Source organism: Symphalangus syndactylus, chromosome 20 (assembly GCF_028878055.3).
Source record: "Symphalangus syndactylus isolate Jambi chromosome 20, NHGRI_mSymSyn1-v2.1_pri, whole genome shotgun sequence".
Taxonomy (NCBI): domain Eukaryota; kingdom Metazoa; phylum Chordata; class Mammalia; order Primates; family Hylobatidae; genus Symphalangus; species Symphalangus syndactylus.
Genome location: NC_072442.2, coordinates 37080182 through 37141129, shown reverse-complemented (window position 1 = coordinate 37141129; position 60948 = coordinate 37080182). Strand labels below are relative to the sequence as shown.

General features: G+C 46.8%; 1 protein-coding gene and 1 non-coding gene across 17 annotated transcripts; both read left to right on the top strand.

The window, feature by feature from the left end:
* Window positions 1-782: 782 nt before the first annotated feature.
* Window positions 783-35303, top strand: CALCOCO2 (calcium binding and coiled-coil domain 2). 16 transcript variants are annotated; one of them, XM_055258457.2, is made up of 16 exons: window positions 815-917; window positions 11775-11964; window positions 16047-16109; window positions 18086-18188; window positions 18344-18477; window positions 19273-19398; window positions 21398-21486; window positions 21871-21940; window positions 22882-23004; window positions 23302-23388; window positions 25185-25349; window positions 26442-26537; window positions 30825-30960; window positions 32727-32755; window positions 33287-33473; window positions 34955-35303. In XM_055258457.2, exons 2-15 carry the CDS (start codon window positions 11785-11787, stop codon window positions 33452-33454), a joined length of 1569 nt encoding a protein of 522 aa, XP_055114432.2. In that variant the 5' UTR covers window positions 815-917; window positions 11775-11784; the 3' UTR covers window positions 33455-33473; window positions 34955-35303. The 16 variants fall into 16 exon arrangements, 15 of the variants coding, with proteins under 15 accessions (XP_055114434.2, XP_063484863.1, XP_063484860.1 ...); XR_008653251.2 differs by lacking the exon at window positions 30825-30960; XM_055258460.2 differs by lacking the exon at window positions 33287-33473.
* A 15649-nt stretch (window positions 35304-50952) lies between these two features.
* Window positions 50953-51080, top strand: LOC129470837 (small nucleolar RNA SNORA68). The gene has a single exon (XR_008653357.1). It is a non-coding gene; the product is annotated as a small nucleolar RNA SNORA68 (small nucleolar RNA).
* The last annotated feature ends 9868 nt before the right edge of the window (window positions 51081-60948 follow it).

Sequence of the window (60948 nt, the reverse complement as noted above, 5' to 3'; positions counted from 1 at the left end):
AGCCTGGCCAACATGGTGAAACCCCGATTCTACTAAAAATGCAAAAAAATGAGCCAGGCATGGTGGCGGGCACCTGTAACCCCAGCTACTGGGGAGGCTGAGGCACGAGAATAGCTTGAACTCAGGAGGCAGAGGTTGCACTGAGCCGAGATTGCCCCGCTGCACATCAGCCTGGGCAACAGAGTGAGACCCTGTCTCAAAAAAAATAAAGACTCTTCGTGAAGTAGTATTAAGTGGAGCCAGGAGAAAAATGAAGATGACCTCTTAATGGCCCTTCAAATGTATAAAGCTTTCTCGTTCAGGAAAGAAAGACATAAAGGTGTAGCCCGGGCACGATGACTCAGGTCTGTAATCCCAACACTTTGGGAGGCCGAGGCAGTTGGACCTCTTGAGCCCAGGAGTTCAAGACCAGCCTAGGCAACATGGCAAAACCCCATCTCTACTAAAAATACAAAAATTAGCCTGGTGTGGTGGCGGGCGCCGTATGGGCACCATGGTTGTCCCAGTTACTCAGGAGGCTGAAGTGGGAGGATCACCTGAGCCCGGGAGGTCGGGGCTGCAGTGAGCCGTGTTCGCACCACTGCACTCTAGCCTGGACGACAGAAAAAGAAAAAAGAAATAAAGGTATAAAAGAAAAAAAAGAAAAGTAAACAGCTTCTTCCAGGGGATGAAGTAGGTTTCTTTCGGTGAGATCGCTGCTCAGGACTTAGGAGAGCCATCAACGGCAGAAGACCACTCCTGGGACCCGGTCACCTGAGCACTACAAGTCCCAGCAAGCGCCGCGCGGGGGCGGGGCTTGCTGACCGTTGTGACGTGTGGGCGGGGCCAGGCGGGACGGGCTCTCCCTCGGGTGCTTAGACCCGCCACCGTCCCACTCTGCCCTGTTGCTGTCGCGCCGCTGCTGGCTGCTGTCCCTGGTGAGTGCCTCAAGTGGAAAGGGGCAGTTAGACCCTCGGGGTGCCCACATTCAGACTTGCAGTCCTGAGAAGGGGCCACGGGGGTAGAGGTGTGGCAGGTTTCGGTTCTCACCGCAGTTCACCCTCTGGGGTGATAGTGGGAGTGGTGTTCTGAAGGCCCTGGAGCCCCTCCCGCGGCCCGGGAGGGTTGCGGGGCAGTTTTGTCCTGCGGAGGGCAGCGCTGCAGTGCTGTGTGGCAGGGTAGGAGGCTCCTTGGGCAGAAGTGACACCCCTGGCGGCGGCGAGGGTCTTGAGGCGGCGGCTGCCGCCCCACGGGTCGTGGCGTCCCGTCCCCTCCCGCGGGCCCAGGCTGTGGTGGTTCCGTAATCCCTCTCCTGGATGTCATCGCCGTTGGCTTCGAGGCGGAGGTGGAGCCTTGCTGCGTCACCCTGAGCAAGTTACTTTCTCTTTGGGCCTCAGTGTCCCCCTTTACGAGTAGGTTTGATCCCTGAAGCGCCTTGCCTTTTGCATGCTGCAGCTGTCGGAGAAGACGTTCTAGGCAGGAGGAGAGAAGGTGTCGTGACCTGCCTCTTTACAGTTAATCCATTGCCCCTCCACCACTGACCCAGCTTAGTTTGGGAGCTAATGTTCCCACTCGTATATTATTTCAACCCCATTGGACGTGTTAACTCTTTTCTATCACTTGCATTCTTGCTTCACATGCAAGCCAACAAGTGGCCATGGTTGGAGCTGAGTAAAACACCATTGCAAGTAAAGCACTTTATGTGGTAGGTCTTTGTAGCTTGTGGAGAATACATGATTAAGGAATATCCAGATGGCTCAGTTTCCCAGGTATTTTCAAGGGACCTGGAAACTCTATCCTTTGGCAGACATGACACCTGTGGAATGGAAAGGGCCTTGAAAAAGGTAGTCAATAATCCTGAGTTACCTGGCAGTAACAGGTCATATTGTCTTTCGAGTCAGATAGTACATCTGTGGCTCTTTAAAATTTTAATTTGGCTGACTACGCGCGGTGGCTCACGCCTGTAATCTCAGCACTTTGGGAGGCCTAGGCGGGTGGATCACCTGAGGTCAGGAGTTCAAGACCAGCTTGGCAAACATAGCAAAACCCTGTCTTTACTAAAAATACAAAAATTAGTGGGGCGTGGTGGCGGGTGCCTGTAATCCCAGCTACTTGGGCGGCTGAGGCAGGAGAATCGCTTGGACCCAGATGGCGGAGGGTGCGGTGCGCCGAGATGGCGCCACTGCCCTCCAGCCTGGGCAACAGAGTGAGACTCCGTCTCAAAAAACAAAAAACAAACAAAAATTTAATTTGGCAGTATATATTGATAGAATGTCATGTATCCTTAATTTTTTTTAGATGAAAAGAGAGTTAAATGAACTCTTTCACTTCTTTTTTCGTTCACTTAGGATCATCATTATATCAGGCAAGGTCCTTGAAGATTTTCTAGCCTTAGCCATGCATTTTACTGATGAGGAAACAGGCCAGAAAAGAGTAGTGTGACTTGGCCAAACTCTCAGAGTGGCAGAACTAAGATAGGAACCCAGCTCCCTTGGCTGTTAGCCTAGTCCCCTTTCCGCCACACTTCAAACACTGTCACTGCCCATGTCACAGGGACATGGCATTTTAGAATCACCCCTGTCAAGGGAAAAGTGGATGGTCTCAGTAAAATGGAGATTAGTACACAGCTTTGAGCCTTTCAGAGTTTCCAGTTGCCCGCACCTGATGTCCCAGAACTATTTTTTCCATCTTCCCCTAGAACTGGTGCCGGCACTATGGTGGTATGGATGTGAGATGAGGCCTGTTTAGAACAGGCTGGACAGCAAATTCAAACAATTGTTAATGAATAGTAATAAAGGCCTCCTGGGGTGTAAAATTTTTGTAAGACACTCTGAAACATTTTCATATTTTAGGTAAGGGTCTAGAATTAACTTGGAAATTTTGGGCTAGAGCAAATGGCTGGATAATTTGAAGACCAGTGATTGTGTCTTTGCTTTTGCTACCTGTTTCAGGGCCATCTACACACACTCATAGTATCCACTGCCGGTATTCTTTAAGGCTGGTTATGTGTAAGCATTTCTGCCATGGCCAGGGAGAAATGGGATGCAAATCAATTCTTCCATTTTTGCTAATTGCTAATCGTTTAGAAAGTAAAGTAAGCAGAAGTTCCGGCACAGTGGCTCACACCTGTAATCCCAGCACTTTGGGAGGCCGAGGTGGGCGGATCACAAGGTCAGGAGTTAGAGACCAACCTGGCCAACATAGTGAAACTCCGTCTCTACTAAAAATACAAAAATTAACCGGACATGGTGGCACGCGCGTGTAGTCCCTAGAGGCTGAGGCAGGAGAATCACTTGAACCCGGGAGGCAGAGGTTGTGGTGAGCTGAGATCGCACCACTGCACTCCAGCCTGGGCAACAGAGAGAGACTCTGTCTCAAAAAAAAAAAGTAAGCAGAAAGATAAAGGAATCCAATTAAATTGAGTTTGACTTTTATGTTTTACTGTTCTCAAATGAAGAATTGATTTGCATGTCTTTCTTGCCTGTAGAAGCATTTGATTTCCTTCTGTGAACTAATCTGTAGTCTTCATTTCTCTTGCAATATATGCCCACTGGTATAAAAGGCTAATGTAAACATGTTGGCCATTTAAAAAATTTTCTGCTAAAAGCCTATCAGTGTAGTTTGCAGATGCAGTTAGAAAGAGCAGAAGTAGGCTGGGCATGGTGGCTCATGCGTGTAATCCCAGCACTTTGGGAGGCTGAGGCGGATGGATCGCCTGAGTCCAGGAGTTCAAGACCAGCCTGGGCAACATGGCGAAACCCTGTCTCTACAAAAATACGAAAATTAGCCAGGTATGTGCCTAGGGTCCCAGCTACTCCAACTGAGGTGAGAGGATCGCTTGAGCCAAGGATGTCAAGGCTGCAGTGAGCCGCATTCATGCCATTGCACTCCAGCCTGGATGACAAAGCAAGACCCTGTGTCAAAAAAAAAAAAGCAAGAGCAGAAGTAGAACAGGCTGCTGTTCCTTTTCTTCAGGAAGACATAAGAGGATCTATGTCCTCATGGAACAGCCCTGGGAGTAGTATATTAGGCTTGAAAAGCTCATTAGATGAAAATGTGTCAGGTTTTCTTGGAAGCTAGGAGACAGTTCAGGGGACTCATTTAAAAATACTTCCCCATTATTGCCTGCTCCTCTGAGGGCCCTAATCCTTTTGGAAACTGAGCTGAAAAAAAGGTAACGACCATGTCAGAGGCCAAATAAAGTTGCCTCTGACAGTTTGTGGAATTTGTGCATTATTTACCCATGCTTGATAGTTTTGTTTTTGAAAATCCCTATTTGTTTTCTCTGTTCACTCCTTATGTGGCCAATCTTTGATTTGAGAATTGGAATAAGGAATTAGGTAGAATACCACTTTATAATTTCTAGGGGACCTGGCTCGTCCCACTAATTTTCCATAACTCAGTAGTTCTCTGGGCTTCTAAATTTAACTTTTGCTCTTCTTATATTTCTTCTCTTTTCTTTACCTCTATGAATTGCTGCCAAATTAGAAATGGATGGTAGACAGGTTCTATAGTGGGAAAGGTAGTTAAAGGAGGGGAAGTTGATGCTTAAGTCATTTTAATTTTCATGGGCCAGGTGTAGTGACTCACACCTGTAATCACAGCACTTTGGGAGGCCAATGCGGGAGGATTTCTTGAGTCCAGGAATTCAAGACCAGCCTGGACAACATAGGGAGACCCTATCTCTACAAAAATACAAAAATTAGCTGGGCATGGTGGCGCATACCTATAGTTCCAGCTACTTGGGAGGTTGAGGTGGAGGATCACTGGAGCCTGGGAGGTTGAGGCTGCAGTGAGCCATGGCTGTGCCACTGTACTCCAGCCTGGGTGACAGAGTGAGACCCTGCCCCCCGGCCCAAAAAAATTCTCTTTACATATCTTCCCTCCCCTGTCCACAAATACTCATTTCTAGACTACTTTGTCAGAAAGGTAATTTCCCAAGTCATTGTTGGAGCCCATTTCTCCCAGGAATTTTATCACTGGGAGGAAAGGAAGACTAAAGATTACTGACCTTAAAACTCAGTAGATGCCCTCCCTCCGGGAAAAGCTGGAATACTTCCTCACTGACCAAGTTCGGGTTGGCATGGTTATGTTCTAGTTTACTCATGGCCCTTTGTGTCCACAGCTTGGTAAAAAGGAGAGAAGAGAAGGCACTGCTGTTCTCATCTACTTGCCTCCTCAAACCCTTCCCCAGCCTTGGCAGAGGAGAATTTTAACCTTATTTCAAGAATGATTGAGTTCTCAATACCCCACGTGCCATTGGATGCCCTCTGAGTCCCTTCTGGGAAGGTGATGAGATTTCTGAAATGGGAAACTCCATGGGGTCTTTTGCATTTTTGATAAGGAACCAAAGCTGTTCACTTTTCCAGACAGATTATTAGGTTTTCAGGTGAATGGAAAGAGCTAGAATTTCCTTTGACTATACACTCAAGCCTCAGAACATGAGCTCTTTCGTGTTGTCTATATATGTGCTGTCCTTTGTTAAGCGTTCTGCTTATGAGTTAACTTAGATTGGTTGTTTTTCTTTTCTTTTCTTTTTTTTTGAGACAGAGTTTTTTGCTCTTGTTGCCCAGGCTGGAGTGCAGTGGCGTAATCTTGGCTCACTGCAACCTTCGCCTCCTAGGTTCAAGTGATTCTCTTGCCTCAGCCTCCTGAGTAGCTTGGATTACAGGCGCCCACCACCACGCCCGGCTAATTTTTTGTATTTTTAGTAGAGACGGGGTTTCACCATGTTGGCCAGGCTGGCCTCAAACTCCCTACCTCAAGTGACCCACCCACCTCGGCCTCCCAAAGTCCTGGGATTACAGGTGTGAGCCATGGCGCACGGCCGGATTGGTTGTTTTTCTAGTAATGAAAGAGAAACTATACCAAGCTACCCCATGCCCTTAGCTGGTCTTGCCTTTCAGAGTAGCATCCATTTTCACAACAGCTTGCCAGAGTTTGAGTGTGTGTAAGGTAGGTAATGGAGTGTGAATTTGATGGGTCCTTAAGGAAATCAAATCTGTTCCTTTTGGTTTTTTGGCACCATGCCACTTGAACCAGCCATGCCAGCTGAACCAGCCATACCAAGAAGTGACTTAGCACTTGGAGATTATCATCTCCTCACCCTATTTTAGAAAAGAGAAAGCTGAGAAACAGCAGTTTCTCCGAGGATAACCAACAAATTAAGAAGGCTTAAAAAAATAAAACATACACACTCTTAGCCCCAGAGTCACCCTTACCTACAAATCCCCTTCCTTTTTTACTTTTTGATGAATGATGTGCATATCTTGTTAGTTCATTTATCCAACAAATACTTAATCAGTGATTACTACACCTTAGGCATTGTGTTATGTATACAATGGTGATAGTGTTGTGAAGGAAAAGAAATGGGAGTAAGGTACTTGGTACCTGTGTACAATGAGGGTTTCTCTTGGATGCTGTGGGAGAGTGGGCAGGGAGGTTTCTCAGCTTGCAGACCCTTTATTTCCAAGTGGTCTACCGTCATATGGAGGCCAGCATATGAGGGGCAGTCCCTGAAGTCACTCTTTTTTTTTTTTTTTTTTTTTTGAGATAGAGTTTTGCTCTTGTTGCCCAAGCTGGAGTGCAATGGTGCGATCTCGGCTCACTGCAACCTCCGCCTCCCAGGTTCAAGCTATTCTGCCTCAGCCTTCCGAGTAGCTGGGATTACAGATGCATGCCACCACGCCTAGCTAATTTTTTGTATTTTTAGTAGAAATGGGGTTTCACCATGTTAGCCAGCCTGGTCTTGAACTCCTGACCTCAGGTGATCTGCCTGCCTTGGCCTCCCAGTGCTGGGATTACAGGCATGAGCTACCACGCCCAGCACTCAGAAGAACACCCTTACCTGAGTGTTCTTCATGATCCGCAAAGGACAAGTTAAGTAATTTTACATGCACAGATAAATTGGTGCTCCAGGCTTAGGACAGAAGGGATATGCTGGCCTCCATATGACAGTAGACCACTTGGAAATACAGGGTCTGCAAGCTGAGAAACCTCACTGCCCACTCTCTCATAGCATCCAAGAGAAACCGTCATTGTACACAGGTAACAGTTTATTATAGGGAAAATTCTTGACCTAGATTGGAATGTGAACTCTCCCCCACCTTTGAAAAACTCTTTTGAGCCGGGCATGGTGGCTCACACCTGTAATCCCAGCACTTTGGGAGGCTGAGGTGTGTGGATCACCTGAGGTCAGGAGTTCAAGACCAGCCTGGCCAACATGGTGAAACCCTCTCTGTACTAAAAATACAAAAAATTAGCTGGGCGTGGTGGTGTGCACCTGTAGTCCCAGCTACTCAGGAGGCTGAAGCAGGAGAATTGCTTGAACCCCGGAGGTGGAGGTTGCAGTGAGCTGAGATACTGCCACTGCACTCCAGCCTGGGGAACAGAGCGAAACTCTGTCAAAAAAAAAAAAAAAATGGAAAGAAAAACTTTTGAGGTTTGAGGTTGAGGATGTGGCTAAACTGTGTCACAAACCAGAAAGTCAATGCATTTTTTAGTTCCTTAACTCAATTTCAAGAATAGACAGTTTAGTGCTCCAAAGTCCTGTTGCCTTCTTTATGAAAAAACTGACTTCTAGGGAGTTGGAAGAGCAGTCCTGGTTGCTTAGGCTTCAAAGTAAAACCAGTAAATAGATAGGATGGGGCTAGAAGAAGTATTATGGTTGTTTGGGGGGTCTTGTTTTTTGGTTATTGTACTTATTTATTTTTAAAAATTATATGTGTGCCAGCCGGGCGCGGTGGCTCACGTAGTAGCAGGACGAGCCACAGACAAAACTCCTCAGACACGAGTTAACGAAGGAAGGGTTTTATTCGGCCGGGGGCGACAGCAAGACTCCTGTCTCAAGAGCCGAGTTCCCTGAGTGAGCAATTCCTGTCCCTTTTAAGGGCTCACAACTCTAACGGGGTGCGTGTGAGAGGGTCGTGATCTATTGAGCAAGCAGGCGGTACATGACTAGGGGCTGCATGCACCTGTAATTAGATCGGAACAAAACAGGATAGGGATTTTCACAGTGCTTTTCTATACAATGTCTGTAATCTATAGATAACATAACTGATTAGGTCAGGAGTCGATCTTTAACTACGAGGCCCAGGGTGTGGCGCTGGGCTGTCTGCTTGTGGATTTCATTTCTGCCTTTTAGTTTTTACTTTTTTTTCTTTGGAGACAGAAATTGGGCATAAGACAATATGAGGGGTGGTCTCCTCCCTTAACATCTGTAATCTCAGCACTTTGGGAGGCATCACGAGGTTAGGAGATCAAGACCATCCTGTCTAACACGGTGAAATTTGTCTACGAAAAATTCAAAAAACTGGCCGGGCATGGTGGCAGGTGCCTGTAGTCCCAGCTACTCGGGAGGCTGAGGCAGGAGAATGGCGTGAACCTGGGAGGCAGAGGTTGCAGTGAGCCGAGATCGCGCCACTGCACTCCATCCTGGGGGACAGAGCGAGACTCTGTCTTAAAAAAAAAAAAAAAAAATTACATGTGTGCCTGTATGTTTACACAATCTTCCAGCATATACCAATAGCTGAATTTGTAAGCTATTATATAGTATTTGCATGTGTATAGCTCTTTCTTCATTTTCTGTGTACAACTGAAATATTTTTTTCATGTCCTAGTAAAACCCTAAATTGAGAATTATGGACTCACCAAATGTTAGACCAGCTAGTCATTTAGAAAATTGCATGTAATTTGTTTAAGGGGCAGGAAGTATTAGGTGTCAACAATTAAAAACACTTTGTTTCTTTTTTTTTTTTTGAGACGGAGTCTCACTCTGTGGCCCAGGCTGGAGTGCAGTGGCGCAATCTGGCAATCTCGGCTCACTGCAAGCTCGGCCTGCCGGGTTCCTGCCATTCTCCTGCCTCAGCTTCCTGAGTAGCTGGGACTACAGGCATCCGCCACCACGCCCGGCTAATTTTTTGTGTTTTTAATAGAGATGGGGTTTCACCGTGTTAGCCAGGATGGTCTCGATCTCCTGACCTCATGATCCACCCGCCTCTGCCTCCCAAAGTGCTGGGATTACAGGCATGAGCCACCGTGCCCAGCCCACTTTGTTTCTTTTCTGTACTCTTTTTGCCTCCAAAATGGTTTCTCTTTTTTTTTTTTCTTTTTGACAGTCTCGCTCTGTCCCCCAGGCTTGAGTGCAGTGGCATGATCTTAGCTCCCTGCAACCTCGGCCTCCTGGGTTCAAGTGATTCTCCTGCCTCAGCCTCCCGAGTAGCTGGGATTACAGGCGCCTGCCATCACGCCCCAGTAATTTTCATATTTTTAGTAGAGACAGGGTTTCATCATGTTGGACAGATTGGTCTCGAACTCCTGACCTCAGGGGATCCACCCACCTCAGCCTCCCAAAGTGCTGAGATTACAGGCGTGAGCCACCGCGCCCGGCCCACTTTGTTTCTTTTATGTACTCTTTTTGCCTCCAAAATGATGGTTTCTCTCTTTTTTTTTTTTTTTTTTTTTTTTTGACAGAGTCTCGCTCTGTCCCCCAGGCTGGAGTGCAGTGGCATGATCATGTCTCACTGCAACCTCTGCCTCCTGGGTTCAAGCGATTCTCCTGCCTCAGCCTCCCGAGTAGCTGGGATTACAGGCACCTGCCATCATGCCCGGGTAATTTTCGTATTTTTAGTAGAGACAGGGTTTCACCATGTTGGCCAGATTGGTCTCAAACTCCTGACCTCAGGTGATCCACCCGCCTCAGCCTCCCAAAGTGTTGGGATTACAGGCGTAAGCCACCATGCCCGGCCTTTTTTCTTTGTTTTGCTTTTTTTTTTTTTTTTTTTTAGACGGAGTTTCACTCTTCTTGCCCAGGCTGGAATGCAGTGGCACGATCTTGGCTCACTGAAACCTCCGCTCCCAGATTCAAGCAATTCTCCTGCCTCAGCCTCCCAAGTAGCTGGGATTGCAGGCATGTGCCACCACGCCCAGCTAATTTTGTATTTTTAGTAGAGACGGGGTTTCTCTGCCTTGGTCAAGCTGGTCTCAAACTCCTAACCTCAGGTGATCTACCTGCCTTGGCCTCCCAACGTGCTGGGATTACAGGTGTGAGCAACCACACCTGGCTTTTTTTGTTTGTTTTAATAGAAACAGTCTCACTATATTGCCCAGGCTGGACTTGAACTCCTGGGCTCAAGCAATCCTCTCACCTCAGCCTCCTGAACAGCTAGGACTACAGGCATGCACCACCCTAGTTTCCTATTTCGTTGTTGTTGTTGTCATTGTTATTGTTTTGAGGCAGGGGCTTGCTCTGTTGCCCAGGCTGGAGTACAGTGGCACAATCTTGGCTCGCTGCAGCCTAGACCTCCCAGGCTCCAGCGATCCTCCCATCTCAGCCTCCCGAGTAGCTGGGACTACAGGTGAGCACCACCACACCCAGCTAATTTTTGTAGTTTTTTGTAGAGATGGGGTTTTGCCATGTTGCCCAGGTTGGTCATGAACTCCTGGACTCAAAAGATCCACCTGCCTCTGCCTCCCAAAGTGCTGGGATTACAGGTGTGAGCCACTGCACCCAGCCACAACTTTTCTATTCTTGATCACATTTTATCTGTACTATAACCAAGAAAGGTGAAACACAGGGTATTATCCCCATTTATAGCTAGGGATCCAAACTTGTTTGCTGTCTTCCAAATGTGGGTTGCATTTTTCTGTTTCTTTGTTGTTACTCATGCTGTTTCCTTCACCTAGAATGCCCTCACTCAAAAACCCACTTGTCAAAATCCTAATCCTCTCTGAGGGCTAATCTAAGATTCTTCTCATTCCCTGAAGTTTTCTTTATTTTCCTAACCAGTTGCATCTCTCCCTGTTTTGAACGCCAGAGCATTTTGTACTTCTTATTCGATTCATTTGGCAGTCATTTTTATACTCCTCTATCCTCTCTATTGGATTGGGACCCCTTTTAAGGTTGTACCAGGAAAAAAAAACCCACAACTACAACAGTAATAACTATATAACTAACTATAACTAACGTCTCTTAAACCCTTTCTGCAGACTCTGTGCTAAGTACTTTGTCATTCAACATGCATCAACTTTGTGTGAAGTGCCTACAATGGCAGCCACTGATTTAAGGGCTGGACATTTTATTTCACTTATGCCTCACAAAAAACTAAATGGGGTAGATGTTATTTTTAGCCCCATTTTACAGATAAGGAAACAGGCACAGAGCCCAGCAGATTAAATAAATTGCCCAATGCCACAAATTTAATAGGTGGTGAAGCTAGAATTTGAACGCCACCATTCTAATTTAGAACCCATGCTTGTCACTACTGCATGTCAAATAATTTTCTCTCATTCCTTTCTTCTCATTCCCATCCCCAGGTCCTAGCAGAGTATCTTATATATGGAAGGTCCTGATAATTATAGGATAAATGGATTGAATATAGAAGATGAAATCCAGAGAGATGGACTTTCCTAAAGTCATAGGGCTTGTTGGGATGAAAAATCTAGAATTTAAGTTTAACAGTTCCCAACTCAGGCTATTTTATCTAGGCTGCCTTGCTTATTTAAGTCATTTAGAGAAAGGGGAACTAAAGTAGCTATAAGCCGCTGTTCATGTGAGGGTTGTGGTGCCTGTGGTGAAGAAGTTAAAGATATTGTCAGAAAATTCTCGTAGCATAGGAAGTTGTGACTGAGATGGCTCGAAGTGAAACAGAAAGCAAATTGTGTAATCTCAGTATTTGTCAGGATTTTGCTTTTCCTGACTTGCTTTGCACAGAATGTTCCCTGGATGAAAGCCCAGAAATCACCAACATTTCAGACAATGCTTTCTAAGCCTTACTCTGTTCCACATTTCATAACAGGACCCCTACCATGGAGAAGACCATCGAAGATCCCCCCACATCAGCTATCTTGCTGGATCACTGTCATTTCTCTCAGGTCATCTTTAACAGTGTGGAGAAGTTCTACATCCCTGGAGGGGACGTCACATGTCATTATACCTTCACCCAGCATTTCATCCCTCGTCGAAAGGATTGGATTGGCATCTTTAGAGTAAGTGGTTAATTCAGTACCAAGTGATCAGGAACTAGAGGTGATTCTTAGTTACCTGACTGTGTGACTCTCTGTGTATTATAAGCATTTTGTATAATATGTGTTGGCAATTTTTAAATTCTAGCCAAGCTCCACAGCACTTCTCTCTTCACACACTAATGTCTGCTGCGGGACTCAAATTTTCATTTCAGCGTCAAGCTAAAATAAGATGGCAAATCATATAATCTTCAAATTTTGTTATGCTTTCTTTTTGTTTTTTTCTTTTCTTTTCTTTTCTTTTGAAATAGAGTCTTGCTCTGTCACCTAGGCTGGAGTGCAATGGCACGATCTCAGCTCACTGCAACCTCCACCTCCTGGGTTCAAGCAGTTCTCCTGCCTCAGCATCCCGAGTAGCTGAGATTACAGGCACCTGCCACCACATCTGGCTAATTTTTGTATTTTTAGTAGAGATGGGGTTTCACCATGTTGACCAGGCTGGTCTCAAACTCCTGATCTCAGGTGATCTGCCTGCCTCAGCCTCCTAAAGTGCTGGGATTACAGGCGTGACCCACCACACCTGTCCTTATTATGCTGTCAAAGACCAAATATAAATGCTTGCTTGTTGTTGTTGAGATAGGGTCTTGCTCTGTCTCTCAGGGTGGAGTGTAGTTCACTGCAGCCTCAACCTCCTCCCAGGCTCAGTGATCCTCCCACCTCAGCCTTTTCAGCAGCTGGGACTACAGGTGTGCAGAACAATGCCTAACTGATTTCTTTCTTTCCTTTTTGTTTTTTTCTTTGAGACAGAGTCTCACTTATTGCCCAGGCTGAAGTACAGTGGTGCAATCTCGGCTCACTGCAACCCCCACCTCCCGGGTTCAAGCAATTCTCCTGCCTCAGCCTCCAGAGTAGCTGGGATTATAGACGAATGCCACCACACCCTGCTAATTTTTGTATTTTTAGAAGAAACCAGGTTTCACCATGTTGGTCAGGCTGGTCTTGAATTCCTGACCTTGTGATCTGCCCACCTCAGCCTCCCAAATTAAAGGCTTTTTACATGATCCTATTTTGAAATATTTATGTATGACTTGACTGAGATGGTTGACCTCATATGTCATTTCTGAGACTAAACATTACTTCCTTACTTGGTATGATGTTTAGTTTGTTTTGATACAAATACCACAAATCTGGAAAGGATATTGAGGATATTGACATCCTGTTTCCAAAACGTTTATTCCTGAATAAGTGTGTCTGACTACTTTATAATGATTTCCAAGGACTGAGAGTTTATGAGCTCTCTTAGTGACCTCTTCCAGTGTCTGATCACCCCATCAGTTCAAGTATAGAATGGTATTTTAAAATTTTAATTAGCTTACTCTCTATGTCCCCTTTGCCCTCCCATCCATGTCTTTCTCTCTCATACATCTCACATACACCATAATGACAAATCTTCCTATTTCCAGAGACAAGAAATAAAGGTCAAATTTAAGTAATTTACACTGCCAACTCCCAACGTCAGTGACCTTTGGTTTGACACCTCAGTATGTCATGGGCCTATTTGCCAGTGCTGTTCATCCTGAAATCAGACACCATTCTCAACTGCACTGTGAAGGAGCTGTTGCTTATTTATATCCTTCATTGAATTCCTTTTCCATAATGGTTTGGAACATCAAGCTTATTGATGAGCAACGGAAGCTGGAGGTAACAAGACTGGTGTTTGGAGATAGGGATAGTGGCCAACCAGCAGGACACTGGCAAGTGTCATGACAGCTGTTGAGACTGCGAGGTATCGAATCATCAGACTAAAAGGTGTGCCAACCCACCAGAGTGTTTTCTGTCTTAGAAAGAAGATGGTAGTTGTTTTTCTTCTTCCTCATATGTAGCAAAGCATATAGGTCACATTGCCTGGTAAGAGTTTTCCACAATGGAGCTGTAGCTTCACTGTCTAGTACAGCTGCTACTAGCCACATGTGGCTGTTAAGCACTTGAAATGTGGTTAGTGTGACTAAGTAACTGGATTAATTTAATTAATTCATTTATTTAGAGACAGAATTTCATTCTGTTGCCCAGGCTGGAGTGCAATGGCGCAATCTTGGCTCACTGCAACCTCCGCCTCCTAGGTTCAAGCGATTCTCCTGCCTCAGCCTCCTGAGTAGCTGGGATTACAGGCATGTGCCACCATGCCTGGCTAATTTTGTATTTTTAGGTGAGACAGGGTTTCTCCATGTTGGTCAGGCCGGTCTCGAACTCCCAGCCTCAGGTGATCTGCCTGCCTCGGCCTACCAAAGTGCTGAGATGACAGGTGTGAGCCACCGCGCCCGGCCTGAGTAACTGGATTTTAAATTTTACTTAATGTTAATTAAAGTTTAAATAGCTTCATGTGGCTAGTGGCTATCATTGGTTAATGCAGGTACAGATCATGAAAAAGAAAATGATTCAAAAATTACTTACCAGACTTTAAAATGTAGTTTATAACGTCTTTTTTTTTTTCTTTTTGGAACATCGTTATATTTCTGTTTTGCTTAGACCGGTTGTATTCCCCCAAGTGCTTAGCAACGACCAGTAAAGACTTCGCCATATATCATATGAAAATCTTGGGCTTTTTTTTTTTTTTTTAAGATGGAGTTTTGCTCTTGTCACCCAGGCTGGAGTGCAATAGCGCGATCTTGGCTCACTGCAACCTCTGCCTCCCTGGTTCAAGCGATTCTCCTGCCTCAGCCTCCCAGGTAGCTGAGATTACAGGCACCCCGCCTCCCCGGTTCAAGCGATTTCCTGTGTCAGCCTCCCGAGTAGCTAGTATTACAGGGACCCACCACCATGCCCAGCTAATTTTTGTATTTTTAGTAGAAACAGGGTTTCATCACGTTGGCCAGGCTGGTCTGGAACTTGTGACCTCAGGTGATCCACCCACCTCAGCCTCCCAAAGTGCTGGGATTACAGGCATGAGCTACCGCGCCCGGCCAATCTGGGGCTTTTTAAAAACAAGTGTTTAAAAATATTTTGTCCAGGTGTGGTGGCTCACACCTGTAATCCCAGGAGGGAGGCCAAGGCGGACGGATCACTTGAGGTCAGGAGTTCAAGACCAGCCTGGCCAACATGGTGAAACCCTATCTCTACTAAAAATACAAAAATTAGCCAGGCATGGTGGCACCCACCTGTAGTCCCAGCTACTCAGGAGGCTGAGGCAGGAGAATTGCTTGAACCCAAGAGGCAGAGATTGCAGTGAGCCAAGATTGTGCCACTGCACTCCAGCCTGGGCAACAGAGCGAGACTCCATCTTAAAAAAAAATTTTTTTTAAGATGTATCTATATTTGGAATGCTTCATACATTTCAGAGGTATTACCATACCCCAATAAAGAAATAATCGTTAATCTGAAGAAGGGCTTCTAATGTCCCTTGTCCATAAAGCTATTGACTTGAATACCTACCCTGAGGACACACTATGCTAGGCCTATGTTGAGGGTGTGTGTGTGTGTGTGTGTGTGTGTGTGTGTGTATTGCCTAATCAAATCCTCACAGTGGGCCGGGTGCTGTGGCTCATGCCTGTAATCCCAGCACTTTAGGAGGCCAAGGCGGGTGGATCACCTGAGCTAGGGAGTTGAAGACCAGCCAGACCAACATGGAGAAACCCTGTCTCTACTAAAAATACAAAATTAGCCAGGCGTGGTGGCACATGCCTGTAATCCCAGCTACTTGGGAGGCTGAGGCAGGAGAATCGCTTGAACCCAGGAGGCGGAGGTTGCAGTGAGCCAAGATCATGCCATTGCACTCCAGCCTGGGCAACAGAGCGAGACTCCATCTCAAAAAAAAAAAAAAAGAAAGAAAGAAAAGAAAGAAAAATTCTCACAGTGCAGTAGCCCCCTGAGGTGAGTAGTAGTATCTCTTGGGCATAAGTAAGTAACATGAATATCCCTGAGAGATGGTGACTTTCCCAAGGCCTCACAGTGAATAAGCCATGAAGCAGGTTTGGCTCCCAAACCTCTGCTTTTTCTCCTCTACTCTGCTGATTCCTTTGAGCAACAGATAGTAAATTAGAGAATGAAGAGTTGACTAAAGTTTCGTCCTTCGCAGCTCACCTCAAATGCTCTCCCCCGTGTTCTTTCAGTGTAGTCTTAATGAGACTATTCAACTCTTCATCACCCCAGACACTGGTAGTATCTGGCACCAGGTAGGTACTCAGTAAATCTTTTTATTTTTTATTTATTTTTTAAAATGTATTTTATTTTGAGACAGAGTGTTGCTCTGTCACCCAGGCTGGAGTGCAGAGGTGCAATCTGGGCTCACTGCAACCTCTACCTCCTGGGTTCCGGTGATTCTCGTGCCTCAGCCACTGAGTAACTGGGATTACAGGCATGCACCACTGTGCCCAGCCAGTAAATATTTTTAATACATACAAATATGTTACATCTTCTCTATAGTGAAAGCCACCACCAATGATGGAGCCTAAAGCAGGAAGCAGTCTGCTTTCCTTCCCTCAGTGTATAATCCTATGCTTCATACTCTCCTTGACTTGGGCATTTAAATGTTTCCAAGACAAACTGGAACAAGGACTACTCAAATGGAGGAGCCAAGGACAGAAATTGCAGGTGGCTAGAAGTTGTTTCCCTGTTCCAAGGCAGCAATAATTCTTAGGACTTCCCAATGATATTTTGGTCACAGTGCATTAAGAAACTCCAGGATGTGAATGAGGACTCCATAAAATTCCTGCTTCCTGTACCACCGCAGGCTGCAGTGGCTCTGAGATGCTTACAGCAATGGGGTGTGTATTAATGAGACTCTAAAACATGCCCTAGGATGTTCTGATGAGTTTTTGGTATAGCCTTTTCAACCCTGCTTTGATTCCTTAATATATAAAAATGGGATTTATTTTTAGTTCTCTTCTTACTGAGCCCAGATAGGGTCAAAATACGGCAATAAATGTAATTTTGCTTCTCATTTGCTGAGTGTTGTCCCCTTGAAGACACAATAGCTCCCTTTCTATTCTCTGGTGTGCTTTTATTTTCTAGATAAGATTTGAGCAATCTTTTACCCCCTTCACATTTGTGAGAATATTTTCCACTTAACTAGCTTTCTGCTCTGAGGCATGTTTTGCTGCATCCTTATGTCTTATGATTTATTGTATTCAATACCTAGAAGAGGCCTTTACGACTACCAGATTGTTGTTAATATCTTTATTACCAAAAAGCCATCATTAAGCATGCATGAAGAAAAAAAATTATATAGACCTGGAATCTCTTATCTGGTGCCTCATAACCTAAGAACCCTGTTCTCCCTCTGCCCCCAACACAGACATTATAAAAAAGAGTGGAGTTTTTTTTTTTTTTTTAATGCAGTAGTATATCCAGGTTTGTATATGAGAAGGCTTAATTGGACACAATAGAGGACATACCAATAGAGAGGGCAGGTCAGAAGTGATTTCTGATTTAGAAGTCCAAAGAATGCCATTGTAAGAGGATCAGGGTTCATATTCCCAGAACTTTCCCCTTAAATCAGTCTCAGCTCTATCTCTGACTTGTAGATAGAATTTTTGGAGCATTTTTCCTGGGTGGTGAGGAGCTAGTTTTCAAATCCTTCTAAGACTTGTATTTTGAGCTGTGTATGTGCACCCCAATTTTTGGTTGTATCAGACATTTTCCCATATGTATTTGTCATAAGTGAAAAATAAAATAAAAAATTAAAAAGGATTTGAGCCCTGGCATGAGAATCTTGTTATAATGAACTCATTCTATTATATTTTCTTTTTTCTTTTTTTGGAGACAGAGTCTTACTCTGTCACCCAGGCCGGAGTGCAGTGGTGCAATCTCAGCTCACTGCAACCTCCGCCTCCTGGGTTCAGGCAATTCTCCTGCCTCAACCTCCTGAGTAGCTGGGATTACAGGTGCACACCACCATGCCCAGTTTATTTTTTGTATTTTAGTGGAGACAGGGTTTCACCATGTTGCCCAGGCTGGTCTCGAACTACTGAGCTCAGGCAATCCACCTGCCTTGACCTCCCAAAGTGCTAGGATTACAGGCATGAGCCACCGCACCCGGCCTATATTTTCAATATATACAAATAAAAAGTAATTTTAAGAAGATGTAGCCCAATTAGGATTTTCCCCAGGCCCCTTTCAGGTACTAAATAAGAACTTCTTGTCATTGCAGGTGGGGTGGAAGACAACCCGTGAGTATTACACCTTCATGTGGGTTACTTTGCCCATTGACCTAAACAACAAATCAGCTAAACAGCAGGAAGTCCAATTCAAAGGTGAGAAAAATCCTGGATCAAAGGTGTTGAAGACAGTAGCCAAGACTAATTAATTCCCTTCAGCTTGAGCTTTCTGGGGCAGATAAAAAGACTTCCAGAATTTTACTTTTCTAAAGAGATCTTATTTTGGATTAAAAATTATGTTGTGTTTTCAGCTTACTACCTGCCCAAGGATGATGAGTATTACCAGTTCTGCTATGTGGATCAGGATGGTGTGGTCCGGGGAGCAAGTATTCCTTTCCAATTCCGTCCAGAAAATGAGGAAGACATCCTGGTTGTTACCACTCAGGTTTGTAAAACTTCTCACCTCAATCCCTTACTGCCATTATGAGTAGCAATATAGGATAGGATGGAATTTGAGTTAATAAGGCTTTATTGAATATCTAACGGATATCATTGGAAAAAATGTATATAGTACTCACACGGACTCACTCAGGAATGACTTAGGAATGTTAACAAGAATCATAACAATAAGTGATTTCTTCCTTTTCTAAAACTTCTTTAACTCAGCTGGCATTCAGTTATTTTAACTTTTCCAATTGCTTAATTTTTGTCATCTACACATCTTATCACTGTGGTAAATGTAAAACTCCTTTGAGGAGAGAAGCACCAAATATTCTTACCTCTTTCAGTTCTGGCCTACAGCCTGTCTGTCATACATGAGTATTAGATTCATTTTATTACTTCATCATTTAACAGGACACCTACTCTTCATCCAGCACTATGGTAGGCACTGGGAACACAATGAAGAATCAGTTAAAACATTGTCCTTGGCCACAAGGAGCTAAGTCCATTGGGAGAGACAAACAATACTAAGCGTCTGCAAGAAGAATCTACATTCTTGTATTATTGTTCCTTTTAACTTTTAATGGCTTTAATTTTTGCTTGCCTTTCTTGGTATTGCTGCAATTATAAAGACATACCTCTGTTATACCCTTACCTAGTTATTAAGGAGCAGCCCCCATTTGGGATACATAGATGTCACTGCAGTGAATGGGAATCAGCCAGTCCCTCACCATCCTAACCTATGGGAATTTTCTGCTAGAGGGACTTGGAATATAGTTTATGGAATGTTCTTTTGTAGGGAGAGGTGGAAGAGATTGAGCAGCACAACAAGGAGCTTTGCAAAGAAAACCAGGAGCTGAAGGACAGCTGTGTCAGCCTCCAGAAGCAGAACTCAGACATGCAGGCTGAGCTCCAAAAGAAGCAGGTATGGCTGCTGGTTATAGGTGACCTTGGAGCGTGGAGACCAGAATTGGATGGTGCCTCTTATCCAGCACCATATTCTGTTTTGCCTGTGATCTCACCTTCTTATACCAGTATCTTTGAACAGGCATTAGTTTTGTTTGTTTGTTTGAAATGGAGTCTCACTGTGTCACCCAGGCTGGAGTGCAAGGGTGCGATCCTGGCTCACTGCAACCCCCGCCTCCCAGGTTCAAGCGATTCTCCTACCTCAGCCTCCTGAGTAGCTGGGATTACAGGTGATCACCACCACACCCAGCCAATTTTTATATTTTTTAGAGACAGGGTTTTACCATGTTGGCCAGGCTGGTCTCACACTCCTGGCCTCAGGTGATCCACTCACCTGAGCTTCCCAAAGTGCTGGGATTATAGGCATGAGCCACTGTACCTGGCTGAATATCTCCTTTTAATTGTTTATATGTTGAAATGATATTTTAGGTACATTCGGTTAAATATACTATCATTTGGCCAGGCGCAGTGGTTCATACCTGTAATACCAGCACTTTGGGAGGCCAAGGTGGGTAGATCACCTGAGATCAGGAGTTCAAGACCAGCCTGGCCAATATGACAAAACGCTGTCTCTACTAAAAATACAAAAATTAGCCAGGAGACCGGGTGTGGTGGCACATGCCTGTAATCCCAGCACTTTGGTCAGGAGTTTGAGACCCGCCTGGCCAAGATGGTGAAACACCGTCTCTACTAAAAATACAAAAATTAGCCAAGCATGGTGGTAGGCGCCTGTAATCCAAGCTACTCAGGAGGCTGAGGCAGGAGAATTGCTTGAACCTGGGAGGCAGAGGTTGCAGTGAGCCAAGATCACACCCCTGCACTCTAGCGTGGGCGACAGAGCAAGACTCTGTCTCAAAAAAAAAATTAGCCAGGCATGGTGGCATGCGCCTGTAATCTCAGCTACTCAGGAGGCTGAGGCAAGATAATTGCTTGAACCCGGTAGGCAGAGATTGCAGTGAGCCAAGATCACGCCACTGCACTCCAGCTTGAGCAACAGAGCAAGACTTTATCTCAAAAAAAAAAAAAAATTCCTGGCTGGGCGTGGTGGCTCACGCTTGTAATCCCAGCACTTTGGGAGGCCGAGGCGGGCGGATCACGAGGTCAGGAGATCGAGATCATGGTGAAACCCCGTCTCTACTAAAAATACAAAAAATTAGCCGGGCGTGGTGGCGGGCGCCTGTAGTCCCAGCTACTCGGAGAGGCTGAGGCAGGAGAATGGCGTGAACCTGGGAGGCGGAGCTTGCAGTGAGCCGAGATTGGGCCACTGCACTCCAGCCTGGGCGACAGAGCAAGACTCTGCCTCAAAAAAAAAAAAAAAAAAAAAAAAAAAATTAAAAAAAATATATGTATACACATAACACACTATTATTAAAATTAATGTTTCTTTTTACCTTTTTAAAAATGTGCCTACTAAGATTTTAAAATTATATGTAGCTCTCACTTATTGAACAGCACTGTTCTAGGAAAAGAGCAGTTCTGTCTATTTTGTCCACTGTTCTGTCTGCAATGCAAGAACAGTGTCTAGTGTGGAATAGGCTCTGAGTAAATATTTGTTTAATGAACAAATTATAAGCTCCAGTGGAATGAGAAATTAAGGTGATGCATTTTTAATATAAAAAGAGCATTTTGTGACCAGGCGCGGTGGCTCATGCCTGTAATCCCAGCACTTTGGGAGGCTGAGGCAGGACAATCGCATGAACCCGGGCGACAGAGGTTGCAATGAGCCAAGACTGTGCCACTGCACTCCAGTCTGGGCAATAGAGTGAGGCGCTGTCTTAAAAAAAAAAAAAAAAAAAAAAAAAAAAGAACATTTTCCTTTTATTTGAGTATTTCATTTACTGCTGTGTCATGCTATGCCTGACATATAGTAAGTGCTCAATAAATATTTGTTGCCTGCCTAAGACACTCATTCAAAAGTCAGAAATAGTCTGTCCCTTTGATGATGTTTCAATTTATAGGAGGAGCTAGAAACCCTACAGAGCATCAATAAGAAGTTGGAACTGAAAGTGAAAGAACAGAAGGACTATTGGGAGACAGAGCTGCTTCAGTGAGTGTGTCCCATAATTCTGGGAGGGGAAGAGCTGCTGTACCATCAGTACCCTTAAGTACAGTCAGATTAGATTTCTGGAATTTGTGAGAAAACACTGTTATGACATTGATAGGTGTGATTCTCCACCCTTTGAATCATGAATTAGAAAATTGGTATCAGAATAGTCAGGAAAAATAATCTGATTTCAAATATTAACTTTAGGGATTGAATACTTGCAGTTTTTTGGAGTCAGGAAGCCAAAACAGGACTGCAATGGAGACTAGTAGATTTTTAAATAACTCTGCTGGCTTAGGGCCAAGTCAGCCTTAAATCACTTAAGGCCAGGGGTAAAATTCACCCGGAATCAGTGAATTTTTCACATAGTTATCTCCACCTCTACAGACTGAAAGAACAAAACCAGAAGATGTCCTCAGAAAATGAGAAGATGGGAATCAGAGTGGATCAGCTTCAGGTAGGTAATGCCATACGTTTGTCAAAGGATATTTTCTTAGCCTTACCACTGCTCCAGTTTGGTGGCCTACAAAGATGTATTTCATTGCAGTGAGTGCCTAATGGCATACTTTTCAAAGTATCACACTAAAGTTTCAGGTTATGTATTTTCCATTCTTGGACCAGGTAAGCCTCCACCCTACCCATGCCCCTGCTTTAAAAAAAAAAAAAAAAAAAATCATGATTCACAGCTGGGCGCAGTGGCTCACATCTGTAATCCCAGCACTTTGGGAGGCCAAGGCAGGTGGATCACTTGAGGTCAGGAGTTTGAGATCAGCCTGGCCAATATGGCAAAACCCCGTCTCTACTAAAAATACAAAAATTAGCTGGGCATGCTAATTTACAGGTGCACGTGTAATCCCAGCTACTTGGGAGGCTGAGGCAGAAGAATCACTTGAGCCCGGGAGCAAAGGTTGCAGTGAGTAGAGATTGCACCACTGCACTCCAGCCTGGGTGACAGAGCAAGACTCTGTCTCAAAAAAAAAAAAAAAAAAATCATGATTCACAAGGAACTTAGTGATTTGTTCGTGTATTACTAAGGTAGTTTACCATGAGCTCTTAATATAGATGACAGTCATCTATATCAATAATCAAACTTTAATCTTTTCAAGCAAAATCATACTCAAAAGTCTGGAATATAGTGCAGATAGCAGAACTGCTCTCATTTTTAGGAAGCTATGCCTTAAAGAGGTGCTTTAAAGAGTGGTTTGTCTAATTTTACTCAGTTGAGCCTTAGATTCTTAGGCTATCAGGTTGAGCTGAAAAGTAAAGGAGTTTTACAAGATATTTGGCAGTTGGGAGTTGCTAAGGAAACACATCTCTTTGTTATTGTACATTAAAAAGCATTGTTCCTGTTGTTTTCCTTCTTTTATATCTTGGTTATGTTCACTATTTTTGTTTTAGGCCCAGCTGTCAACTCAAGAGAAAGAAATGGAGAAGCTTGTTCAGGGAGATCAAGATAAGACAGAGCAGTTAGAGCAGCTGAAAAAGGAAAATGACCACCTCTTTCTCAGTTTAACTGAACAGGTAGAGTCATGAGAGAAAACAACACTTTTAGGCATTTGCAAGAAAATATACGTTGTTCTTTGTATAAAGAACATTTTAATGTTCTTTAATATACCTGGATGTCACTGGCTTTAGGAAAGGGCTCAGAGGAAACTATCTGAAATGAGATAGCTCATGGCATTCTTCAGAAACTGACAAGAGAAGACTTGCCTCTCCCTATGCATCCTGCTTGCTCATTAGCTTAGCAGGCCCTTCCATGCTGTGTGTCTGCACGTGTGTGTTTTCCCAGCAATGGTACTGAAATCTCTTTTTGTGCAGAGGAAGGACCAGAAGAAGCTCGAGCAGACAGTGGAGCAAATGAAGCATAATGAAACTACTGCAATGAAGAAACAACAGGAATTAATGGCATGTCTGTCTTTGGATGGTTATGTGGGAGGGAGCCTATAGGGATATAGAAGAAAAGGATATGGGCCTATTTTCCAGTTGATGGACAGGATAAATAAGAGAGTGTTCACCTCTAGATGGTTTGCTTTCTAGCCAAAAGGACAGAGAATCTGCCATTTACAAAATGTTTAGAAGTGGGCATTTCTAATATGTGATAAGTGATAAAGGAATATTGCAAGTTAAACTTCATGACAAGATGTAGTTAACTAGATCCTTGGACTAGGGCTCACACAGAAAAACCCCTACCCTCTTCTTACAGAGATACAATGGGGGCAGATAAATGAATGGTTATAAAGGGTTCTATGATAGGAAAATATACCACCCAAAGCAAATCTTGTTATAATTAATATATTAGCAATTATCATCATTATCAATTATGTAGGAATGAAAGCCTAATTGACTAATAATTTCCTGTAATATATTGTTGAAAAAGAGTCCCCATGGTGTTGACAGGTGCCTGGAAGCCCCATTTACTTAGTTGATCCAAGGACATGAGAAATCCTGATGTCCGAGGGATATCCAGTCATTGGAATTGTAATTCACATCATATATGCATCATCCAGTCAACCATTGAGTACCTACTGTATCTAAGATACTGTATGCTTTAGCATGATATAGGAAAGAGTAGAACAAAGTTTGCAAATCAGCAGATCATAGGTCAAGGTCAGACCACAGAAATGTTTTAGAAAGTAGTTACCAACATTTAAAAATAGGAATATTTCCCATAAAAATTTGTATTTCAAACTTCCTTTGAGAAATGAAAGGACCCAGCAACATTGAGCCCACATTCCTGTGCAGCAGCAATAGCTAGAGCTGAGTAGCTGCTGTCCCTGTAGATTCTCCATCTAGCTGCAGTCTGCACTGTTTTATTGCATTCAATTCCTTCATTTGATTACATTTCTTGCCTGCTCTCTATAGGCATATTCCAGTTTGTGACCTCTGATGTAGCAAATAAATTACTGTTTTAAATAATCTATAGTCCCAGCTGGGCGCGGTGACTCACACCTGTAATTCCAGCACTTTAGGAGGCCGAGGCAGGCGGATCACCTGAGGTCAGGAGTTCAAGACCAGCCTGGCCAACATGGTGAAACCCTGTCTCTACAAAAAATACAAAAATTAGCTGGGCATGGTGGTGGGCGCCTGTAATCCCAACTACTCAGGTGGCTGAGGCAGGAGAATCGCTTGAACCCAGGAGGCGGAGGTTGCAGTGAGCTGAGATTACGCCATTGCGCTCCAGCCTGGGCGACACAGCGAGACTCCGTCTCAAAAAAAAAAAAAAAAAAAAAAAAGGTTTGAACCTCTTTGTGATAAGTATGGATTTCCTTGGTTTTCTTTTATATATATAATTTTATTTTATTTTTTGAGACAGAGTCTTGCTCTGTCACCCAGGCTGGAGTGCAGCTCACTGCAACCTCCACCTCTCAGGTTCAAGCTATTCTCCTGCCTCAGCCTCCTGAGTAGCTGGGATTACAGGCGCCTGCCATGATGCCCGGCTAATTTTTGTATTTTTAGTAGAGACGGGGTTTCGCCATGTTGGCTAGGCTGGTCTCGAACTCCTGACCTCTAGTGATCCACCCACCTTGGCCTCCCAAAGTGCTGGGATTACAGGTGTGAGCCACTGCACCCGGCCAATTTTCTTAGTTTTCATGGAATAGTTTTCAAGACCTAGGGGCTCCCCACCTGGCTGATAGCAATCCTAATTCCTCATACATCCTAAAAGGCCGCTAAATATGAGGACTGTGTATCTTATGCTTCAGGAGCCTAGGAACAAGAAAGCAGCACTAACTGTGGAGGAGCAGTTAGCACAACAGGTGGAACGCCTTAAGGCAAAGGTAGAGGCCGGGAAAGCCTATTTCTTAGAGAAGTACAAAGAGTATGAACGACTTCACAAACAGATCAGCCAACTCAGGGCGGCTGCACTGGTAAGTGACAGAGATAAGAGGGCCCAGGAAAGCAAGGGGTGCGAAGGTTAGTGGTTCTTAGACCAAGTCCAGAAGATGGTACACCCTTGTTAAGGTGAGAAAGTTATCTTTCCACTAAAAAGAGGGATGTAGTGTATGGCCAGAAACTAGCATGGGGGTCCTTGGAAATACAGGCCCCAACTTAGCCACAGGTCTCAGGGAAGGTTTTTGTAACTATCAAGCAGGTTTCTGTGCAGACTCAGAGAGCCCTTTCTTATTTCTGCCTTTTGAGGAAGTGAAGCAGGACTAGAAGAGCCAGCAGGAGCCAATGGGGATGGGAAGCAAGGATCCTGCAGTCAGCACTGTCACCGGGTAGCCCCCTCTCGCATTGCTACCTCAGGGTCAGCTAGACACGCACAGCAGTTTGGGCACCAGCATTCAAATAAAAAATCTTGGATGAAAAACCACAACTAGTAGGCTTAGCTTAAGTGTGTTTGTGAGGTATGCGCATGTGTATGCATGCAGGTAGAAGATGGGAAGCTCTGAAGCATGAAACCAGTTAGGTCAACCCATCACACTGGGATGCTTATGACCCCAGTCTGAGCTCCTTGTATCCTTGGACAAATGCCTTCCTGTGTTCCCTCTTCCTTCATGTAACTTGAGCCCAGATGCCTATCCTCACACTGTAGGAAGGAATCACACCAACCCAAACCTAAGTGCTTCAGGCTTCACTGAGTGAGATGTTTATTCAAAACAAAGATGATTGTTTTCATGGTTGGGTGGGATTCAACAAGGTTTCATTTATCTCTAATTCTGATAAGTCAGTCTTGAGATTTTCCCCAAGGTTGCTTTTTCCCTCCTTGGTCACTTACACCCTCAGCTAAACCAAAAAAAAAAAAAAAAAACTGGCATCTTGATGCCAGCTCAGGCCTTCAGGTGTTTTTTAAGTCACTTTAATTTAGCACCCTGCCCATAGTACCATTTCTTCCTCCCAGTTGCCTTCTCTTCCATCTCAGTCTCCCCGCTTTGCAATGCCAGATCCTCTACAATTTCCCGCCTTGTACCCAGACTGCAATATGTGATCCTAATCCTAATTTTTTTTATTGTTGACAGGATGAAAACTTTGACCTGTCAAAAAGACTGAGTGAGAACAAAATGATGTATAATGCTCTGCAGAGAGAAAAAGAGAGATTGGAAGGAGAAAATGATGTAAGTATGTGAAAGAGGGTAGAAAACCCCAAGGTTTTAAGGGGAAGGAGCAGGGTGGCCCAGAGATGTAGTGATAAAAATAAAAAGGGCCCTTTCTGGGACAGCGGGTGAAACAGTTATTCCTAAACAGAGTAAATTTAATCTAATTTCCGAATCTACCACAAAACCCTGTCTTTATTCTACAACTGAAATTTGTTTGCATGGCAATAGTCACCTTGAAAGAAGCCACACTGATGAAGACCTAACTTATTTTTGCTTTTAACTTCACAGCTAATATGTGTTGCCTTGGGGGATAGGGGAATAACGTCCTACATAACTTTATGCTAGTGGGGAACTCCTTTTCTTCAGCACAACTTTTTCCTTTGCTGCCAAACCAGGAGCAGAAGTGGTGGTCTGTACCAGTGCTGGACCCATGGTAGGCCCCTAATAAATGCTGTGCATTCATTCATTCATTCATTCATTCATTGGTTCATTCATTCATCCAACCAACATTTATTATTGATTGACTGAAGATGATATGGCAGAAAATAAAGTGGTTGTACTTAAAGTCAAGGTCATTCTCATGTTCTTTCTTTTCTTTTTTTGTTTTCTTTTTTTTGTTGTTGTTTTTGAGACAAGGTCTCACTCTGTCACCCAGGCTTGGAGTGCAGTGGCACAAGCTTGGCTCACTGCAGCCTTGATCTCCTGGGCTCAAGTGATCGTCCTGCCACAGCCTCCCAAGTAGCTGGGACTATAGGCATATGCCACCAAGCCTGGCTAATTTTTTTTTATTTTTACTAGAAACAAGGTCTTGCTGTGCTGCCCAAGCTGGTCTCAAACTCCTGGGCTCAAGCAGTCCTCCTGCCTCGTTCTCCCGAAGTGCTGGGATTAGAGACATGACCCACCACGCCCGGCCCATTCTCATGTTCTTGCTCAGCATCAAAGAATAGGTGTCCATGCATTCTGGCTACTACTCCTGTATCTATACTTCCATCAATTCTTCATCTTTACCCTTTTTTTTTGAGACGGAGTTTCACTCTTCTTGCCTAGGCTGGAGTGCAATGGCACGATCTCAGCTCACCGCAACCTCCACCTTCCGGGTTCAAGCGATTCTCCTGCCTCAGCCTCCTGAGTAGCTGGGATTACAGGCAAGTGCCACCACGCCTGGCTAGTTTTGTATTTTTAGTAGAGACGGGGTTTCTCCATGTTGGTCAGGCTGGTCTCGAACCCCTGACCTGAGGTGATCCACCCGCCTTGGCCTCCCAAAGTGCTGGGATTACAGGCATGAGCCACTGCACCCGGCCATTTTTTGCCCAGCCTGGAGTGCAGTGGCATGATCGTGACTCACTACAACCTCCGCCTCCTGATCTTTACCCTCTATAATCCTTCTGGCCTATGCCTCCTAGTGATCATTTTTACTATTTTGTTCTTTTTAAAATTGCAGTTAAAACACATAAAATTTGGCCAGGCGCAGTGGCTCACGCCTGTAATCCCAGCACTTTGGGAGGCCGAGGCAGGCGGATCACGAGGTCAGGAGATCGAGACCATCCTGGCTAACACGGTGAAACCCCGTCTCTACTAAAAATACAAAAAAAAATTAGCAGGCTTGGTGGCGGGCGCCTGTAGTCCCAGCTACTCAGGAGGCTGAGGCAGGAAAATGGCGTGAACCCAGGAGGTGGAGCTTGCAGTGAGCTGAGATCGCGCCACTGCACTCCAGCCTGGGCGACAGGGCAAGACTCCATCTCAGTAAAATAATAAAATAAAATAAAATAAAATAAATACCATCTTAATAATGTAAAAGTGTACATTTCAGTAGAGTTCAGTGCATCACAGTGCTATGCAACACATCTCCAGAACTTTTCCATCTTGCAACATTGAAACTTCATACCTACTAAAACATTAATTCTCCCTCGATTTCTACTTTTGATTATATCATTTATGCCAATGTGTTTCATAACTGCAGAAGGCTTTTTGGGTTCTCTTTCTAGTCTTGTTATTCCCATTCTCCCTTTTTGTTTTGTTTTGTTTTTGTTTTATTTGTTTGTTTGTTTTTTTAGTCTTGCTCTGTCATCCAGGCTGGAGTGCAGTGGCACCATCTTGGCTCACTGCAACCTCCGCCTCCCAGATTCAAGTGATTCTTGTGCTTCAGCCCCCCGAGTAGCTAGGATTGCAGGTGCGCACCACCACACCCAGCTAATTTTTGTGTTTTTAGTAGAGAGGGGGTTTCCCCATGTTGCCCAGGCTGGTCTTGAACTCCTGGGCTCAAGTGATCCGCCCGCCTCAGCCTCCCAAAGTGATGGGATTACAGGCATAAGCCGCTGTGTCTGGCCTATTCCCATTCTCTTAATTTATACCTTGAGTTTGAAATCCCTGTTTTCCTGGGTTAGTTTGATTGTGGGGGGGGGCAGGTGCACACACAGTTTGCAAAACAAAGGGAAAGATTTGGTATTTGGAAGCTTTGTTAAGAACTGTAGGCCAGGTGCGGTGGCTCACGCCTGTAATCCCAGCACTTTGGGAGGCTGAGGTGGGCGGATCATGAGGTCAGGAGTTCAAGACCAGCCTGGTGAAACCTCGTCTCTACTAAAAATACAAAAAGTAGCCAGGTGTGGTGGTGCACGCCTGTAATCCCAGCTACTCAGGAGGCTGAGGCAGGAGAATTGCTTGAACCCGGGAAGTGGAAGGTTGCAGTGAGCTGAGATCGCACCACTGAACTCCAGACTGGGCGACAGAGCAAGACTCTGTCTCAAAAAAAAAAAAAAAAAAAAAAGAACTGTAGTAAAGCCCTCTTAAGATAATAAGGGAAATTTGCTTATTTTCTTTTTCCTAAGAACTTGAAACGCTGTCTGTGCCACTTTTAGTAATTATTTTTCTCTTTTTCATTACCTCCCTCCCACCCTGCCTTCTTACTCATTCTCTGTGTTGATATATCCATTTGAATGGGATAATACATGAAGAAGGAAAAATTATTTTAGGTGAATATTTGCATTGTGTTAAGAAATTATTCTAGGAAAGAAATTGAAAAAATATTCTGCTCTCAATAATATACAACACTGGGAGGCCAAGGCAGGAAAGTCATTCAAAGCCAGGAGTTTGAAACCATCCTGGGCAACAAAGCAAGAGCCTATCATCTCTACAAAAAATTTAAAAATCAGCCAGGCATGCTGTCGTGTGCCTGTAGTCCCAGCTACTAAGGAGGCTGAGGTGGGAGGGTTGCTTGAGCCCATGAGTTCAAGGCTGCAGTAAGCTATGATCTCACCCCGCACTCCAGCCTGGGTGACCGAGCAAGACCCTGTCTCTAAAAAAAACAACTTTAACAACAATAATAATAATATACAATAGTTTCAACGTTAATATAGCTATCAGAATAGTTGCAGTGTTAATATAGCTCCTGCCACTTTCATATATCTACACATTTGTTCCTCCCTTTAGTTGGCATGTATTTAGAGATTTAAAATTCTTTTTTGTATTAATATAAACAAAATGTAAATATATTTAAATTCAGAGCCAGGCGCGGTGGCTCACGCCTGTAATCCCAGCACTTTGGGAGGCTGAGGCAGGTGGATCACGAGGTCAGGAGATCGAGACCACGGTGAAACCCCGTCTCTACTAAAAATACAAAAAAATTAGCCGGGCGTGGTGGCGGGCGCCTGTAGTCCCAGCTACTCGGAGAGGCTGAGGCAGGAGAATGGCGTGAACCCGGGAGGCGGAGCTTGCAGTGAGCCGAGATTGCGCCACTGCACTCCAGCCTGAGTGACAGAGCAAGACTCCGTCTCAAAAAAAATAAATAAATAAAAATAAATTCAGGTAGAGGCTGGGCACAGTGGCTCACACCTGTAATCTTGACACTTTGGGAGGCCAAGGCGGGCAGATCACTTGAGGTCAGGAGTTCGAGACCAGCCTGGCCAACATGGTGAAACCCCTGTCTCTACTAAAAATACAGAAATTAGCTAGGCATGGTGGTGGGTGCCTGTAATCCCAGCTACTTGGGAGGCTGAGGCACAAGAATCACTTGAAACTGGGAGACGGAGGTTGCAGTGAGCCGAGATGGTGCCACTGCCCTCTGGCCTGGGTGACAGAGCAAGACTGTGACTCAAAATAAATAAATAAATTCAGGTATAAAGAACTTAGATCTTTGGAATATTGAAACTGCTGCCTTCTCTTCTGAAGAATTGTGGATTATCGATTATGGAGTTTCTCCAGTGCCACATTGCTAATTGAGAACTACTTGGGAGGTGCATCTCCTAGCCAGTTCCTGGTGGCCATTCTTGGTATTGTCTTTCAACATGTCTATAAATCCTCTATCCTTAGCTTTTGAAGAGGGAGAACAGCAGATTGCTCAGTTACATGGGTCTGGATTTTGATTCTTTGCCGTATCAAGTACCTGCTTCAGATGAAGGAGGCGCAGGACAAAATCCAGGACTTGTCTATGGAAACCCATATTCTGGTAAGAAAACTTTCCCATTCCAACTGGAAGGACCCTGCCTGCATCCCTTTCCCTACTAAATTTTTGTTTCTGAGGTGCTAATTAAGACCAGTCTCATTAAGACTTGCTGGGCAGAAGCTGAGGACCCAATAGAAAGATTGCCAGGCGAGAAGTGTTAATTGAGAAATAAATCTGAATCCAGAAGACACAAATCAGATCATTCGCCTAGAGGCAGCAGACACAAATTAGTCCCGTGGCTGTATTCCAAATGTGTAAATCAGAGAAATGTCTCTATGTAGAAGATACACACATACGAAGCTGAGGAAGCTAATTAAGGTTTTGAAATGGTAGCAAGAGAGGCAAGTTATGCTGCCCAGGAAGTAGCGGTTACAGCAGCCACCGTGATGGCTGACCAAGGGCAACAGAAACATGCTCCACAGAGACTCCTTGATGGTAGGACAGGAAATGGGAGTGAAAAGGACTTGGGGTAACATGTCCTTGCCAAACAGGGAGCTTTTCTCATTTGTCTCCAAAAGCAATATGAGATCTCATTTACTTTTTGGGACAGTTTAAAGCAGCAGTATTATCTTCAGAGTTACAACCAGATGTTTATAACAGGCAACAAGTTCATTTTTTCTTTAAAATAAGTTTGTGGCCGTGTGCGGTGGATCACGCCTGTAATCCCAGCACTGTGAGAGGCCGAGGCGGGCAGATCACCTGAGGTCGGGAGTTCAAGACAATCATGGCTAACGTGGTGAAACTCCGTCTCTACTAAAAATACAAAAATTAGCTGGGCATAGTAGTGGACTTGGCTCACTGCAACCTCCGCCTCCCGGGCTCAACCGATCCTCTCACCTCAGCCTACCAAGTAGCAGAGACTACAGGCTCCAGCCACCACACTCAGCTAATTTTTGTATTTTGTGTAGAGATGGGGTTTTGCCATGTTGCCCAGGCCGGTTTCGAACTCCTGAGCTTAAGCAGTCCACCCACCTCGGCCTCCCAAAGTGCTAGGATATGTGAGCCATCGTACCTGTCTGTGGATACAGTCTTAAAATCTATTTTCAGATAGTCGTTAAATTGTTACTATTTTTATTAAAATCTAATTTTCCCCACTCTGAAAATAGCTTTATTGTTTTTTCTGACCGTATAACATATATATATATAGCCTGTGTGTGTGTGTGTGTGTGTAATGAAAATACAATTTTCATTATTTCAAAATAAAATTACAAATGAATGTATTTTCATTTGTAATTTTATTTTGAAATAATGAAAATACAATTTCAGGCTGGGCGTCATGGCTCACTCCTGTAATCCCAGCACTTTGGGAGGCCGAGGCAGGTGGATCACTTGAGGTCAGGAGTTTGAGACCAGCCTGGCCAACATGGAGAAACCCTGTCTCTACTAAAAAACTACCAAAAATTAGCCAGCCATGGTGGTAGGCACCTGTAATCCCAGCTACTCAGGAGGCTGAGGCAGGAGAATTGCTTGAACCCAGGAGACAGAGGCTGCAGTGGGCCAAGATCACACCACTGCACTCCAGCCTAGGTGACAGAGCGAGACTCTGTCTCAAAAAAAAAAAGATTTCATTATTTATGTTTTCTTTTCACCTTATCATTGACCTAGATCCCCTCTATCAGAAGTAATGGTATACATATGAAAGAGAAAGAATCAGAGGCAGTGAGGAGAAAGGGAACAATGAAAGTTACAGGAAATATCTGCCAGAACACAGTTGGAGAAGCTAGGGATGGTATTTTCTCATTGAATGAGATCTTTTTTATTCTTTTCAGGTATCCAAGAAAGTTCTTCCCCCAGCCTGGTAAGTATTTGATTCATGAGAATATTCCCACAAAGCCCTTGAAAATTTCCCTTCCTGCTCCAGTTCATGGGAGAACCATAGGGAGACAGGTTCATTTTGATAACTCCAGAAGTCAGCTGGATCAGCTTGTTCTGGGCCCAAGGCTGAGCCAGCCTCTTGTGGAAGGGAGACAAAAGCACAGTTCATCCATCAGCATTTTGCTTAGGATCTATACCTTTGAGTTTTTGGTAGCATAAGTAGGGAGGAGATCTGAACCAGACAGCTAGCCAAACAAGTTCTGTCAGTGCCCCTTCAAGGCTAGAAGCAATGTTGGCTACTTCAGCAATATTAGGCCCTTTCAATTCTGGGGTTAGACGAAGCCTGGTAAGCATCTCCAAATGTGCATTCTCTTCATTCATTCACTATTTCTTGAGTGCCTAACCATGTGCCAGTCATTATGCTAGGCACCGAGGATACAGTGGAAGACAGGATGGCCACATCTGTGCCACATATAGCTTACATTTGTACTGACCTCTTTGCTCTTCCTCCCAGCTCTCCATCAAGAAATGCCCTATCTGCAAATCAGATGATATTTGTGATCACACCTGGGAGCAACAGCAGATGCAGGCCCTTTGTTTGAATTGTCCAGTTTGTGACAAGATCTTCCCAGCTACAGAGAAGCAGATCTTTGAAGACCATGTGTTCTGCCACTCTCTATGAGTGTCCCAACCTCTTGGATGTATACAGAGATTTTATAGAATAGAACCTATAGCTTCTACCATGAGTTATATGAGTCAAGATCCTGCCTAACCTGAAATTATTAGGGATTTACTCAGCCCTGCTGCTACTAACAGTGGAGTTATGTCACTGATCTGAAGGTCACTGTTAAGGGCTTCTGCTGCCATCCTTGTGGGTTGCTACCTTTAAGTCACATAACTCTAGCTGTATCATCCTCTCACCTGTCATTCTTCTGAGGGTCCCAGTACAAGGGCCCTGGGATGGAGCCAACCTGGGTATTCACAACAGGCCTGACTTGATACTAAGTGATTAGTTTTCCAAGTTGTCCCACTGCCATTCAAAGTCAGCCCTTGAGTGTATTTGTTCTCAGTCCTAACCCTGGGGCCAGAGATTGGTCCGAGGTTGAGAATTCCTTCCTCCTCATCCTTGGTGTTGCTTTCTCCAAATGATTGCTTTAGACTAGCCAAAAATGCCATGGCAAAGAGCTCAGCAATCCAATTTGGATACCAAAAGTTTCTCATGTTAATTTCTCAGCCCCCAAAGAAGCATCTTACTCCTGAACCTTAGACAGGAAGTATTGTTTCAGTCACAGAAAGCTTTTCTGGGTACCTCTAGTTAGCACTTCCTACTCTCTGATATTTCCTATGTACATAGCTTTTATTGTTGTAAATCCTTTCTTAATGGTTAAATAGGGATTGTTAGCAACTATGGGTTTGCAGTTTTCCGAGTAGGTGAGTTTTGAATATGGATGTCAGAATAATGAGACAACTTGTTAATCTCTTTAATACTAAAAATAAATTACTCTTCTATTTCAGGGACTTAGGTAATTTAAAATAAACCTTCAGTTTATGGTCTTTTATTTTGAAGCTCACGGGAAAATTGTGATCAAAAGGACTATGGGAAGGGCAGACCCCACCAATGATTTCTCTTCACCTGTCTTAAGTATTAAACAAAAAAGAGTGTCCTGGCAGTTATCTTGAGGTGGGGAAGGAGGTGATGAAACATTAGTTTGTGAAATCTGAGGCCCCTGGCTTTTTTTTTTTTTTGAAACAGAGTCTCGCTCTGTCACCCAGGCTGACGTGCAGTGGCGCAGTTGGCTCACTACAGCCTCTGCCTCCCAGGTTCAAGCAATTCTCATGCCTTAGCCTCCCAAGTAGCTGGGATTACAGGTGTGTGCCACAATGCCCAGCTAATTTTTGTATTTTTAGTAGAGACAGGGTTTCACTATGTTGGCCAGGCTGGTCTCGAACTCCTGGCCTCATGTGATCCGTCCACTTCAGCCCTCCAAAGTGCTGGGATTACAAGCGTGAGCCACCGTGCCCGGCCCAAGGCCCTGACTTCTTGCTGTAACTTTCCATGCATTTTTTTTAAAAGGAGCAGTGTGGATTTTGGCACCCTTTGTGAACTAAGTTCAATGCCCTCTATCCAAATTTGCCTAATCGAACTATAAGAAAATAATGATTCCATTTTCTCTCCCCTCAGGGACTGAACAAATGGAAATAACTCCCAGGCAGTATCAGCTGGTCACTACAGAGACTTCTACAAAAACTTTTGAATGATGTGAAACACGATGTCATGAATAAGGGTTGAGCCAACTATAGCTCTGCGTTCCTACTGGGCTTTCCCTAATGTGGTTGGGAGTTATGCCCTAGACTAACTGTATTGTCCTAGTCACAGCTCCTTGCTTTGATTTCATCCTTGATAAAATGAAGATGAAACTTACACTACTTCTCCAAGCCTTTTGCTGCCTTAAGAATAAGACCTGACATGAACACTAACCCTAGAATAGAAATGTAAATAGGGAGATGGTAATAAAGGAGTTTTTCTGGCACATACCCTCCCTGCAGAATTTCTGTTGCTCCCCAGATAGTTCCAGTGAGGAATTGCAGTTTCATTTATTTTGTACTAGTCGGCTCTTAATTAAGCACATGAATGGAGAGGAACAGTGGTGCACATAATCCAAATCAGTGAATACCATTTTCTGGTGAATTACCCACCCCTTTGCCCCTGCTACCCCGAGGGTTACCATGATTGTCAACAGCAGCAGGAGCCCTTCCACAGGGCTTGGTAAAAAAAAACAGTTGAGGTGTTAATGACCCTTTTTGCTGGGTGTAAAACAAAGCATCTTTAATCACTGTTCATTATCTCCAGCTGCTCTTACCAAGGCTTTGAAGGGGGAAATTATGCTCCAGGCAGCCACTAGTAGTAAACAATAGTTCTTTTTTTTTTTTTTTTGAGACAGAGTTTCACTCTGTCACCCAGGCTAGAGTGCAGTAGGCGCTCACTGCAAGCACCGCCTCCCGGGTTCACACCATTCTCCTGCCTCAGCCTCCCGAGTAGCTGGGACTACAGGCGCCCGCCGCCACTCCTGGCTAATTTTTTGTATTTTTAGTAGAGACAGGGTTTCACCATGTTAGCCAGGATGGTCTCGATCTCCTGACCTCGTGATCCACCCACCTCGGCCTCCCAAAGTGCTGGGATTACAGGCATGAGCCACTGCGCCCAGCCAACAGTAGTTCTTATATAACCCACTGCCCACCCTGGCCTTCCTTCATCCCCCTCACACCCACACATTATATAGCTGTAAAATACCTTCAAAAAATAGGAAGTTATGGGAGCAAATAGTATATATCTGAGTTGAATTTTTGAATCTTTGTACTTGTTATGGCAACAGGTTTTCCTTCCTAATTTCTTTTCTCTTGGTCTAATATTAAAATGTTTTTGCATTACCTTAGCATGCTTACTGGATGGGCAGTAAAGGGAGAAGAAAGTCACCCTGGCACATGTGAGTGTGAAAGAAAGCTAACTTAAAAAAAGGAGGCCGGGCACGGTGGCTCATGCCTGTAATCCCAGCACTTTGTGAGGCTGAGGCGGGTGGATCAGGAGGTCAGGAGTTCAAGACCAGCCTGGCCAACATGGTGAAACCCCATCTCTACTAAAAATACAAAAAATTAGCCAGGTGTGGTGGCAGGCGCCTGTAATCCCAGCTACTCGGGAGGCTGAGGCAGAGAATTGCTTGAACCCGGGAGGCAGAGGTTGCAGTGAGCTAAGATCGTGCCACTGCACTCCAGCCTGAGTGACAGAGCGAGACTGTCTCAAAAAAAAAAAAAAAAAAGGAGAGTTGGCAAGATATTTGGTAAACCTAGGCCTTAACACCTATAGCTTCAGCTCTTTTCCCTGGTCTTGCTAAAAATTGGGATGAAATGTGACTGCCTTGATGTTCAAATATCATTCTCCTGTGATTTGATTTTCTACGGTGGCAGTGGCTTACACTGAGGTAAGCATACTCTAACCTGGTCTCCTAGGAACAAATGTGGATGAAATGTGGATGCAGTCCATTACCTGGGAAAAAAAGCAAAATGGACTCTACATAGAGACGAGATCCAAAGAGATATTCATCTGATTGCCCTGAGTTAACCAACAATAGGCCATAAGTTCAGTGAAGTTACACTGGCCCCAATGCTTTGCTTAGCTGCTCTCATATAAATATTAAAAAGTTTTAGTTGGGCAAGGTTGCTCACACCTGTAATCCCAGCCCTTTGGGAGGCCGAGGCAGGCAGATCATGAGGTCAGGAGATCGAGACCATCCTGGCTAACATGGTGAAACCCCGTCTCTACTAAAAATGCAAAAAATTAGCGGGGCTTGGTGGCGGGCGCCTGTAGTCCCAGCTACTCGGGAGGCTGAGGCAGGAGAATGGCGTGAACCTGGGAGGCGGAGCTTGCAGTGAGCCAAGATGGCACCACTGCACTCCACCCTGGGAGACAGAGTGAGACTCTGTCTCAAAAAAAAAAAAAAAAAAAAAAAAGTCTTAGCCGAGTGCAGTGGCTCATGCCCATAATCCCAGCACTTTGGGAGGCTGAGGCAGGCATATCACAAGATCAGGAGTTCAAGACCAGCCTGGCCAACGTGGTGAAACCCCATCTCTACTAAAAATTCAAAAACTAGCCGGGCATGGTGGTGGGCTCCTGTAATCCCAGCTACTCGGGAGGCTGAGGCAGGAGAATCGCTTGAACCCAGGAGGTGGAGGTTACAGTGAGCTAAGATCACACCACTGCACTCCAGCCTGGGTGACAGAGCAAGACTCCATCTCAAAAAAAAAGAGTCTTTAGGGCCAGGCATCGTGGCTCACATCTGTAATCCCATCCCTTTAGGAGGCCGAGGTAGGCAGATCACCTGAGGTCAGGAGTTCAAGATCAGCCTGGCCAACATGGTGAAACCCCATCTCTACTAAAAATATGAAAAATTAGTCAGGAGTGGTGGCTCACGCCTGTAATCTCAACTCTTTGGGAGGCCGAGGCGGGTGGATCATAAGGTCAGGAGTTTGAGACCAGCCTGGCCAATATGGTGAAACCCCGTCTCTACTAAAAACAAAAAATACAAAAATTAGCCAGGCGTGGTGGTGGGTGCCTGTAGTCTGGGCTACTCAGGAGGCTGAGACAGGAGAATCACTTGAAACCGGGAGGCAGAGGTTGCAGTGAGCCAAGATCGTGCCACTGCAATCCAGCCTGGGCGACACAGCGAGACTGTCTCAAAAAAACAAAACAAAACAAAACAAAACACAAAATTAGCTGGGTGTGGTGGGGCATTCTCGTAATCCCAGGTACTTGGGAGGCTGAGGTTGAGGTTGCAGTGAGCTGAGATCGTGCCACAGTACTCCAGTCTGGATGATAAAGTGAGACTCCACCTCAAAAAAAAAAAAAAGTCGTTAGGCCAGTGTGATGGCTCATACCTATAATACCCCGTGCTGGTATTGTTTGAGGCCAGGAGTTGGAGACCAGCCTGGTCAACATAGCAAGACCTCGTCTCTCCAAAAAAAATAAAATAAGCCAGTATGGTGGCATGCACCTGTAGCCTCAGCTACAGAGGAGGCTGAGGCAAGAGGATCCCTTGAGCCCAGGAGGTTGAGGCTGCAGTGAGCCATGATTGCACCATTGCACTCCAGCTTGGGCCACAGAGTTGAGACCCTATCTCTAAAAAAAAATTAAAGTAATAAAATATCTTTACATTCGTGTATCGCTTTATAGTTTAGAGTGTATTTTACTTATTCCCTGTGTGCCTCTCATAATCCTCCAAGACGAGGCAGCTATTAACTCATTTTTATGGATGAATAAGCTGAAACATGCAGAAATAACTTGCTAAAAGTGGAAACAACCCAAATGTCTATCAGCTGATGAATGGATAAATAAAATATGATATATTCATACAATGGGATATTATTTGTCAATAAACAGGAAGTAGTCATATATGTTGCAATATGGATGAGCCTTGAAATTATGCCAGGTGAAAAAAGCCAGTCACAAAAGACCACATTATTGTATGATTCCATTTATTTGAAATGTCCAGAATAGGCAAATTTGTAGTAACAAAATAGATTGGTTTCCTAGGGCTGAGGGTTGGGGGGAAATAGAGAGTGACTGCCAATAGGTATGGAGTTTCTTTTGGGAAGATAAAGAAAATGTTCTAAACTTGATTGTGGAGATGGTTACACGACCAAATATACTAAAAACCATCAAGTTACATACTGTTTTTTTGAAACAAAGTCTCACTCTGTTACCCAGACCAGAGTGCTATGGTGTGATCTGGGCTCACTGCAACCTCCACCTCCCGGGTTGAAGTGATTCTTCTGCCTCAGCCTCCCAAGTAGCTGGGATTATAGGCATGTGCCACCACAACCAGCTAGTTTTTGTATTATAGTAGAGACGGGTTTCACCATGTTGGCCAAGCTGGTCTCGAACTCCTCACCTCGAGTGATCCCCCACTGCCTCAGCCTCCCAAAGTGCTGGGATTACAGTCCTGAGCCACCGCACCCGGCCGAGTTATATACTTTAAATGGATGCATTTTATGCATTGTGAATTAGATCTCAAATTATCATTGGAGACATGAAGGATGTCTCAAACACAAACAGAGCAAGTTAAACACTGTTGAACTTGGATAGATTACGCTGATATCAGTACAATCACTGCCACAACTGTGCTGTGTTCTCCCCCTATCTTGGACTGGAGGCAGCAGCTTCAGTGCGATAGAATCAAGATTAATAGGGTCAAGGGAATTAGTGATAGCCCACCATTTGGCCAACAGCATTAGTGGTCTCTGTTTGGTAATATCTATTCTGTGGAGATGGATGTACCCAATAAAGTTGGGGGACAGAGTCACTGGCCCACAAATCCCAGGTAATCACATTAAGAGATCCAGCCTGCTCTGCCTAATGTTATTACTTTCTCCCTGTGGAAAGGAGAAATATGACACTCCAGGGGACTACGGTCATTGTTTACTCAGTCAATCAACATTTATTGAGCACCCACAGTGTGCAGAGCTAGCATCAGACCAGGATTTAAAAAGTAAAAAGTTCTTCCCCTGAGGGATCTACAAGATTAATGAAGTTTCTGCCCTCAGGGAGCTCGGAAACTGCTGGGGGAAAAAGTCTCCGGTTTCAGGGCTCTCCCAGTCAGGTGGGGAAAGGAGAAAACCACCCAGAAAAGCAATGTAAAGATACTCACAGCACTACACTCTGACCAACTGAGCTAACCGGCAGCCCTAAGGACTCTTAAAAGATAAGGGAAGTCGTCCTGCAAATTAAGGACTTGGCAGCTGTAGGACCTCAGTGTTAATTAAAGGTGTTTTGAAAGCCCAAGTTAAGGCTGTTAGAGAAGTGTGCTTTGGAAGAGGCAGAGAGACAGAGATGGCAGACAGACACGGGGAATTATACTGAGGTTCTCTGCAAAGGCAGAAGGAGAAGCAGTACCAGAATGCAAAGGACTTGTAAGCAAAAATACTAGAACCTAAAAAGAAATCAGTTTCTGTCCTGAAAGACACCATAACCTAGTTGAGCCACATTGACAAGCTTATTTGCTAACAAGGGGTAGGGTAAGGGTGGGGAAGGATTGTGTTATGAGGATATAGGAGTGGCTCAGAATCCCAGGTTGCAAGTCTCCCAGCACTGCACTCGGCCATATTTCTTAAACTGCATGTGAATCTATAATTATCTCAAAGAGCATGTTGAGATGAGGGAATTGCAACCACGTGTGAGGTGAGGGTATCGTGTTCTAGTGGGGCATAGTGAGAGACAAGGCTCCCGAGGCTGTAGGGGACAGTCCATTCTTTCAGTGGTTGTTGGTGTCCCTTGACTTGTGGCATCACTCCAAAACCTGCTTCCATGGCCACAGTGCCTCCTCCCTATGCCGCCACCTCTCCTCAATGTGTGTGCTCTGTGTGCCCTCTTATAAGGACATATGTCATTGGATTTAGGGCCCAGTTGGCTAATCCAGGATAAGTCTTTTCTTCAAGATCCTTAACTTAATCACCTTTTGTCATATAAGGCATTACTTCTTCACTATATAAAGGGTATGATAAGCCTGTGCAACGTGGCAAGACCCCTATCTACAAAAAAAGAAAATCCAGGCTTGGTGGCATGTGTGGACATCTCTTTTTGGGTGGGAGGGCACCATTCAACCCACTACAGAAAGGTAGGGGCAGATAAATGATTACTAGGATTCTGACCCAGCCAATCAAGATAGAACACACAGAAGAAACAGCAGCCTTCAGGGAGCGAAGTTCAAGTTTTAACGGAATTTGAGGGTCTTGTGGGGATACTCAGTAGGCAATGGGATAAATGTTTCAGCAAAGAGCTGGGTTGGAGCTGCAGGTTATTCCTGACATGAGTGGCATAGCTGAAACCAAGAGAGTGGATGAGCAAATCTGGAGAGAGAAGATAGGGCAGGCTGAGGACAGACCCTGAATAATGCTAACTTTAGGAGTCAGGCAGGGGACCAGAAGCCATCCATGAAGGGAAGAAAAACCAGGAGAAAATTGGCAGCCTGAAAGCCAAGCAAGAAAATAGTTTCAGAAAATGAGTTCAATAGTGTCAGATACTAGTAGGGTAGGACTGGAAAAAAACCTTTGATTTTAGGAACTTAATGTTGACAGGCAGATAAGCTTTTTTCTCTCTTTAAAAAAATTTATTCTCATTAAAGAACACTTGAAATGCATGAAGTACAAAACTTAAGTATAGTTACATCAACCAAACACAATTATTAGCATTTCCATCCATTTTTAAAAACATTGTTTTGAGTCAGGGTCTCGCTCTGTCACCCAGGCTAGAGTGCAGTGACGCGATACTTCACTGCAACCTTCACTTCCTGGGTTCAAGTGATCCTCCCACCTCAGCCTCGGAGTAGCTGGGACTGCAGGCATATACCACTACGACCCAGTACATCTAGTTGTTTCTATATATAGGTGAGCTTGTGAGTTTTTTTGGGTTTTGAGACGGTATCTCACTCTATCTCACCCAGGCAGGAGTGGTGTGATCATGGCTCACTGCAGCCTCAACCTCCTGGGCTCATGCAGTCCTCCCTCAGCCTCCTGAGTAGCTGGGACTGCAGGCACATGCCATGACACTTGGCTAATTTTTTTAAAAAAATTTTTGTAGAGACAGGGTCTTGCTATGTGGCCCAAGCTGGGTTTGAACTGGCCTCAAGTGATCCTCCTGCCTTGGCTTCCCATAGTGCTGGAATTACAGGTGCAAGCCACCATGCCTGGCCTAGGTGAGTGTTCTCTTTTTTTTTTTTTTTTTTTTTTTGAGTCGGAGTTTTGCTCTGTCGCCCAGGCTGGAGTGCAGTGGCGCAATCTTGGCTCACTGCAAGCTCCGCCTCCCGGGTTCACGCCATTCTCCTGCCTCAGCCTCTCCGAGTAGCTGGGACTACAGGCGCCCGCCACCACGCCCGGCTAATTTTTTTTGTATTTTTTTTTTAGTAGAGACGGGGTTTCACCTGGTCTCGATCTCCTGACCTCGTGATCCACCCGCCTCAGCCTCCCAAAGTGCTGGGATTACAAGCGTGAGCCACCGCGCCCGGCCTTTTTTTTTTTTTTAAACACAAACAGAACTAGGTGAGCCTTCAAGGAAAGAAAAAAGACTATGTGTGCATGTGTGTGTGCATGCCCGTGAATGCCTGCCTTGATTTCCAACACAGGCATCCTCCTTTAAATCCTCCCTGAGCTGGAGACTGACTTGTGGCCCCTGGGAGAGTGTGTGGGAGTGTGGAGAGTGACCTCCGGACCTGGGTACTTTCCGGCCCCTCCTCCCATGGAAGCTGCTGCACGGATTTGGCCTGTGCAAACACCAGGCACTTTTCGCTGGGTCAATATTTCACATCCGTTGTCAGGGTCTAATCCATCTTCAACATCTGTTCCCTGGGATGTTGTGCTCTGCTCTGCCACCTATGACCCCTCATGGTCTTTGTCCCCAGAAGAGGATCTCTACAAGGTCCCCAGGGCTTTCTCCAGTTTGAGGCTGCTCGGTTCTTCTCTTTTTCTCCTCTTTAAACCCTCTCACCTTTGCCTGAGCCAATAATCTCCCTCAAATTACAGGGAGAAGACCCCTCTGTCTGGAAGCCTTCCCTGGCTCCAGAACACAGAGGGACGTGGTAGCTGCTGTTGTGTAGAATTCAGCAAACCTCACCTGCCAGTGGGTCCAGAACATGTTCTGACCCAGTGTCCTGCTTGCCACCTTGTACTTCCTGACTGCTGCTTCCTGCTGTGAGCCTGCTGGAGCCCTGGGGACACACATTTACTTGAATAACATCTCAAAATAGACTGGGAAGACAAAATGTACTACAAGGGGCCGGGCACAGTGGCTCATGCCTGTAATCCTAGCACTTTGGGAGGCTGAGGCAGGCAGATTGCCTGAGCTCAGGAGTTCAAGACCAGCCTGGGCAACAGGGTGAAACCCCATCTCTACTAAAATACAAAAAATTAGCCAAGGGAGGCAGCGGGCACCTGTAGTCCCAGCTACTCAGGAGGCTGAGGCAGGAGAATTGTTTGAACCATGAGGTGGAGTTTGCAGTGAGCCAAGATCACGCCAAGGCACTCCAGCCTGGGGGACAGAGCAAGACTCCATCTCCAAAACAAACAAACAAGAACCCAAAATATACTATAAGGTGTAACTAGAAATTGTTTTCAAGATCGGTGCTTTTGCACCATTGATTAGATGAGGCAACCAAGTGCATTTATTTTGATGCATGCCTGTCTTGTTCCTCTAATCAGCTTCCAAGAACAGGGACAGACTGGGCGTGGTGGCTCATGCCTGTAATCCCAGCACTTTGGGAGGCCAAGGCGGGTAGATCACCTGAGGTCAAGGGATCGAGACCAGCCTGACCAACATGGTGAAATCCCGTTTCTACTAAAAATACAAAAATTAGCTGGGCGTGGTCGCGGGTGCCTATAATCCCAGCTACTTGGGAGGCTGAGGCACGAGAATCACTTGAACCAGGGAAGTGGAGGTTACAGTGAACCGAGATTGCACCACTGCACTCCAGCCTGGGCTACAGAGCAGACTCGTCTAAAAAAAAAAAAATTAGAAGAAGAAGAACAGGGACAGATTTCTGTTCATTCTCCTCAGTGCAAATCTCTGGCCCCAGCTTTCCTCATCGTTATTCAAACCCAACATATATTTGGCATTTATTATAAGCAAGTGCTGTTATTAAACCCATTTATAGATGAGGGAGCCAAGGCTTAGCAAGGATAAAGACTTGAAGGCCGCACAGCTGCAGGAGGCCAGGCTGGACCAGGGTTTATGTTGTTAACACTAAATTGTTTGGAGAAACAGCAAACCCAGCTGTGGGGGAATGGGAGCGGTGGGTGTGGAGCCTGAGGCTAATTTCCTCCCACTCAGCCATTCTGTCCTCTCTGCAATAAAATTCATAGTCCAGGAAATTCCCTGCAAGTGACAATGACTCTTAAACTTTCCTGAAGATAAGAATTGCTGGGCCAGAGCCTCCCTCACTGCTTGCCATCCCTTCAGCTGATGGTCAGTAACTCTTTCTTTGCCAGTAGCCTGCCTGGCCTTCCAGTTTACCAGAGAGGCCCTGGTGACGAACCAGGCCCATCTCTCATCTTCCGGAACCCATCCCTGCCGCCTCACCCAACCCCACCCTCCTTCCCTCTTCCACTCTGGGAGTTTTTGCAGTTCATCTGCTCAGCCAAAGAGAAGCAACTGCTAATGTTAAGCCAAAATTTGGGTCGGGCCAGGAGGCACCTTTGAAATAAAAAATTTACTCGGGTACAGGAAACAGCTATAAATGATCTTGGAAATGCAGGCACTCCATTTCCTGGTTACACACTCCAGGCAATGCCCAACAGAGCATCTGAAGGGGCCTTGTTTATCAACTGTCATGGATTCAGGAAGCCAAACAGACCTGCCTGTTACCAAGGTGTCTCCTGCAGGCCCCTGCCTCCAGAAATGACCACCCCTGAGATGAAAACTTCTCTTGGGAAGAAACTGAGAATGAGCTTTTACAATTTGCTCAGAGCTTCCCACTCTTTGTTTCTGGGACATTCTTCCTGTAGCCAGCTTCAGTCCCTGTTAACACATAGTTAACAACAGGATTATTTTTGTTGTGTTCCACATCTGCTGTATATAATCTCCTTTTATTTTTTTCTGAGTTAACTTTGTTTTCTTTTTTCTTTTTTCTGCTGACTACCTACTTATCTGTCATAACTTTGTTTTTATTATGGTAAGAACACAACGTGAGATCTAGCTTCTTAACAAAATTTTAAGTGTAACATCTCCTTTTAATTTGGATAAAATAGTAGGTGTTGGGCCAGGTGCGGTGGCTCATGCCTGTAATCCCAGCACTTTGGGAGGCCGAGATGGGTGGATCACCTGAGGTCAAGAGTTCGAGACCAGTCTGGCCAACCTGGTGAAACCCCGTCTCTAATAAAAATACAAAATTAGCTAGGTGTGGTGGTGCGCACCTGTAATTCCAGCTACTCAGGAGGCTGAGGCAGGAGAATCGCTTGAACCCAGGAGGCGGAGGTTGCAGTGAGCCAAGATCGCACCACTCACTGCACTCCAGCCTGGGCAACAAGAGCAGAGCAAAACTCCATCTCAAAAAAAAAAAAATAGACTGGGCGCAGTGGCTCATGCCTGTAATCCCAGCACTTTGGGAGGCCGAGGTGGGTAGATCACAAGGTCAGGAGATCGAGGCCATCCTGGCCAACATGGTGAAACCCCATCTCTACTAAAAATACAAAAATTAGCAGGGCGTGGTGGCAGGTACCTGTAGTCTCAGCTACTCGGCAGGCTGAGGCAGGAGAATGGTGTGAACCCGGGAGGCAGAGCTTGCAGTAAGCCGAGATCGCGCCACTGCACTCCAGCCTGGGCAACAGAGCAAGACTCTGTCTCAAAAAAAACAAAAAAGTAGGCATTGAATGCTTATATGGTAAGCACTGTGTTAAGCACTTCGTATTTGATTATTTTAACCCCCACAGCAAAACATTAATCATTAATATGTGATAATTAACAAAGGTATTAATAAACCCATTTCACAGATGGGTCACAGAGAGAGGCTGAGTAAATCACGCACAGTCATACAGAGTTGGGATTTTTTTTTTTTTTTTTTTTTTTGAGACAGAGTCCTGCTTTGTTGCCCAGGCTGGAGTGCAGTGGCATGATCTCAGCTCACTGCAGCCTCTACTTTTTGGGCTAAAGCAATCTTCCAACTCAGCCACCTGAGTGGCTGAGACTACAGGTGTGCACCACCATGGCCTGTGAATTTTTGTGTTTTTTGGTTGTTGTTTTTTTTTTTGAGACAGAGTCGGGGTTTCACCATGTTGGCCAGGCTGGTCTCACCCACCTCGGCCTCCCAAAATGCTGGGATTACAGACGTGAGCCACTGCGCCCCGCCAGAATTTTTGTATTTTTTGTAGAGACAAGGTTTCACCATGTTGCCCAGGCTGGTCTTGAACTCCTGGGCTCAAGCGATCTGCCAGCCTCAGCCTCCCAAAGTGCTGGGATTACAGGTGTGAGCCGCCATGCCCTGCCTACAGAGTTGGGATTTGAATTCAGGCAGTCCAGCGTCAGAGCTCTTGCACTTAATTACAGATGCTCTGTGTTTCTTTCTAGTTCTCCTTTCTCCAAATGGGATCATTCTACCTCCGTAAACCTGTCCTTATGACTTCCCTTTGAGTCAGGAAATCTAGTGCTGATGCCAAACACCCTGAATAGATTTATATTAGGGACCAGAACCATGGAACGTTCCCTTTCCATCACTTAATTCAACCTCTGATGAAGTCCACACCAGTCATTCCCCCTGCACAGCCATCTTGCTCATATCCTTCTCAACAAAGTGGCTCCTAACCCTATCTGGAGGACTGGATAGCCATTCTGGCAGAACAGTGGCCCTAGTCACAAGGGAAAAAGGAACCCCTGTTTGCAAAGCAGCTGTATTTGCTAAGTAAGACACTTTGACAGGCTGAGCATGGCCTGTAATCCCAGCACTTTGGGAGGCCAAGGCAGGCAGATCACTTGAGGTCAGGAGTTCGAGGCCAGCCTGGCCAACATGATGAAACCCCAGTTCTATTAAAAATGCAATTAATTCACTGGGTGTGGTGGCAAGTGCTTGTAATCTCAGCTACTCAGGAAGCTGAGGCAGGAGAATTGCTTGAACCTGGGAGGCTGAGGTTGCAGTGAGCCAAAAGATCACACCACTGCACTCCAGCCTGGGAAACGGAGTAAGACGCCATTTCTTAAAAAAAGAAAAAAAGACACTGACAAAATGCCTTTTAAGGAAATGATATTTGGGGAGATATGCTGTCAGTAGTTTTGATAGGAACTCAGCATTGAGTTCCTACTGAGGAAACAGCAGAGAACATCTGTGAACATCTGTGGTTGGGTTCTCCTTCATGTTCCACCTCTTTCACATACCTCACACACCCCTGCATCCCTCCTGCCCATCCTCTATTCCATTTGTCTTGTCTTTTTTTTTTTTTTTTTTTTTTTTGAGACGGAGTCTCGCTGTCGTCCAGGCTGGAGTGCAGTGGTGCGATTTCGGCTCACTGCAGGCTCCGCTCCCCAGGGTTCACGCCATTCTCCTGCCTCAGCCTCCCGAGTAGCTGGGACTACAGGCGCCCGCCACCTCGCCTGGCTAATTTTTTTTTTTTGTATTTTTAGTAGAGACGGGGTTTCACCGTGTTAGCCAGGATGGTCTCGATCTCCTGACCTCGTTATCCACCCGCCTCAGCCTCCCAAAGTGCTGGGATTACAGGCGTGAGCCACCGCGCCTGGCCTGTCCTGTCATTTTTGACCCTGAGTTTTGACAGCCCCAAACCTTGTCCCTCCATAAAGTGGACAGGCTAGAAGTCATCATGGTGAAGAGCCCAGACTCTGGAACTAGACTGTCTGGTGGCAACTTTAGACAAGTCACTCAACCGCTCTTGGCTTTGGTTTCCCCATTTGTAAAATGGCATTGACAATTATAGTCCCTGCTTCAGCTAGATGAGTTAAAATGGGTAGAGCATTTAGAGCAGCGCCTGACACACGCTGATTGTAAGCACTCAATACATGTTCTTCCCTGCCACCTGATTACCAGCTTTGTGAAATTGGGCAGGTCACTCTGAAAGAGGGTATGATTATGATGTAGTGATTAAGAGCACTAGGTTTGACATCAGATGCCCTTGAATCTTGACTTTTTTTTTTTCCTGGAGACAGGCTCTCATTCTGTCACCTAGGCTGGAGTATAGTGATGCAATCTCGGCTCACTGCAGTCTCAATCTCCCGGGCTTAAGTGATCCTCCCACCTCAGCCTCCTGTGTAGCCGGGACTACAGGCATGCATACACGACACTTGGTTCTGTTCTTGTCTCCCGTCCATTCCACCCCCGAGCCAGCAGTCCCAGGAGACACAGCCTCTTCCTATTCAGTATCTCCCCCATGTAGGAGCTTAAGTAAACGAAATACCACCACCCCTCTCCCATCTTACCTTGAGATTAGGAAAGACTGTGGTTGAGGGCAGCCTGTGTTACTGAATGTTATCTTCGCGGGCTTGGCTCCAGAGCCCTCAGCAGGAAGAGGGACTGGACCTGCAGCCTCAGACTCAGCATGGGGACTTATAATGAGCAGAGTCCTGAGCCCTCTGGTGGGGAGTCTTGGGTTCCATTCTGCTTGCTCCTTGCAGGGTCTTTCCAAGAAGTTAAGGGCCCTTGACACTTAAAGGAGTGCCCACATCATGTCAAAAATACTAAAATGCACTCATATCCCACAGAATTTTTTTTTTTTGAGATGGAGTTTCGCCCTTGTCGCCCAGGCTGGAGTGCAATGGTGCAATCTCGGCTCACTGAAACATCTGCCTCCCAGGTTCAAGCAATTCTCCTGCCTCAGCCTTCTGAGTAGCTGGGATTATAGGCATGCGCCACCACGCCTGGCTAATTTTTGTATTTTTATTAGAGATGGGGTTTCCCCATGTTGGTCAGTCTGGTCTCAAACTCCTGACCTCTGGTGATCCACTTGCCTTGCCCTCCCAAAGTGCTGGGATTACAGGCGTAAGCCACCGCGCCCGGCCTGAAATGTGGTTTATACATAAACTATATATACAAACTGAGTTGAGTTGCAATTGGTTGAGATTTTGTTTTGTAGCCATTTATTTCAATATTTATCCAATGCCATTTTGCAACTGTCTTTTTTATTTTGAAAACAATAACTTTTTTCCAGGTTTCAATAATAAGCCCTAGCCCCTAAGCCATTGTGTCTAAGGGATGGGCCAGCAGTCCCTCCAGTGCCTAGGTTGACTTGGTTAGATTCCCTGGTCCCTGAGCTTGTCAACTCCAGAGCCCATGTGAACCATGCCCACCCTATCTATCTATTCATCCACCCATCCATCCATCCGTTCGTTCATTCGTCCATCTGTCCATCCTTCCATCCATCCATTCACCCACCCATATCTCTCTGAGCTGTCTATGGTAGAAAAAAAGCAACTTGGGCAGAGGCTAGAGAAGACAAGCATGGTGTGAGACTGCCCTCTAGAGATTGCTCCTGGAAAGTGCAGGTGGGGAGCTCCCTCTTTCAGGCTAAGATCAACCCCACCACTCGTTCACTCATTCACATTTATTGAGCAAGTACCTACCTATACCCGGCACCATGTACTTACCTGTTCTGGGAACAAAAGACAAATACAAAGGGAAACACCACACGTCCCTGTTCTCCAGGAGGTCACCATGTTGTAGTAGTGACTGCAAACACATAAACAAATGATTACTGTTCTGTGCAATGACTACTGGAGTAGATGTGCACCAAGTTCTATGAGAGCAATGAAGACAAGGAAATAAGTCTGGGGCAATAGGGGAAGTCATCACAGGGAAGGTGGCATTCAAGATGGGCCTTGAAGGATGTGTAGGAGTTTGCCATGCAGTGCTGGGGAGGAAAGGCATTCGGGGCAGAAGGAATGGCAGTGTAGAAATGCAGGCTTGTTAAGGGCCAGCGAGAGGTGTGGCAAAGCTGGAGCATGCATAGTACTGAACAGTCAAGACCCAGCTAGAGAGGCAGGTGGGGCCAGATAGTGAAACTCCCACTCAAAAAACAGGAAGTGAGCCAGGTGTGGTGGTGCTCACCTGTAGTCCCAGCTACTCGGAAGGCTGAGATGGAAGGACTGCTTGAGCCCAGGTGTTTGAGGCTGCAGTGAGCTATGATCACACCTGTGAATAGCCATTGCACTCCAACCTGGGCAACATAGTGAGACTCTGTCTCATAAAAAAAACGGAAAACAGGCCATGCCCAGTGGCTCATGCCTGTAATCCCAGCACTTTGGGAGGCCAAGGCAGGATTGAGGCCAGGAGTTCAAGACCAGCCTGGGCAACATAGCGAGACTGCATCTTTACAAAAAAAACAAACATTAGCAGGTCATGGTGGCATGAGCCTGTAGTCCCAGCTACTTGGGAGGCTGAGGTGTGAAGACCACTTGAACCCAGGACATGAAGGCTGCAGTGAGCCATGATCGCACCACTGCACTCCAGCCTGGGTGAGAGGGAGAGAGACCCCGTCTCAAAAATAAAACAAAGCCGGGTGCGGTGGCTTATGCCAGCACTTTGGGAGGGTGAAGTGGGCAGATCACCTGAGGTCAGGAGTTTGATACCAGCCTGGCCAACATGACAAAACCCCATCTCTAATAAAAATACAAAAAATAGGCTGGGTGTGGTGGCTCACGCCTATAATCCCAGTACTTTGGGAGGCCGAGGTGGGTGGATCATGAGGTCAGGAGATCGAGACCATCCTGGCTAACACGGTGAAACCCCGTCTCTACTAAAAAATACAAAAAAATTAGCCAGGCGTGGTGGCGGGTGCCTGTAATCCCAGCTACTGAGGAGGCTGAGGCAGGAGAATGGTGTGAACCCGGGAGGCGGAGCTTGCGGTGAGCCGAGATTGCGCCACTGCACTCCAGCCTGGGCAACAGAGCAAGACTCCGTCTACAAAAAAAATACAAAAATACAAAAAATAGCCGGGTGTGGTGATGGGCACCTGAAATACCAGCTACTCGGGATGCTGAGGCAGGAGAATAGCTTGAACCTGGGAGGCGGAGGTTGCAGTGAGCCGAGATCGCATGCTATTGCACTCCAGCCTGGGCGACAGAGTGAGACTCCATCTCAAAAAATAAAAACTAAAAAGCAAAAAATAAAATATATAAAACAAACAAAAAACAAAACAAAAGTAGGACATGTCACACTTAAACTTAAGACTCTTTTTCTTGCAGCAGTGGTTTAAACAGAGGAACAAACGGGAAGATCTTGTCGCCTTTGAGGGGCTGTGGTTGTGCCCCTCAAAGTGACTTTGGAGGTTCTACACCACTCATGGTCACCCAGTCGCCCAGTTAATCCCAAGTGGGGGCTCCCAGGCAATTGCTGTGCCTGACAGAATGTGCCAGGTACTTGATATGAGGTTTGTCAAATGCCCAGATCCCAGTGATTGCAGTCACCCTGCCCTCTCCCGTTTTCTGCAGACCAAGACGCGGGCACCCAGCACCGCACCTGGGCCCACTTCATCCAGATCATGAAGGTGGAGGAGACTGCAGCCAGCAAGTGCAACCGGCCAGCAGTCACACAGCTCCATGACTCCAAGGTTGAGTTCCTGCTGCCTCACTGGGTCCTCTGTGGCCAGCAACAAGCCACGTGTCACCACCAAGAGGCCCGACATCTTACAGGTGAAGGGCCCTCTCACCCTGGGTCTGACCAAATAAACTCCTCAAGAACACCAAACCAAACCAAACAGGACATGATGCTCTGACCAGAACTCTGTGCCAAACAAGAGGGAGGCCTGACCATTCAGAGATTCTCCGTGGAGGGAGAATCAGGCATATCCAGGTCCAGGACCTCAGACACAGACACAGTACCTGCCTCTCAGGTGGTCTCAGCTGAAGACATTAGTGCTGAGATGATGAGGCCAGGGTGGGTGGGGAACTTTCAGGTGGGAGTAGGGGTGAGACAAGGGAGCAGAGCATGCTGAGAGGAGCCAGGAGAGCTTCCAGAACACCTGTGGCTCTCCTAGCTCCCTAACAATTCCTGCTTCACTCAAGTTTCCTTCCTGGACAGGAATCCTGTCTTCACCATCAACTGGCTGCGAGACCTTGAGAAAGTCACTTAATGATGCACTGGCTGGGTGAGGTGACTCATGCCTGTAATCCCAGCACTTTGGGAGGCCACGGCAGGAGGACCACTTGAGCTCAGGAGTTTGAGGCTGCAGTAAACTATGATTATGCCATTACACTCCAGCCTGAGCAACAACAGAGAGAGGCCCTGTCTTAAAAAAAAAAAAAAAAAAGGCTGGGTGCAGTGGCTCATGCCTGTAATCCAAGCTCTTTCGGAGGCTGAGGCAGGCAGATCACCTGAGGTCAGGTGTTCAAGACCAGCCTGGCCAACATGGTGAAACCCCATCTCTATTAAAAATACAAAAATTAGCCAGGTGTGGTGGCATATGCCTGTAATCCCAGCTACTCGGGAGGCTGAGGCAGGAGAATCACTTGAACCCGGGAGGCGGAGGTTGCAGTGACCAGAGATCACGCCATTGCACTCCAGCCTGGGCGACAGAGTGAGACTCCATCTCAAAAAAAAAAAAAAGTAATGGAAAGCCCATCCTTAAGCTTTTGTAGGATACATGGTGGCCCAGCCAAAGACTGGATTTAATAGCCCTCCTTGCAGCTAGTTGTGGCCATGAAACTAAGTTCTGGCCAATGGGAGGTGAGCAGTAGGGAGTCGTGCAACTTCTAGATCCCATGCTTAGAAGGAAGAAAGTTGCTTGCTCTTCATTTTTCTCCTTCCTGCTGATTGAGAAGTGGTAACACCTGGCATAGCCACCTTAGCCACAGAGATGGAAGCCACATGTTGAGGATGGCAGAGTCACTCTGAAAACCCTGGGCTGCTCACCTCTTACTGCTACATGAAAAATAAATGATCTTCTTTCGGATCTATCTTACCTAAGCCACTGGATTCTGGCGCCTCTTTGTTATAGCAGATTACCATGTACCTTTAATTAATGCAGCATGTTTTTTAAAAATAATCCTTTCCTGTTAGAAAAGTGGGCAAAAGGCATTAGGTGATGGTTTACTCACACAAAAAAGGGCTACAAATGGCCTTTACATATGTGAAAATATGCTTAACTTCACTTAGAATAGAAATGCAAGTTAAAACCACACTATGAGACTGTTTCTCATTAATCACATTGGCAGAAATTCAAAGGCTCAACCATACACTCTGTGGCAAGGCTGTGTGGGAAATAGGTATTCTCATAGTTGGCTGGTGGGAGTGCAAAATGGACCAGGCGCAGTGGCTTACGCCTGTAGTCCCAACACTTTGGGAGGCCAAAGTGGGAGGATCGCTTGAGGCCAGGAGTTCCAGGCTGCAGTGAGCTATGATTGCACCACTGCACTCTAGCCTGGGCAATAGAGAAAGACCCCAACTCTAAAAAAATCAAAAAATAAAAAAATTTAAAAAAAAAAACAGAAGAAAATAAACGTATCAGAATTGGCACTATCTTCCTCCAAGAGGGCAAAAGCTTGTCCCCTTGCTCCATGAGGGGAGTATTTCATGCTCTGGAACTCCCCATGGGCTCAGGCTGCATCTGATCTCCAAATGAGATCAGATCCTTGCTTCCCCTTTCCCCACTTCCCCCGCTTCCCTTATGTCCTGCTCCGGAGAATGGTCTGTTCATCAATCACTTGCACAAGCATCCCGGTTTCAGGCTGTGCTCTAGTGAACCCAGCCTAAGATACACGACGCTTACTAGCCAGTCAATAGCAAGGAAATGGAACGGCCAGCACCCGCTTCACGCTCTGCCTCTGTGTGACTTGCCGACACACAGAACATCACAGAGGAGGAACACCAGGCCCAAACCGATGAGTGATTAAGAAGTAAGAAGAAAACATGGTTCTTGGTAAGGCAATCAAACTAACAGAAGTGCTCTGGGAAGTCACACTCTTGGGGGAAGAAAAGAAGTAACCCTTGACCAGGCGCAGGGGCTCACTCCTGTAATCCCAGCACTTTGGGAGGCCGAGGCGGGTGGATCACCTGAGGTCAGAAGTTCGAGACCAGCCTGGCCAACATGGTGAAACCCTGTCTCTACTAAAAATACAAAAATTAGCTGGGCGTGATGGTGGGTGCCTGTAATCCCAGCTACCCGAGGCTGAGACAGAAGAATCGCTTGAACCAGGGAGGCGGAGGTTGCAGTGAGGTGAGATCGTGCCACTGCACTCCAGCCTGGGTGACAGAGACTCCATCTCAAAAAAAAGAGAAACCTACCTTCCTACCTACCTTCCTACCTACCTTCCTTCCTTCCTTCCTTCCTACCTTCCTTCCTTCCTTCCTACCTTCCTTCATTCCTTCCTTCCTCTCTCCCTCCCTTCCTTTTTCTTTTCTTCCCTCTGTTGCCCAGGCTAGAGTACACTCGGCTCGCTGCAGACTCCCTGCGTCCGACTCCCATGATTCTCCTGCCCTGCCCTGCGGGCTGCCTGGGATTGCCGGCGCGCGCCACCACCCCTCCCTGGTTTTTCTCCTTTGGCTGGAGGCGCGGTTTCGCCATGTCGGCCAGGCTGGTCTCCAGCTCCTGACCTCCAGTGGTCTGCCCGCCTCGGCCTCCCGAGGTGCTGGACTGCAGACGGAGGCTCGCTCACTCGGTGTTCAGTGTTGCCCGGGCTGGAGTGCGGTGGCGTGGTCTTGGCTCGCTGCAGCCTCCGCCTCCCAGCCGCCTGCCTTGGCCTCCCAGGGTACTGGGATTAGCAGCCTCTGCCCGGCCACGACCCCGTCTGGGAGGTGGGGAGCGTCTTTGCCTGGCCACCCATCGTCTGGGTTATGAGGAGCTCCTCTGCCCAGCCGCCCCGTCTGGGAGGTGAGGAGCGCCTCTGCCCAGCCGCCACCCCGTCTAGGAAATGAGGAACGTCTCTGCCCGGCCGCCACCCCGTCTAGGAAGTGAGGAACGTCTCTGCCCGGCCGCCCATCGTCTGGGAAGTGAGGAGCGCCTCTGCCCGGCCGCCCCGTCTGGGAAGAAGTGAGGAGCGCCTCTGCCCGGCCGCCCCTTCTGGGAAGTGAGGAGCCCCTCTGCCCGGCCGCCACCCCGTCTGGGAAGTGAGGGGCCCCTCTGCCTGGCCGCCCCGTCTGGGATGTGGGGAGCGCCTCTGCCCGGCCGCCCCGTCTGGGAGGTCTACCACAGAGGCCAGAAGCAATGTGGGGGCTGGACGTGGTGGCTCACGCCTGTAGTCCCAGTACTCTGGGAGGCCGAGGCGGGTTGATCACTTGAGGCTAGGAGTTCGAGACCAGCCTGGCCAACATGGCGAAACATACGAAAAATACAACTGACAAACCAACCAACCAACCAAGCGACAACAAAACAGGTCTACCCTGCAGTCATACTCTAATTTTTTCTATTTTCCTCCCTTTCTGATCCTTTATCCCACTTTCTTTTTCTTCCTCTTCCTTCTCCTTCTTCTTTGTCAAATAGAGGATTGAGTTATTATCATTGATCCATACAAAGTCCCTCTCTCATTTATTTTCTTTAATTCCCACCCCCCATTTCTATTCCCCGTTTTCCCATGTGCAACCTTCCTAATATGTTTGATGTGCATCTTTTTGTTTGTATGTACTTTTAGAAAATGTTTATTGTTTTGTGTGCAAAAAAAAATTTTAAAAAACAAACAAACAAAAAAAGAGAAAGAAAACTGTAAGATATTTTCTTTGTTTTTGTTTTCAGACAGGATCTCACTCAGCTGCCCAGGCTGGAGTGCAGTGGCACGATAATAGCTCACTGCAGCCTTGATCTCCTGAGCTCAAGCGATCCTCCCACCTCAGCCTCCTGAGGCCCGGCTATTTTTTTTTTTTAAGTAGAGATATGGTCTTGCTATGTTGCCCAGTATGGTCTCAAAATCCTGAGATCAAGTGATCCTCATGCTTTGGCCTCCCGAAGTGGTGGGATTAAAGGCGTGAACTACCGCATCTGGCTAGATCTTAGCTGTTGGAATAAGGGTATTGATTCATTAATTCAATAATTTACTAATCGAGCACCTGCTCCATGCCAGGTACTATCCTAAGCACAGTGAACAAAACAGGCAAAGATCCCTGGCCTCAAGGAGCTTAAATTATAGAAAGAATAAAGATGAAAAATATAATAGTAAACATAACAATTATATGGGTAAGAAGTTCATAGAGACTAGGGAAGACACAATTGCGATCTTAAATAGGGAGGTCAGGCAGGTCTCACCGAAAAGGCAAGATTTGAGCAAGACATGAAAGAAACTAGGTGCCGGGTGCGGTGGCTCACGCCTGTAATCCCAGCACTTTGGCAGGCTGAGGCGGGAGGATCACCTGAGGTTGGGAGTTCGAGACCAGCCTGACTAACATGGAGAAACCCCGTCTCTACTAAAAATACAAAATTAGCTGGGCGTGGCGGCACCTGTAATCCCAGCTCCTGGGGAGGCTGAGGCAGGAGAATCGCTTGAACCCGGGAGGCAGAGGTTGCGGTGAGCCGAGATTGTGCCACTGCATTCCAGCCTGGGAAGCAAGAGCGAAACTCCATCTCAACAAAAAAAAGAAAAAGAAAAGAAAAACCCAAACCTCGGGTCTCTCCAAAGTATCTCCCACTGAGCTCCCTCTGCTGGACAAATGTGAAATTGCTTCCCCTTTTAAAGATAATCTACCGATAGTTGTGGAATGCAACAACCATGTAAGACTAACCTTCCAAAATGGATTAGAGGCCGGGTGCGGCATTTTGGGAAGCCGAGGCGGGCGGATCACTTGAGGTCAGGAGTTCGAGACCAGCCTAACCAACATGGTGAAACCCCGTCTCTACTAAAAATATAAAAATCAGCCAGGCATTGTGGTGCATGCCTGTAATCCCCAGCTACTCGGGAGGCTGAGACAGGAGAATCACTTGAACCCAGGAGGTGGAGGTTGCAGTGAGCCAAGATCCAGGCACTGCACTCCAGCCTGGGTGACAGAGTGAGACACTCCCATCTCAAAACAAATAAACAAAAAAGTGGATTAGGGGAGAAAGGCTCCCGTAAGATACCTCCACCGCCATTATTCACCATCCATACCCTGGGGCTAAGGCCCTCAACTGGAGAGGAACTGGGATGGATGAAAGGACCCCCCTGAGCCAGGCACAGTGGCAAACACCTGTAATCCTGGCACCTTGGGAGGCCAAGGCCCATGGATGTCTTGAGGCCAGGAGTTAGTTCGAGACCAACATGGCAAAACCCCGTTTCTAAAAAAAAAAAAGAAAGAAAGAAAAGAACCTCCCTAAGCAAGCCTTGTCTGAATCCTTACTAGGCCTGGAAATTCTCAAAGAAGACAAGCTTCCTGGGTTGAGTTTTTTAGCAGTGACTCCCCCTAAACGAAATGCTCAAGCCATCAGGATTTTTAGGAATTGTAGCACCAGGAAAAAACAATACATAGTGCTGGCCAACCGAGGCCTGAGGTTTTTTTTAAGCCAGTGTTGCAGGAAGACTCAACCCCAGACAGACATACAAAAGATTCCCGCAATCGTAGGAAGTGGATGGCTCAAACTGCACAGTTCCCAACAGGAAACACTACTCATTGCTTGTCTTTGGAGCATTCCTGAAGGATGCTTGTTATACAAGGGAAGTCTTCCAAACAGGTAGACCACAGGGACCAAAGAACTCACTGTCCAGGAAGTGAGTTACACAAAAACAAGGCTTGTGAACTTTGTTGGTTCTGTCATTGGCTGCTTCTATCATTTACCTGTACAGCCTTGTCCAGCAAGACACAACACATCTTCTGGACCAATGGCCAAGTATGGTGCTTCCCTGGAGGTGTCCCTTTTCCTAATGGTAGCTATTGTGAATGTCCCTTCTTTTTTCCTCCCACTATTGCATGTGAGTAGTGATTAATAGTAGGTATTGCCAATCAATTAAAATTGGGAAATTGTAATGGTCAGTAATATATAAGGAAATATACCTTAAAATTGATATTACAGCTTCCTTCCTTCCTTCCTTCCTTCCTTCCTTCCTTCCTTCCTTCCTTCTTTCTTTCTTTCTTTCTTTCTTCTTTCTTTCTTTCCCTCTCTGGCCCAGGCTGCAATCTACTTGGCTCCCTGCTGCCTGCGCCGCAGACCGGCGCGCTCCCCCGCTGCCTGCTTTTTCTCCTTTGGCTGCAGGCACGCGTTCGCCATCTTGGCCACGCTGCTCGCCAGCTCCTGACACCGAGTGCTCTGCCCGCCTCAGCCTCCCGAGGTACTGGGACTGCAGACGGAGTCTCGCTCACCCGGTGCTCGGTGTTACCCGGGCTGGAGTGCAGTGGTGTGGTCTGGCCTCGCGGCAGCCTCCGCCTCCCAGCCGCCTGCTTTGGCCTACCAGGGTGCTGGGATTGCAGCCCCTGCCCGGCCGCCGCCCTGTCTGGGAGGTGGGGAGCGCCTCTGCCCGGCCACCCATTGTCTGGGAAGTGAGGAGCGCCTCTGCCCGGCCACCCATCGTCTGGGAAATGAGGAGCACCTCTGCCCGGCCGCCCCGTCTGGGAAGTGAGGAGCGCCTCTGCCCGGCCACCCATCGTCTGGGAAGTGAGGAGCGCCTCTGCCCGGCCACCCCGTCTCGGAGGTGAGGAGCGCCTCTGCGCGGCCACCCACCGTCTGGGAAGTGAGGAGCGCCTCTGCCCGGCCACCCATTGTCTGGGAAGTGAGGAGCGCCTCTGCCCGGCCACCCATCGTCTGGGAAATGAGGAGCACCTCTGCCCGGCCGCCCCGTCTGGGAAGTGAGGAGCGCCTCGGCCCGGCCACCCATCGTCTGGGAAGTGAGGAGCGCCTCTGCCCGGCCACCCCGTCCGGGAAGAAGTGAGGAGCGCCTCTGCCCGGCCACCCATCGTCTGGGAAGTGAGGAGCGCCTCTGCCCGACCACCCACCGTCTGGGAAGTGAGGAGCGCCTCTGCCCGGCCACCCACCGTCTGGGAGGTGAGGAGCGCCTCTGCCCGGCCACCCCGTCTGGGAAGTGAGGAGCGCCTCTGCCCGGCCACCCCGTCTGGGAACTGAGGAGCGCCTCTGCCCGGCCGCCCCGTCTGGGAAGTGAGGAGCGCCTCTGCCCGGCCACCCATCGTCTGGGAAGTGAGGAGCGCCTCTGCCCGGCCACCCATCGTCTGGGAAGTGAGGAGCGCCTCTGCCCGGCCACCCATCGTCTGGGAAGTGAGGAGCGCCTCTGCCCGGCCACCTATCGTCTGGGAAGTGAGGAGCGCCTCTGCCCGGCCGCCCCGGCCGGGAGGAAGTGAGGAGCGCCTCTGCCCGGCCGCCCCGTCCGGGAGGAAGTGAGGAGCGCCTCTGCCCGGCCGCCCCGGCCGGGAGGAAGTGAGGAGCGCCTCTGCCCGGCCGCCCCGGCCGGGAGGAAGTGAGGAGCGCCTCTGCCCGGCCGCCCCGTCCGGGAGGAAGTGAGGAGCGCCTCTGCCCGGCCGCCCCGTCCAGGAAGAAGTGAGGAGCGCCTCTGCCCGGCCACCCATCGTCTGGGAGGTGAGGAGCGCCTCTGCCCGGCCACCCATCGTCTGGGAGGTGAGGAGCGCCTCTGCCCGGCCACCCATCGTCTGGGAGGTGAGGAGCGCCTCTGCCCGGCCACCCATCGTCTGGGAGGTGAGGAGCGCCTCTGCCCGACCACCCACCGTCTGGGAAGTGAGGAGCGCCTCTGCCCGGCCGCCCCGTCTGGGAAGAAGTGGGGAGCGCCTCTGCCCGGCCGCCCCGTCTGGGAAGTGAGGAGCGCCTCTGCCCGACCACCCACCATCTGGGAAGTGAGGAGCGCCTCTGCCCGGCCACCTATCGTCTGGGAAGTGAGGAGCGCCTCTGCCCGGCCACCCATCGTCTGGGAAGTGAGGAGCGCCTCTGCCCGGCCACCCATCGTCTGGGAAGTGAGGAGCGCCTCTGCCCGGCCACCTATCGTCTGGGAAGTGAGGAGTGCCTCTGCCCGGCCGCCCCGTCCGGGAGGAAGTGAGGAGCGCCTCTGCCCGGCCGCCCCGTCCGGGAAGAAGTGAGGAGCGCCTCTGCCCGGCCGCCCCGTCTGGGAAGAAGTGAGGAGCGCCCCTGCCCGGCCGCCCCGTCTGGGAAGTGAGGAGCGCCTCTGCCCGGCCGCCCCGTCCGGGAAGAAGTGAGGAGCGCCTCTGCCCGGCCACCCATCGTCTGGGAAGTGAGGAGCGCCTCTGCCCAGCCACCCCGTCCGGGAAGAAGTGAGGAGCGCCTCTGCCCGGCCACCCATCGTCTGGGAAGTGAGGAGCGCCTCTGCCCGGCCACCCATCGTCTGGGAAGTGAGGAGTGCCTCTGCCCGGCCACCTATCGTCTGGGAAGAAGTGAGGAGCGTCTCTGCCTGGCCGCCCCGTCTGGGAGGTCTACCACGGAGGCCAGGGGCAATGTGGGGGCTGGACGTGGTGGCTCACGCCTGTGGTCCCGGCACTCTGGGGGGCGAGGCGGGTTGATCACTTCGGGCTAGGAGTTCAAGACCAGTCTGGCCAACTTGGCGAAGCATGAAAAATACAGCAGACAAACCAACCAACCAACTCAGTGACAACAAAACCGGTCTACCCTGGAGTCATACTCTAATTTTTTCTATTTTCCTCCCTTTCTGATCCTTTATCCCACTTTCTTTTTCTTCCTCTTCCTTCTCCCTCTTCTTTGTCAAATAGAGGATTGAGTTATTATCACTGATCCATATAAAGTCCCTCTCTCATTTATTTTAACTCCCACCCCCCATTTTTATTCCCCGACTTCCCATGTGCAACCTTCCTAATATGTTTGATACGCATCTTTTTGTTTGTATGTATTTTTAGAAAATGTTTATTGTTTATGTGTGCAAAAAGAATAAAAAAAAATTGATATTACATATGTGTGTATATTTAGGAATATTTTGTGTTCGAAAAATTCAATGAACCAATAAAATTAGATTAACATGTCTTGGTCATTAAAATGCTGGCAGGTGCAAAACTGATTATAGAAATAAATTGGGAGGCCAGGCGCAGTGGCTCACACCTGTAATCCCAGCACTTTGGGAGGCCGAGGCAGGTGGATCATGAGGTCAGGAGTTCAAGACCAGCCTGGCCAAGATGGTGAAACCCCATCTCTACTAAAAATACAAAAATTAGCCAGGCATGGTGGCAGACACCTGTAATCCCAGCTACTCGGGAGTCTGAGGCAGCAGAACTGGAATTGCTTGAACCCGGGAGGCGGAGGTTGCAGTGAGCCGAGCCGAGGTCACAC

Bases quoted from the DNA above. Each gene is read 5' to 3' on its own strand.
- CALCOCO2 (XM_055258457.2), top strand. From the start codon at position 11,785: ATGGAGAAGACCATCGAAGATCCCCCCACATCAGCTATCTTGCTGGAT. The intron at 21,487-21,870 runs GTGAGTGTGTCC...CCACCTCTACAG, and splicing joins TGGGAGACAGAGCTGCTTCA to ACTGAAAGAACAAAACCAGA. The intron at 23,389-25,184 runs GCATGTCTGTCT...CTTATGCTTCAG, and splicing joins AGAAACAACAGGAATTAATG to GAGCCTAGGAACAAGAAAGC.